Source organism: Hevea brasiliensis, chromosome 10 (genome assembly GCF_030052815.1).
Source record: "Hevea brasiliensis isolate MT/VB/25A 57/8 chromosome 10, ASM3005281v1, whole genome shotgun sequence".
In the NCBI taxonomy this organism is placed as follows: Eukaryota; Viridiplantae; Streptophyta; class Magnoliopsida; order Malpighiales; family Euphorbiaceae; genus Hevea; species Hevea brasiliensis.
Window position 1 is genome coordinate 12016938 of NC_079502.1, and position 60948 is coordinate 12077885.

The following is a 60948-nucleotide window of genomic DNA, read 5'->3' on the forward strand; positions in this document are numbered from 1 at the left end:
TAGAAAGCATCTCATTCTTGGGACACGTGGTTTCTAGTGAAGGTATTCAAGTGGATCCCAAGAAAATTGAAGCTGTAACTGATTGGCTTAGGCCTACAACAGTCACTGAGGTGCAAAGTTTTCTGGGTTTAGCTGGCTACTATAGGCGTTTTGTGCAAGATTTTTCCAGGATAGCAGCTCCCTTAACTAAGTTAACTAGGAAGAATGTTCCATTCATTTGGACAGATGACTGTGAGAAGAGTTTCCAAACACTTAATGAGTGTCTAACTACCGCCCCTGTGTTGACACTACCAATGAGTGGTGAAGGATACACCGTGTATTGTGACGCCTTCAGAGTTGGCCTAGGGTGTGTTTTGATGCAGAATGGAAAAGTAGTGGCTTATGCTTCAAGGCAGCTGAAGAGGCATGAACAGAACTACCCCACCCATGACTTGGAAATGGCGGCTGTAATCTTTGCACTAAAAATCTGGAGACACTACCTGTATGGTGAAGTGTGCGAGATATACACCGACCATAAGAGTTTGAAGTACATCTTCCAACAGAGGGATTTAAACTTGAGACAGAGGAGATGGATGGAGCTTCTAAAGGACTATGACTGCACCATCCAGTACCACCCTGGGAAGGCCAATGTAGTAGCAGATGCTTTGAGCAGAAAATCTTCTGGCAGTTTGGCGCACATTTCAGCGGAGAAGAGGCCGTTGATTCAGGAGGTACATGAGTTGATGGATCAAGGTTTAATCCTAGATCTTTCAGATGAGGGGGTATTGTTGGCTCATTTTTCAGTGAGGCCAGACTTGAGAGACAGAGTTAGAGTTTCCCAGCACAGAGACCAACAATTGATGAAGATCATAGAAAGAGTACAGCAAGGTGAAGGTGGTGAGTTTGAATTTGCCAATGATGGCGCCCTAGTGCAAGGTTCTAGGATATGTGTGCCCGATGTGGACAACCTCAGGAATGAAATCATGCGAGAGGCACACTACACACTGTACAGTGTCCACCCAGGTTCCACCAAGATGTACCATGATGTGAAAGATAGCTACTGGTGGAATGGTATGAAGAGAGACATAGCAGACTTTGTGTCCAAGTGCTTGACTTGTCAGAAGGTGAAGTTTGAACACCAGAGACCGTCAGGGAAGCTGCAAGAGCTCCCTATCCCAGAATGGAAGTGGGAAATGATCACTATGGATTTTGTGACTGGGTTACCTCGTACCACGTGAAGATATGACTCGATATGGGTAATTATAGACCGTCTAACCAAATCAGCTCACTTCTTGCCTGTAAAGACTACATACTCTGTGGCACAGTATGCCCGGCTCTACATTCGAGAAATAGTCAGATTACATGGAGTTTCGGCTTCCATAATATCTGACAGAGGGCCCCAGTTCACTTCTCGATTTTGGAGAAAGTTACAGGAGGCACTTGGCACACAATTGAATTTCAGTACGGCTTTCCACCCGCAGACAGACGGACAGTCCGAAAGGACAATCCAAACACTGGAAGACATGCTTCGCATGAGTGTTTTGGATTTTGGAGGTCAATGGGATGAGCAGCTAGCTTTGGTGGAGTTTGCCTACAACAACAGTTATCACTCCAGCATAGGGATGGCACCCTATGAGGCACTATATGGAAGAAAGTGTAGGTCTCCTCTATGTTGGACAGAAATGGGGGAAGCGAAGGTGCATGATGTAGACCTAGTGCAGTACACTTCAGAGGTAGTTCCTTTAATCAGGGAACGACTAAAAACAGCTTTCAGTAGGCAGAAGAGTTATGCAGACCCCAGACGGAGGGATGTGGAGTTTGCAGTGGGCGACTATGTATTCCTGAAGGTTTCTCCAATGAAGGGAGTCATGAGATTTGGAAAGAAGGGCAAGTTGGCACCTCGGTATATCGGACCTTTTGAGGTTACTGATAGAGTTGGAGCAGTTGCCTACCGGTTGGAGCTACCACCCAACCTTTCTCACGTTCATCCTGTGTTTCACATCTCCATGCTCAGGAAATACATTCCCGATCCTTCTCATGTACTACAGCCGGATGTAATAGAGCTAAAGGAGAACTTGACGTTTGAGAAGCAACCTGTAGCCATAGTGGACTACCAAGTGAGACAGCTAAGATCAAAACAGATCCCTATGGTTAAGGTTTTGTGGTGGAGTCAGTCAGTGGAAGAGTGCACCTGGGAGTCAGAACGGGACATGCGTAGCAAGTACCCTTATCTGTTTAATGTGTACTCCTGTACTTTATTCTGCCTTGTGTAAAATTTGAGGACGAATTTTCTGTAAGGGGGGAAGAATGTAACACCTCAAAATTTTAAATTTTATTATTTTATGAGCATTTTTTGTATTTTAATTTTATTTAAATTTTTGAAAATTTTTTTGAGATTTTTCGGATTTTAAAAATCGGGTTCGATTTTCCGAAAATATAAACTTTGATGATTTTTAAAAATTAATTTAAAGACCACGTGACAAAACTAAAAATATATTTGAAATCTACGAATTTTTCTGAGTTTTCTGGATTTTTTTCAGAATTTTTGGACCTCGTTTTCGGTCTCGAGGCAGAGTAAAAATTCAAAATTTTGTATCCTGAATCGGACCGTCCGAATCGAACCGGACCGGATCGGATCGGTCGAATCGGACCGGCCTTTTCTTTTTCTTCCTTCTTCCTCCCGCGCGCGTCGACCTCCTCCTCTTCTCTCTCTCTTTTCTCTCTCCTCCCTCCTCCCCTTGCCGCGCCGCCACCTCCCCTGCCTCCCCAGCTCACTGGCGCCGCCTCCCAGCCGTCCTAGCCGACCGGCCGCTACCCCAAACGGCCAGAAAACACGCGCGAACGCCCTCCCTTGCCCGCGCGACTTTTCGACTTTCCCGGCCAAAATTCGGCCGATCCGGCCACCAATCGGACCGGGTCTTGTGTCTAAACTCATCTACTCGACGAGAGCTTTCCATAGACACCAAGAACACCGAAATCCATCGAGCGGTTTGTCCGATTTTTGCTCGGGAAGTTTTTAGCCCATTTTGACTTTTGGGCTAGATTTCTCGCAAACCGTGAATCCCACGAGAAAACCGAGAGTACCCGAGCGCTCCACTCGTCGAGAGCTTCGCGGCGACATAAATTTCAAATTTTTTCGACACTGTTTTTCGATGGGTCCCACGGAACTTCACAGTGTTTTTCCGAGCATTTAATGATCTTAGAAAATTCTAAAAAATTTGTGTACTAACCCCCGTGTTATGGGCTTCGTGTAGGTATCCTCAATTCGCGGAAATTCGACAGTTGTCCGGGTCTGTGAATTTCCGCCGCATGCACTCGCACGGAAAAGTCTCCGAATTGGATCAAGGTTTTGGCTATCCCCCATTGTCAGACGTTCCGAGCGCGTTCCCGAAGTCGGAATCGGCAAAGGTAAACCCGAACTTTGCTTTTTCGTAATTTTCTAGTGCTTAAATAGGATTAAAAATCCATAAAATATTTGTGGTAGCTTAGAAAATTATGATTCTTTTTGCAATAGCCTAGTAATATTGCTAAGGACCGCAGGGCAAAGTTTTAGAATTTTTAGAGCTTGTTTGGGTAATTTTTGCAATAATGATCAATTATAAGGACTAAATTGAAATTTTACATATTGTGATGGATGACTGATTTGATGGGCCCATGAGAGGCTGTGTGATGTGACTGAGTTGTGGATATATGAATTGTGAATATAGAAGTGTGTTTTGAGCCATTTTGCAGGTTGGGTAGGTCCTAGGTATAGGGGAGACTCTGCCAGATTTTTGGCACGACTTAGGACGTATTTGGTCTTTTCTTGATTTGTATTGAGTCATTTGTATTAAATAAATGTAATGTAATTGTCAGGTGAGCCGGGACAGCCTTCTTCCTCCGCTCAGCCGCCACAGTGACCGTTGTTAAGTCTGTGAGTAAAATATTAATTTTAATTGTAATTTCGATATTATTATATGTTCAAGCATGCCCATGCATCACTTATATGCATATATTTATGTAGTTAAACTCTAGACACGATTTAAGTTGCATTCATAACTGTTAGCGTGCCATGGATGTTTTTGTGGTAATTTAGAGCAGTGTGCGTGCGTTGGCGTGCGTGTGATGTGGTGTGGACTATGGATAGGACGGGTAGACACGGCTTGAGATCTTCGCTGGGACCCGGTCCTTCGGGGTAGACACGGCTTGAGTTCTTCGCTGGGACCCCGATTTGGTTATTAAGTGGAAGTCCGAAATAGTTCTTCATCGCACCAGTTGGATTTAAGAGAGTCAGATAGGGGATCAGCTCCCATATATTATGATTGATGTTACAGGGTGCGTGAGTGCTCCAAATTACCTTTTTGATGTTATGACGTGAAAATGTTGTTGATGTTGCATTTCACTCCACAGGTTGCATTAGTTTTAAATAGTTATAGAGATTATGGTTAAAATTGATATTTTACTCTCTGAGTCGAACGCTCACTCTGCTCAATATTTTTCGTGCCACGGGAGGATATATTTTTGAGGTTAACTCGCTTTTCTCCTCGCAGTCGCTTATCGCATTTGTGTAATTCTATAAACTTCTAGAATTTCCGCATGTGTTAGAGATATTTAAATGATTCGGGTCTGTAATATAAATTGTCATGTGGACCTGTAAAATTATTATATGCATGTTTGATGGATTGGATGAGGGAGCTGAGCTCCCATTTATTTTTGATGCTGATATGAGTGTGTGGAGGGTGAGCTGAGCTCCCCAATTGATGATATATTTTGTTTACAGGTCGGGTGAGTTAAAAACTCCCCGTTGAAAGGTCCACTTTATGGCCGGACTCTGTCCGGTTGGTTTCTTGAAATTGGGCCCAAATGGGCCTTAGAGTTGGGTTAATGAATAGTTAGGCTTACTACGAGCCTCGGGAGCTTAAGGTCGCCCAGGTCCTAGTGCCGGTCCGGCCCATAGGTTGGGTCGTGACATAATGTGTCGAACCGTGAATTTATACTTTGCAAGCCAGTCTTTTAACCTTAGCAATTATGGTTCTAGAGGAGTCTTGTTCTTAAAGTCCAGGATTCTTGGGAATGATGAACTGTCCATGAGAACAGTAAAGTGGTGCCCGATAAGATGAAACTCAAACCGCTTGATTCCATTTTTCACGGCTAAGATCTCCTTATAGACAAAATGGTAATGTTTTTTAGCATCTAGAAATTCACCACTGGCATGGCCACATATGTGCTTTTCTCTTTTGATTTCCTAAATCAGAATAGCACCCTAGTGGGTGTCACTAACATCTTTCTGGATAATGCGTTGCCTAGTGCTAGGAATCTTGAGTGGTGGCGGATTCTGAGCCACTTCTTTTAAAGCCTTGACTTCTTTTGTTTGATCCAAACCCCAAGGTGGTGTAGTATTCTTTATCATCTTGGAAAGATTGTTAATATGAGTGGCGACATGAGGAATAAACTTTTTGATGTAATTGACAATTCCTAAAAACTGTTGTAGCTATTTTGTCATTAAGTTTTTGTCAGGGAATTTCAATAATTCTTTCGCTATATGTGGACCTGGTTGATATTTTCCTTTTTTGAAGCGCATTCTCAAAAAGTTAATATCTGTCTAGGCTAGTGAACTCTTTTTTTCAGATAACATTATCCCATAAGATTCCACTATGGACTGGAAAGTGGATAGGAGCTCTTTATGGGCTGATACATGTTAGAGAAAAGAAGGATGTCATCAATATATATTAAGGCACTGTGGAGTATGGGCTTAAATATCTTGGTCATGGCCTTTTGAAAGATAGATGGGGCCGTCTTAAGACCAAAGGGGAGCACAGTCCATTGATATTAAGCCGTGGGTATGCAAAATGCAGTTTTGGGCATTTCTGTTGGCTGGATGCCCAACTGCCAAAACCCTGCTTTGAGATCAAACTTCAAGAATATATAGGCCTCATGAAACTGAGTGAATAAGGCCTCAGACTTTGGCAAAGGAAACTTGTTGTCTTGTAAAAAGTGGTTGAGAGGCTTATGATCAATTACGAGCCTCTTCTTGCCTCTTAATTTTTAGACCTTTTTTCAACATAGAAGGTCTAACAAGCCCATGGTGAAGTAGTAGGCTCAATTAAGCCTTGTTGGAGAAGTTGTTTACACTCTTCTTGGGCCAATATCAAGTCTGCAGGATTCATTCCTGGGTGAGAGGCTTTGGTAGGATTTACATTCTCATTTAACTTGAATGGCAAGTGGACCAAAAACTCTGAGTTTTTCCATAATGGTAGAGGATGGTGAAATTGTGAATGGGATTCAGCACAGGACTTGAGGATGAGTTCCTTGTGCTCCAAAAAGTCTGGTGAGGCATCTGTCAAGGAGTACAGTTTAGGGATGGTGGTAAAAGGCTAAAACTGCCTTTTATATTTTAATCCTCTAGGCAGGATTTTCAAATGTTTCGCCTATTGGTATAAATCAAAACCAATTAGGAGATCCTTGTCTAGAAGATCAGAACGAATGATCTTGATCCAAAGGATGCAGATCGGAAAAAACTGAATACCAATAGGGTGTCTGGTAATCAGGCTTGTTTTGAAAATATTTCCATCTGTAGCCTTGAAGTACTCCGTATGTGGAACCAAACTTTCTGGAGGAAGAATGGCAGGGTTCATCATGCTCTTATGGGCTCCTGTTTCTAGAAATCCAATAACATTAATGGGCCAGTCATATTTGCTCGGCAGGATATGTAAGGGAATCAAAGGTATAGGAACAGTGTTTGGGCTATAAGTGGAATAGTTGGACTAGATGTTTTGGGCTAGGTAAAAGGGACTTTGGGCTTCAGAGTCAGACTCTGAGTCTTCTGGAGATTGAAGTTGGTCTAAGTCAACATCATCTACTCCAAGGGCAAATATTGTTTCTTCATCTGGCCCATCCTGTTCTGAGAACAGAGATTCAATGTCATCGTCATCCAGGGATATGTGGGAGGCTTGCTAAATATGTTGTACAAGCTTAACTGCCTTATTTGGATTTTTGGGATAATTTTTTGCATAATGGCCTCAATTGCCACAGATATAACATCGATCAGACTTTCTAGTACCCTGACATTTTTTTCGGAAATACCTAACTGGTTTCTTTCCTTGATGATGTTTGGAAGAATATTTTGAACTTGGACGACTTGGATACTTCTGTCGATGACTCTTCTTCTTTGTTTTGCATGCACAGTTCTTCTCCTTGCATTTGATAGCCAAATGGGACTTCTGACAGACATGCTTCAATCTCTGACTGTTGTCAATAATATCCATGAACAACCTTTGCTGTTCACACATCTTTTCTAGATAGGCTAGTGTCATTTGGTGGATTTCGCCAATTGAGATAGTGTTCATGTCTCTTCTGGTTGCTGCAAGAGATCGATGCAATTCTAGTTGTAATTCTTCTAGAAGAGAGGCAATGTATGTGTGTCAGAGATTGATGTCATCAAATCCATTAAGGAGATAATAACGTTGAACCATTCTCTAGTAATGCTTTTCAATATCTATTCGTTTAAGCGAACAACAGCGCATATCAAAAAACTCATGGCGTAGTTATTTGTTATAGAGAGAAGCATCTCCCAGAAACTCAGAAAAAATAGCATTGACTGCCTATAGTATAGTTAAGTGACAAAACTGGGCTTGTTGATATGTTCTTAGGGACGCAAACCAGTCTTGAAGAGAGCCAATTGCTCTAGAAATGAATTCTTTTAGAACAGCATGTGAATCAGCTCCTTCCTTAAGCATCTGTACATCTAGCCATGCTTTAAATTCAGTAAGACGATCTCTCCATTTGGAAGGAGGGATATCATCCAATGTGAACCACAGACCCGAACTAGGCTTGGTCTGTTGCTGGGTATTTGAGAGATCAAAGTTTAATTCTGGTGTCTCATCATCTAGAATTTCCGCCTGAGGTTCCTAAGGGGGAGTAGGTCCTGTAGTTGTACCACTGGTAGAGTCTGATGTAGGTGCTAGACTTGTCTGGGAAGAAGTCGAGTGCTGCCTGGGAGGATCAGCCATGAATAAGGCTGTAACATCCATATTTCCAATATCACTATCATCACTGGAATCATCATTCTCGCTAGATGAGTAGCTACTATCAGATTCATGAGGTACAGAAATCATGTGCTGAGGAGGAGGTTCAGAATGCATCTTCTCCTTTCCTTTATCATGTCTTCTTCTGGTGCTTTGGAGAGACTCATTAGAAGAAGATAAACTGCTAGTTTCAAACCTAGCTGGTGCAGGAGGAGGTATTGGTTTGTGAAACAGAGGTGAGGGATTATATGGTATAGGAGTAGGATCAAAGGCAAAATTAAATGGGGAGTAAGTAGGAGCAGGAGTTGCTATGAATGGGTTTTGGATTTTCTGTGGAGAGAATAGGTTATAAGGAGCAGGTGTTTTAGCTAGTCTATGAAGATCTGCTTCAACTTGGGCTAACTGCTTCTTTAGCCTTTTTATCTCTGCTTCTTTCTGATTAAACTCCATCTCGAACTTTCTATGTTGGATCAAGGATCAAAGATCCTTATCTAATTGAGTAATTTTGGCTTGTAAGTCCCTGTACATATTCTGAGCAAACAAGGTGAAAAAATCCACCTTCTGATCTAGAGTATGAGTCCTGGTAAGGACCTGATCAATCTTAGAGTCAATACGTTATAGTGTCTTGTTCTGTACTGCTGCATTTTTCGTTTGCCAGTTCAATACTTCTTCTACTTGAGTTATTGGGACTGGTTGACCTTCAGCATCAACCTTGGTGGAGTATACAAAAGGTCTCATAGAGATCTTTGCCTGTTGATCTGTTTGTTGAGCCAATGGAGGGAAATCTGCCTCATATAAAGTAGGAGAGAACATCATACATGGCTGCACGACTGGTAGTGCAGGAGGTGGAGTTAATTCTAGGACAGGAGGAGAGGGACAAGAAAAGCCCTCCTTTCTGAGTATCTCTAATGCAAGCTCATAAATAGAAGGGGTTTTTTCTGCTTAGTTTATTTATGAATTCTTATCCAGGGACCATCTTCTGGATGGTCTTGTCTAAAAGGCTGCATAGGCTTACAAGAGACTCTACTGTGTTTCTTCAGTTTTCTCCAATTTTTCTCAAAAAGAGGATGATCATACTCATTTTCCCAAAAGTTGTCACAACAGTCACAATCAGGATTACACATTCCTGATCCCAGAAGATCCTAGGGGTAATGACCATCTTTCCGCATGGGATGGACATAATGGTTATCAGGAGTGACTGCCTTGATGGGAAAGTACTTCTATTCTTTTGTTAATGGCTGGATCATCATGGTGTGAAATACAGGTAATGAACCTATAGAGTGTCTTGGAGGTTGAAATGTGGCCTACACCATTCCATCTGTATTTCTTCTGAAGGAGGATTTGGTGATCTGGATGGGCTGTGAAGTGGCATGCAGCTTTTCATAGTTGGTTAGCCAGACCTTTGGAATGAGTTATTCAAGCTCATTTCTTGGGAGTTGTCTGAGAATTTGGATGATCATAGGAGTCATCTTAGTATCAGCCAATACTAGAATGGCATCATTGGATACAGAGGCATGTCAGAGATCTACCGCATGATCTTGCAGTCGGTAGATAATCTAGTGATGAAGAGTGGCCATCATAGATGATGTTACTTGTTCTGCTCTAGTGAGTTGTACTTGTACTTTCAAAGCAGTATAGAGATGTGGATCTCTCAAAGAGAGATTGTAATTAGGGAAAAACTTAAGTACTATACTCCCAGCATATAGTGTAGTTAAGCATGTCCCTATTACAGCGTGCTCATGTTGTAAAAAATGAGTATCCAATAATGAGACTCTAGCAGTTACTGGAAGTCCTCTTCTGCCATGAAGGCTAAGGATGAGTCTGATGGCTCCAAAATGAAGATGAGAGTATCCGTCTTGTCTCCATTTAGGGATTAATGGAGGAGGAATCTCTAAGGTGAGATACTATTCAGCAGTGGAACTCTAGAGTGAACACTGGTCCATCTTAGAAGCTTGGACATATTCTTTGGGAAGAGATCTCCTTGTAGAGATGAGAGATCTAATACTTCTGGTAAGAGAACCAGATCGTCTGTAGATATTAGATGGACTAAGAAGTGAGAGAAGAGACTCTCTGACCTGAGCATCCTTAAGTAGAGTGGCTATTTCTACAAGGTTATCTATACGAGAAGATAAGGTTCTTTGTAGAGTAGATGAGAATGAAAGAGAGGAGGTTAAGTTTACAATTTCTGCAGGAGTTGGTTGTTCAACTACAGTTTATAGGCTGGAGTAGGTGTTTGGCAAGACATATTTGGAAAAGTTTTCTCCTAACTCTCCTTTGAATAATGTATTATACATGTGTTTCTAAGCTCTGATATCAAATGGGGCCAGGAGCCTCTGCCATATATATATACGTAGCACTCATGCTCAAGGCCACTTCCCTTCCATAAGTACTCTCAGGCTGGAAGCCCTTTTGCACTAAGCATGTATGTATAACAAAAAGACCGTCACATTTAATATGATAACAGAGACATTTCTGATACACAGGATCCTCAGCAGAGGTAAGTGTAGAGCATACGTGTCATTGGCTATACATGTATAATATACCTTCTTAGGGTTTCAGGAGAAAGAGAAAGGGAATTAGAAAGCCATAGATTTAGGAACAAAGAGAATTTTTATTTCTGAAGGCAATTCTTGATTACAAACTAAAAATGAGTCTCCTTATATAGGATGGGAGACTACCATCTTTTACAGGCAACTGGCTACAGACACAAACATAATAATTAAAACAAACTTCACACTGACTAAAGTAGAAACATACATCACACTTAATTAAAGTAAAAGGTACAATTATTATTATTGTAGGTGGCCAACACTCTGTTGCTTTATGGTGAGGTGGAAAGGTTATAATTTCTGTAGTCAGAATCATCTGAGTCAATGTCTCTGAAAAAACCTTTATACCACAGACCATGTTCTTTAGGAGATGGTGGGGAAGCACTCTCAATGGCTTCTCATGCTTCAATATCCATGGGGTCCTGAGAATCTTGTCAGAGAGGATTGATCCAATCAATGGGTTTGTTATCTAAGGAATGGATAGGGCCAAGAGAGGTACAGTTCACATGTGGAGGGACAGGAGGATAGTAATTATTAATTCCACAAAGATAATTTCCTAGCTATTTCCTGAGTGGTCCCATAACATTTTTATTGGTTATAGTACCATCATAAGTCCTCCATTCATATTATGAGTTCTGAGACCATAAGAGTCCATCGGGCCTTCTAAAGAAGGGCCTATGCATAATGAACATGGACTTAATTGTGGGCTGAGTCCTTATGGCTCTTTCATCTACACCATGTGTCTCTATGATCCTTCTGAGACTATAAGTCTGATCGATGTTATATCTGTGGCAACTGAGGCCATTATGCAAAAAATTGTCCCAAAAATTCAAACAAGGTAGTTAAGCTTGTACAGCATATTCAGCAGGCCTCCCACATATTCCTGGATGATGATGACATTGAATCTCTATTCTCAGAATAAGATGGGCCAGATGAAGAAACAATATTTGCCCTTGGAGCAGATGATGTTGACTTGGACCAACTTCAATCTCCAGAAGACTAAAAGTCTAACTCTGAAGCCCAAAGTCCCTTTTACCTAGCCCAAAACATCCAATCCAACTATTCCACTTATAGCCCAAACACTGTTCCTATACCTTTGATTCCCTTACATATCCTGCCTAGCAGATATGACCGACCCATTAATGTTATTAGATTTCTAGACACAGGAGCCCATAAGAGCATAATGAACCCTGCCATTCTTCCTCCAGAAAGTTGGGTTCCACATACGGAGTACTTCAAGGCTGCAGATGGAAATATTTTCAAAACAAGCTTGATTACCAGACACCCTATTGGTATTCAGTTTTTCCCGACCTGCATCCTTTAGACCAAGATCATTGGTTTTGATCTTCCAAACAAGGATCTCCTAATCGGTTTTGATTTATACCAACAGGCGAAACATTTGAAAATCCTACCTAGAGGATTAAAATATAAAATCCTGCCTAGAGTTCTTTGTCCACTTGCCATTCAAGTTAAATGAGGATGTAAATCCTACCAAAGCCTCTCACCCAGGAATGAATCTTGCAGACTTGATATTGGCCCAAGAAGAGTGTAAACAACTTCTCCAACAAGGCTTAATTGAGCCTACTACTTCACCATGGGCTTGCTAGGCCTTCTATGTTGAAAAAAGGTCAGTCCATAGTGGAATCTTATGGGATAATGTTATCTGAAAAGAAGAGTTCACTAGCCCAGACAGATATTGACTTTCTAGGAATGCGCTTTAAAAAAGGAAAATATCAACCAGGCCTACATATAGCGGAAGAATTATTGAAATTCCCTAACAAAGACTTAACTACAAAACAGCTACAGTAGTTTTTGAGAATTGTCAATTACATCAGAAAGTTTATTCCTCATATCGCCACTCATATCAGCCATCTTTCCAAGATGCTAAAGAAAACTGCACCACCTTGGGGTCTGGATTAAACAAAAGTAGTCAAGACTTTAAAAGAAGTAGCTCAGAATCCGCCACCACTCAAGATTCCTAGCACTGGGCAACGCATTATCTAGACAGATGCTAGTGACACCCACTGGGGTGCTATTCTGATTGAGGAAATCAAAGGAGAAAAGCACATCTGTGGCTACGCCAGTGGTGAATTTCCGGATGCTCAAAAATATTATCATTCTGTCTACAAGGAGATCCTAGCCGTGAAAAATGGAATCAAGGGGTTTGAGTTTCACCTTATCGGGCACCACTTTACTGTTCTCATGGACAGTTCATCATTCCCAAGAATCCTGGACTTTAAGAACAAGACTCTTCCAGAACCACAATTGCCAAGGTTAAAAGACTATTTTGCGAAGTATAAATTCACGATTCAACACATCAAGAGGAAACACAACCTTATATCATATCTGTTATCAAGATCCAAAGATCTTCACCTTGTAAGCTTTTATTCTACCTTCCCCTTAATACTGATGGTTTCATCTTCTTCAGACAACACTCATGAGTTTCTTATTCCAACCCCAGACAACACTCCTAGTACGAGATTATCTACCAACTGCAACATCATGCGGTAGATCTCTCACATGCCTCTGTATCCAATAATGCCCTGCTAGTATTGGCTGATACTGGGATGACTCCTACGATCATCCAAATTCCCAGACAATTCCTAAGAAATGAGCTTGAACAACTCATTCCAAAGGTCTGGCTAACCAACTATGAAAAGCTGCATGCCACTTCACAACCCATCCAGATCACTGAATCCTCTTTCAGAAGGAATACAGATAGAATGATGCAGACCACATTTCAACCTCCAAGGCACTCTACAGGTTCATTACCTATATTTCACACCATGATGACCAGCCATTAACAAAAGAAGAGAAGTACTTTCCCATCAAGGCAGTTACTCCTGACAACCATTATGTCTATCCCATGCGGATAGATGGTCATTGCCCCTGGGATCTTCCGGGATCAGGAATGCGTGATCCTGATTGTGACTGTTGTGAAAACTTTTGGGTAAATGAGTATGATCATCCTCTTTCCAAGAAAAATTAGAGAAAACTCAAGAAACACAGTAGAGTCTCTTGCAAGCCTATGCAGCCTTTCAGACAAGACCATCCAGAAGGTGGTCCCTAGATAGGAATTCATGAAGAAACTAAGCAGAAAAAACCCCTTCCTATTTATGAGCTTGCATTAGAGATACTCAGAAAGGAGGCCTTTCTAGTCCCTCTCCTCCTGTCCTAGAATTAACTCCACCCCTTGCACTACCAGTCGTGCAGCCATGTATGATGTTCTCTCCTGCTTCATATGAGGCAGATTTCCCTCCATTGGCTCAACAAATAGATCAACAAATAAAGATCTCTACGAGACCTTTTGTATACTCCGCCAAGGTTGATGCTGAAGGTCAACCAGTCCCAATAACTCAAGCAGAAGAAGTATTGATCTGGCAAACGAAAAACGCAGCAGTACAGAACAAGACACTGTAGCGTATTAACTCTAAGATTGATCAGATCTTTACCAGGACTCATACTCTAGATCAGAAGGTGGATTCTTTCACCTTGTTTGCTCAGAATATGTACAGGGACTTACAAGCCAAAATTACTCAATTAGATAAGGATCTTCGATCCTTGATCCAACAAAGAAAGTTAGGGATGGAGTTTAATCAGAAAGAAGCAGAGATAAAAAGGACACTATAAATAAATTAAATATTAAAATAAAAATTATCATTTCATTACACTACTTATATTTTTATTTTACAACCAAATATAAGAATGTAATGATAATTACATTATATTACAGCTTTGATTATATTTCATGATTGATTATATTGTATTATATTATGCTCTATCAAACATAACTTAAAATCTGTTTTTAGTAATAGGTAATGGGTAATGGGTAATGGAAGATTGTATAGGCATGGCTTCTTCATTCTGCAGAACATAACTGCCTATCTGTCTCATTGATCTATGTTTCACATGTCATACCATATTTTCAAAATTTGAAATGGAAGAGAGAGAATTTCACATGCCAAGCCCTTTTTTTGGCAGGAATTATTGTTGCTACTGTAAGTAGCAATTTCAGGTTTTTAAGAGTCACTGCGATTTGCAATACTGAGATACTAATGTGCGGGAATATCAACTCATTTTGCCCCATTGTACTTCAATTTTATTCTAAAACCACAATTGCTACTCACTACATGGCCAATTGTTGGCAAGCTATGCTTGTCTATTTCACTTCCTGATGGATGGCCTACTTGGAAAGATAACATAAACATCATAAAAAATCCTACGGGTAGATACAAGAGGAAAATATTTGATAGGAGATGCTTGAAATTATTATATTACGTACTTGATAGGAGTCATTTGATTAAGTGCAAGAACAGTCAATGGTGAATATCTTTTGTTTATTACAGGATTTTTGTGATTCTGAGTAGGTTCTGTTCCAGACTTGTCTATTCATGAAGAGAGTATGGTTGACTGCTGCTATCTTCCCTGCCTGTATAGCCGAGTTCCTTTTGTGCTGGAAGAACAGTTTTCTGAAATGTTACACAGCACGACCAGGGAATAAAGACCTACATTAGATATGCTATTTGCTTGGAGATAAATGAGAAGACTATATTTCACACTCGATTCCTAAAAATAGGATAAACACCAGAAGACTGATAGCTTCAAAATTTTAACAGCAAGAAATAGTTGAATTGCTGGAATGATATAATAGGCCAGATTGAAAGACTTCTGATGTCTGATTGAATTGTCGTTTAGTTGAAAATGATAGAAATAGGGTACCACATATTCTGCAGCAAAAGCTGCAAATATTGTGCAACAAGAGAATTATGGTCTGGATAACCATGTGATATGTCCAATTATTGCTTCAGGGAATTGGATGCTCATCAGGACCACCATGTAAATGGATGTCCATTTGCAATTCTGCATGGATATGCCACTCAACTGTTCTGTGGATTTTGACTTGATTGATCTTTTTATGTTACCCAGCTTAAAGCCATAAAACCCAGAGAAGCTAAATTGCTCTTAATTTGTATAACAAGAAGGAAAATCATTTGGACCACCCAATACCAAATGCTGCCATGCCATGAGCTGCTTTAGTGTCATAGTGCTAGTGCAAATTGGCAGGACATGGATGGAATTGAACTGCAATCAGAACTCAAAGATTGCTTGGAGAGGACCACCAAGGCACCAAACCACTGAGTACACTTGGCACTTCTTTCTCTAAATTCCGAGAAAGTGATTTCAGGGATAAAGTTTCTTATGATGGCATTTTACAGAATCCATCTCAAATTGAGGGAGTATTTCAATGATTGTGTGTCAAACATAACAATCCAAACTTGTTTTGTATCGTAATGAAGCTGTCAAGTGCTAATCTATTTCCATATAATTTAACTTAAAACAGCACAGAAACTGAGGGGAACAACAAGTGAAGAAAGGTAAGGTGTTGAATCTGTTTGATGATCTTCTCAATATGCTTATATGCAGGGAAGGGAAGAGTTGATGGGTCAAAGTGGCTGCACTCACTTGGCTCAAAGGGTAAGGTCTCTTCAGTCTCAAAATAGCACACAAAGAAAAGGTCCAAAGTCTAATACTTTGTGGCTTTCCTTTCTCTTAAAGAAAAGGGTCTAATCCAAAATAAAATTCCCTTGTGACGGTTTTGTCCTTTTGCAGTCAGTCACCATACTAGACTCCAATCATAGGCAAAAAGAATAGGGTGGAGAGAGTTGAAAATCAGAAAAAAAAAAAATAATATCAATCCAAAATGCACACCATCTTCTCCGAAGTTTTAAAAGACAAACCGACACCGCATGACCTAACCATTTATTCTCTTCATAGCATCCTTCCAAATGCTACTCTCCAGTCTCATTTGGCTTCTCTTATTCACCATCTTCTTCCCTCAAAAAGTCCCTTTGCCTTCACATCCACCAACTCAACCCTCTTTAGACTAGCTTTGGCTCTTTTCGCCTTGGATGTTGCTACTCATTAGATGATTCTCATTTATATATTGCATCACCCTGAATCAATTTAATTATATAGCTCAAAATTACCTAAATAGCTAACACATGCATATCTCAGATACACACACACACACACATATATATAGGACCCCCCCCTAACACAGGCCTTGAAACCCAATTATAGCCAAACAATTAAGGTTCTCTCTAATGGGTAGGCAAAATGGCGATGCAACTGTGGCTAGTTCTTCAATAGCACTTCTCCAAGAAAGGTTTAGGAAACTGCAAAGAATAAGGGAAAAGAGACAGGAGAAAGAACTTCTAAAGCTGTTTTCAGAATCTGAAAGGAGTGCTGCTCCTGCAGGTATGCATTTTGATCCTAGCAAGATGACCTTCCACCAACCTGAGATGATCCTTCCAAATAGAGCACCTCCCCTTCAAGATTCTCATCTCTCCCTTAGACTCAATTCACAAAGCAGCAACAATCATGCTGATATTATCAAGACTCCAACAAGCTTATGGCCCAACGCTGGAAGCTCATCAAGGAGTTTTGAAAATTCTGATGTTGATACCTCTCTTCATCTCTAAACACCAGAGAGACATGTATGGTTAATTTCCTGTAATTTTGAATATCTATATTTCTATATATATATTATATGTATGTTTGTTATATTAATTTTCTCACAACCTTTTTGGATGTATAAAAACTTAGAAGAGTAATGTAACTATGTTTTCTTCATATATCCATGAACAATTTCATGCTCATTTCTCATATTCATCATGATCACAATACATATTATTGGCCTATATATAAAAAATTTTTAAAAAAATCATCATTTGCTATGGCAAATAGTTTGAATCACTTCAAGGCATGAAAGTTGATCAAGATTCAAAAAAGATTAATTTACAGAACACTATTCATCAAATAGATATTTGTGTTTGATTCATGATCCAAAATATATAGTCTCTTGTTGTCCTCTTGATATGGGGAAAAAAGAGCAATGGAGGATATTTGCTGTTGAGAGAGAGAGCCCAGTCTTTAGTAGATGTCCTGATTAATTGGTCCGGTAGCAGTTCTCTCCCCCTCTTCTCCTCCCCACACACCCCCAACCCCCACCCCACCCCCCACACATCACCCAACACCACCACCCCCCACCCCCCCCCCCCCTTCATGAGTTGATGAATGGTAGGTTGGTTTTCAATTGGAATTTTGTAAGATGTTTTTGCATGTGTAGTGCGGCGGTGGGTGCTGATATGCTGGTGGCTCTACCTTGTTGTCTCATGCTTTTCTTTGGTTGTTTTGCATTTTGGGGTTCACTATTACATTTCTTTCTTTTTGGTTGATTGCTTGCAATTAAGCACAAAGCTACAAATCTCTATTGTTAAGCAAATTTCAAGTGAAAACTTATATTGTTCTTAATTACCTACAACTTTAATTAATGGATTCGTTGCATGCTTACGTACCTTCTTTTCTTTTATTTATTTGGAGCAAATTATATAAAATTGAACTCCTTATCTCACCATTCACCTCTTCAAATACTGTCTTTAACGTTCACATTCATCATGGCAGCATGACCATGAGCACAGTTTTAAGAGATTCTACATTAAATTTTATGAAATAATCCGTCACAAAGTCTGTCACTATTTAAAATAATTTCTTATAGATATTCATCACAAGCTCTTATTTTTTTAGTGCCTATTTAGTATTGAGTTTGCAAAGCCTAAACTGCTTTTCTGAATAGAAGTACCATTTTAAATACTGTAAAAAAAAAGTCTAAAAAAAATTATTTTGTTATTTTAATATTTATGATTAAAATTTATTAAATTTAATTTCAAATTATTTTTTAATATTCTCTGACTAGTATATTTAAAAAAGTAATTTTCTCAACAGCGATTTCAACAATAATGCCAAACAAGTTCTTAGCGTGACCTCATCTTCAATTTTCTCTACTACACAACTAAATTTTTGATAACATAGTTATAATTTTTTATATATAAATTATATATTTGTAAGAATAATTAGAGGAGTCGAACAAAATTATAAAATAATTTATTTATATTCATTCATAATTATTTAATATCTATACATATTTTATAATTTAAATATTTATATAAAATATTACATTTAACTAATAATAAATTTTATAACTTCAGAAACCACGATGGTACTTACAATAACAAATCAAAATCTATTAATATATTATTAATTTTTTAAACAATGAAAATCCAAAAAATTGGCTTATAGGAGCTAGGTGAATGGGTTTGCAAATAGGATTATCCCTACTTCCAAACGCAAGAATCAAGAAACTAAAATGCATTAACCAGTTTGTGATCATCGATGAACACAAAGAATGAACTTTGGATTGAGTTGTGATTCGTCGGCTAAATTGTCTGACTTGATACACTTCAATATCTTTCTTCATCTATATCAAACAATAATAATAATAATAATAATAATAATAATAATAATAATAATAATAAATTATTTCTCAAAGTTATAAATATGATTTAATGTTTAATTAATAGTTTTTATATACGGAGCTTTGGTCCCTCCAATAAAAAAAATTTTAAATAATATAGGTCCCATTTGAGGGAATATATATATATATATATATATTGTTATGCACTGCGGAAGCGTATAAATTATAAAGAAATAAAATAAGTACACAAAACAATAATATTTATGTGGTTTATCCTCTCAACATATCGACGGACAAGCCATATTCTACTATCATCAATAATAAATCTTCATTATAAGCTCAAATTATACTACCCATCAACTCAATTACACCCAAGAGAACCCATACGACATAATTGCTCATAGTTGCTCATAGTAAATATATTAGTTAATCCTCTCAGTCTCCTCTAGATATCACCCAGTATATTTATTATTACAACTATTACATCACAATCTTCAACTACATGGGCAAGAGTCCTCTCATCAATGAAGAAGAATTCCTTCCTCTTAAATTCTATATATGCCCTTTCTCCACCTTAGACCGAAACCTCTTTCCCTCCTCCATGAGACTACAATGGGCAGGAGCCTCTCGTTTACTCATTAATGGGTAAAGTCAAATTCTCAACAATTAGCAAAACCTTTATCTGCAATAGGTGACAGTCTCACTCAATAAACTGAAAGCCAAATAACCTTTTCACCATCCTCTTATTTATAGTGTTAATTTTCTCAATACTAATCTGATTAGGAATCTTACTCAAATTAGGAATAACACTAAAATAAGAGTTCTACTAATATAGAAAATATTCTTCCATTATATTTAAGAATATTCTCTAATTTAAATTAAAAAAAAAATATCTTTAGATCCCAATAAAATTTTGAGTTATAATTCTAATATATATATTAAAGCTGCGCCTTCAAAAATGCTCATCATAGTGTACCACATATGCTAATAAAAAGACTTAAAAAATCACCACATGGCAAAACCTCTTTTTTTACATTTTTATATAAAAATTATCTTATCATATTAAATATCAACTTTTCAAACTTCAACTACTAAAATCTTATCTTATAAAAAAATATTATATTTTTAAATTTCATTTTTACTTATCTTATTCTTTTAATTATTAGTATAAATATTCAAAATCTCATTTAAAAACTAAAATTAGTTTTATTATATTAGATAAGATCTAACTTACTTTCAATTTCATTTTAAGTTAACTAATCTATTTTTAATATTAGGCAAGGGATATAAAATGAGTGACTGTACCTTTTGTGGCAAAGTCATGGGTTAGAACTACCACTAGTTTGGTTGGTTTAATTAAAATATAGGTGTTAGTTTTTTTACTTTTCTGTTTTCCTATCTGGCTTGATCTCTTTAAGCTGCTACTTGGTTCATCATTTCTCTCTTTCTTAGCACTGTATTTTGTTGAACTGTTATATGCAAAAGTAAAGCAATAACAAGATGGTTTGTGCACTCTTCTTGAAATTTCCCCAGATCACCACTTTCTGTACTTTAAATTATTTTGTCATTATAATAATTAGAGATTTTTTTTTCTTTCCTTTTATTTATTATGTAGTTTTGTCAAAAGAAATTTGCTTTATTTTGGACTCTTCACATCATTTGAAGTTGGAATTTTGGATATCCAAAAAGGAAGGTTATTTTCACAGCTACTATAAGAAAAAAAAGTTGTTATTTATAAAAAATAATAAAAAAAAGTCGAATATTCATAATATGCATATTTTTATTATTTTAAAAATAGTATTTTTCATATTTGTTTTCTTTATAATTTAAATTTTTATAATACTTAATTAACGTCTCAAAATTTTATACTTATTTTGCAATTGTTAGTTTTAAAATAATAGATTTCATAATTACTTTAATGCAATACAGGCTCATAAAAGTTACATTATATCTTTTTAAAACAAAAAAGTACATAATTAATTTTTTTAAATTAAAATAGCATATTATATATTTCTTTAAAATTTTTATTTATAATAGTTTATGAATTTTATTTTAATTATAAAGTAATAGGCAAAAATATAATGAACTAATAGCATACAAATGAATAATAGCAACTCAATTCATATAACTTAAAATGTTTTATCACCTCAAAATAAATTTTGACCAAAAAATAAAATAAAATACCTAAAAAGCACATACACTCTCTTAATACCAATTTAGTATTGAAGTTTAAAGCAAAAAAAAATTGCAAAAAAATAAAATAAAATTTTGGATATTAATTAAAAAATTATTTTATTATTTTAAAATATCAAGAGTCAATTAAAATTAAATTTAAAATGATTATAAAAAAAAAGATGATGATAAAAAAAAATTATAAGGTTTCAATATTTACAACATCATTTCCAAAATTTAAGGGGCCAAGTATATATTTCTAACAAAAATAATAAAAAATATATATTTCCAACAAAAATATAAATTTTAAATTGTATTTAACATAATTAATTAAAAATTTTAACAATAAAAAATTTTAATATATTTTTAAAATGTAAAACATAAAAATAAATATTAAATGATATTATTAAAATGAAAAAAATAACTATTAAGTAGTTTCTTTTATTGTAACTAAATTCATATACATATTAACTTGTTAGTGGTTTAACATTTCATGTATAAATCCCATGTGGAATTACTGACTTACTGTATAATTATTTCTCGTTTGGAGTTGTGGTAAAGAAAAGAGAAAACAAGTTAAAAGAAGAAAAAAAAAAAAAAAGACTTCTATTATGTTTGTTTAAATATTAAATCTGGGTTTTTGTCCATTCAATTTTTTGTGAAAAATTGGACAACTTCTTTTAAATTTTGATTTCAAACAAATGCCCTTAATAATATAAAAGAATTACAATTATACCACTATAAAAGTCATTTTTCTTTGTTTTATTCGTTCTCTTCCTCTCATATTCAACTGCTACTCCCAATTTCTTCCTCTATCTGTTCCTTTAAGCACTCATCACAATCTCTTCTTTTCAAATCACCCCCTCTCATAACACTTGCTCATCTTTACACACCATTTTTTGAAAACAACTCCCTATATGCTCCTTGCAATTGCAACCTTTTTCGAGTATTTTCTTTAATTTTAGTTAATTTCATGTTTTCCCTCGAGTTTCTCACTTTGTATGAGTAATATTTACGTGTTTATTTGTGGGAATAGATGGTATTGTGCAGGATTATTGACCCGATGAACTCAAAGGAGCATAGATTTTGATAATAACAAAACTCAACTAGAATCAAACTAACCTTGTTATAAGTGTTGTGCTTCTCAAAGGATAAAGAAAAATATTCATGGAGTTGATGATAAACTTGTGTTTTAAAGAAAGGTTGACATTCTAAGAATAACACAAGATGTATTAAAGACAAAGAAGAAAGGAAAGGTTACCTTCTAAAGCTGCATTGAATATCAAATTTTAAGGTACATGTAGTATAGAAGTTAATTTTAACTTTTAGGATTGCTTGTGAAAAAAATTGAGGAGTAGAAGCCAATGATACTTATTTTCAATCCCTCAATTATTTTATTTTAAATATCATCAATGGCCTAAAAGCATTTGATTATGATTTGGTGTAAAGTATTAAAGTTTTCAAAGTTATGCAGAAAAGTTTTTTTGGTATGCTAACTGGTTTGCTACTTGTTTTGGTATGCTAACTGGTTTGCTACTTTTTCTGGTATGCTAATTGTCTCAACTCTGCACAACATCACAGAAAAAAACAAAATAACGGCTATTTTCTTGAATTTTGAAATTGTAACATTCAAATGAGTTCTCAAACAGTCAGAAATGTTCCAAAGCTATAAATACACCTATCCTTAGCCATTTTGCAATTAATGAAAGTCTCTCTACTGTTCCTAACCTTTTAAGATCATTAAAGCTTTCATTCAAAGTGCTCAAATTATTTTTATTGCTCATCATTGGCTTACCTACTCATCTCTTCTTTATAGATTTAGTTGTATTGAGTGAGATTAAGTTTTAAACACTTTCTTATCATTTATGAGAGGTCATTCAAGCACCTATTGAAGCTTAATTGTGAAAAGTGTTTGGGATAACACTTGGTAGAAGTGTGAAGCTACTTGTAAAAGCTTTGGTGAGAAGATTTGCAAAGGGCTTTTGTCTCTTGCCTTTAAAAGAGAATATTAGTGGAGTGAAGACTCAAAGTGGGATCTTTGAGAGAGTGGATGTAGGCTAGTTGAGCCAAACCACTATAAAAATTCAGTGTTCAATTTTCTCAATCCTTACTCTTTACATTTATGCATTTTAATTTTCTGATTGAAGTGTTTTTACTGAGATGAAAATTGATACTGTTTACTATTAACTCTGTTGGAAACTGAGATAATTTGTTTACTATTGAATCTGCTGATATCTGATATAATTTGCTTACTGTTATATCTGCTGTCAACTAATATATTCTGTTTACTGCTCTGTTTGCTGTGTTGTGATTTTATTCAGATTACTGAAATTCTTACTGAATGCCAATATATCCTGTTAGATCAGTATACTGAATGCTTATGAGCCAACTTTGTATCAACTTATCAATTGAGCAGTATTGCACATATTTCACAGTAGAAAATTAGGTTGAACAAAGCTACAATTTTTCAAAGGTTTTGAGCAAGAACCGAAAAATTATTTTTAAAGTCTAATTCACCCCCCCTCTTGGACATATTATGGGACATCAATTTAGTATCAGAGCCTGTCTCTCTTGCTTGAAGATTAAACACCTTAGAGTGATCCATACACATGGCTGGTTCATCTAGAAACTCAGCTGGTATACCTGCCCTCTTAGCTGAAGATTATTCAATCACTAGACCACCACTTTTTAATGGCACAAATTACTCTTTTTGGAAAACTAGAATGAGAAACTTTATACAATCTATTGATATTAATGCTTGGAGAATAATTAAAGATGGTCCTTATATTCCTTATAAAACTAGTGAAGGAACTGTGCAAATTCCTAAAGCTGAAGTTGAATTTGATGACAATGATTGGAAAAAAATTTCTACAAATGCCAAAGCTATTAACATTCTTCATTGTGCTCTTGATATTAATGAGTATAATCGTATTTCAGGGTGTCAAACTGCAAAAGAAATATGGGACAAACTAGAAGTCACATATGAAGGAACCGATGTGGTGAAAGAGTCAAAGGTAAATCTCCTCATCCATGATTATGAGTTATTTGAGATGAAACATGGTGAAACTATTACTGAAATGAGTACCAGATTCATAGATCTTGTTAATCTTCTTAAAGCTCTTGGAAAGAAATTTCAGGAACAAGAACTCATAAAGAAAATTTTGAGATCTCTTCCAAAGTCATGGGAAGCAAAGACTACTATTATTCAAGACACCAAGGATTTCAGAAAGTACACCTATGATGAGCTAATTGGTTCTCTCATTGCACATGAGATGATCTACAAGAAAGATGAGAAAGAAGGTGATCAAAAGAAAAAGAAAGGTATAGCCTTCATATCCGAAAAAGGTAGATGAGAAAAAGAAAAGTGTTGCTTTTAAAGCTAGTTCAAGTGATGATTCAAGTGCTTCAAGTGATGATGATGAAGATATGACTATAATAGTCAAGAGATTCAAAAGAGCATTTAGAAAAAGGTGGAAGCAAATACAAAAAGTTCACAAAGAAATATGTTCCAAAGACTCCAAATCATTCAAGTGAAATAGTTTGTTATGAGTGTAACAAACCATGCCACATTAAGCCAAAGTGTCCTACATTGAAGAAGAAAAACAAGTTTAGAAAGGATAAAAGTAAAAAAGGTAATGGCGGCAACATGAAGTGATAGTGACTCTTCATCAAATGATGAAAAAAGTGACAAAGATGTTACAAATACTTGTATGATGGCAATTGAAGAAAAAGGTGAAAGCTCGCACATTGAAGATAGTGAAAATGAGGCAAATCTTGAACCTTCTAATGTTGATGAGTTAGAACTTGCATTTGTAAAAACATATGATAAATATAGATCTTTTAAAAAGAAATACAAAATTTTGATACATGAAAATTGTGCTTTAAGATCAGAAATTATTTCTTTGAGTATGGCTTCAAAGGAAAATGAATTTTACAAATCTCAAATGAAATTATTTAAGGAAGTTAATGATGAGCTTCAAAGATCAAAAGAAGTTTGTGAACAACTTCTTGAGAAAAACAGAATTCTTAAAGCAAAAGTTAAATCTTTGACAAGAGATTTAACTAAATTTATGAAAGGACAAGAAACACTTGATATACTTCTTGGGAATCAAAGATCCACAAATGAAAAATTTAGAATTGGTTATGATGGATTTATGAAATATGAAAAATACAAACATTATTTTGTTAAAGCTTCATCTTCTTCTCAACCAAATATTACATGCTTTTATTGTAATCATAAAGGTCATATGATTAATGTTTGTCCTATTAGGAAAGGAACCTTTAAGACAAAGAAAGTATGGATGCCTAAAGGAACCCTACCTAATATTACTAACATACAAGGACCCAAAGTTACTTGGGTACCTAAGAACAGTTAACTGATTTCAGGTCTGCCTAAGGAGTATGCTAGAAACAAAACACTGGTACATAGATAATGGCTACTCTAGGCACATGACAGGAAATAAAGGTAAATTCTCCTCTCTTACTTTGAAAGAAGAAGGTTATGTCAAATTTTGTGATAAAAGTAAAGCTAAAATTATTGGATGTGGAACTATTGGTAAAAATCCTTGCATTTAGAATGTTGCATTAGTACAAGGATTAAAATATAATCTTTTAAGTGTTAGTCAACTGTGTGATAATGGTTTTAAAGTCATTTTTACTTCTACACATTGTGAGATTCATGGAAATAATGTTATGTTTGATGGTGCTAGAATAGATAATATTTACCTACTTGATTTAACAAATCTTGAAGAAAATTGTGAAACATGCTTTATGACTTTAGATGATAGTGCATGGTTGTGGCATAGAAAATTAGGACATGCTAGCATGAGTACACTTGCTAAACTTTCTAGAAGAAATCTTGTTAAAGGCCTTCCAAAGTTAATATTTGAAAAAGAGTTTCAATGCAAAGCATGTGCACTTGGTAAGCATACAAAATCATCTTTTAAATTAAAAAATGTTGTAACTACGTCTAGATCATTGGAGCTATTACATCTTGATCTTTTTTGTCCAATCACACCTAGAAGTCTAGGAGGCAAGGCATATACATTTGTAATTGTTGATGATTTTTCAAGATTCACATGGACTTTCTTTCTTGCTCATAAAGATGAAACCTTTGATGTATTTGAAGCTTTTTGCAAAAGAATTCAAAATGAAAAAGGCTATTACATTACATTTTTGAGGAGCGATCATGGAAAGGAATTTGAAAATTATTTGTTTGAAAATTTCTATTCTCAAAATGGTATTTATCATACATTTTCAGCTCCTAGAACTCCACAACAAAATAGAGTTGTTGAAAGGGAAAACAGATCTTTGTAAGAAATGGCAAAAACAATGCTGAATGAAAATAGTTTACCAAAATATTTCTGGGCAGAAGCTGTAAATACAACATGCTACATTCTGAACAGAGTTTCCATTAGAGCTATTTTAAAAAAAACTCCTTATGAACTTTGGAAAGGAAGAAAACCTAATATTTCATATTTTCATGTTTTTTGCATATTTTCATGTCTTTGATTGCAAATGTTACATTTTGAATAACAAAAATAGCAATCTCAAGAAATTTGATGCTAAATCTTGTGAGAGAATATTTCTAGGTTATTTAACAAATAGCAAAGCATATAGGATTTTCAATAGAAAAACCTTGACCATGGAAGAATCAATCCATATACTTTTTGATGATGCTAACACTTTCTTGCAAAGGAAAGATTCTTATGATGATAAAAATGAGCAGATTCTAAATTCAAAGAATTCAAATAAAGATGAGCTTGATCCAAAATAACTAGTAGAGGATGATCAAAATGACAAAGAAGAAGAACTTCCTTGTTTCACAAATGTTGAAATTCAAGAAGACTTCCAACCAAATGTGGAAGAATTACAAATTGAGGAACCTCAACATCAAGATATTCCATAAGAATGGAGGTACCATAGAAATCATTCCAAAGATGACATTCTTGATAGTCCATCACAGAGAATGATGAGAAGAGCTCAACTTAGAAGATATTTTGGTAATGTTGCTTTTGTCTCTCAACTTGAACCCAAAACATATGATGATGCTCAAAATGATGAAAATTGGCTTTTTGCTATGCAAGAGAAATTAAATCAATTTGAAAGAAATAAAGTGTGGACATTTGTTCCTAAACCTAAAAAGCATTCTATTATTGGAACTAAATAGGTATTTAGGAATAAGATGGATGAAAAAGGACAAGTAATTAGAAATAAAGCTAGACTAGTAGCTCAAGGATACAACCAAGAGGAAGGTATTGATTTTGATGAAACCTTTGCTCCGGTTGCTAGAATTGAAACTATTAGAATGTTGTGTGCATTTGCATGTTTTAAGAATTTTATGCTTTATTAAATGGATGTTGAAAGTGCATTCTTAAATGGATATATTGATGAAGAAGTTTATGTGGCTCAACCTCCTGGTTTTGAAGACCCTCATTTTCCAAATCATGTTTATAAGCTTACTAAAGCTCTCTATGGTTTAAAGCAAGCTCCTAGAGCATGGTATGAGAGACTTAGTAAATTTTTGTTTCAAAATGATTTTAAAAAAGGAAAAGTGGATACTACCCTTTTCATTAAGAAACTAGGAAAAGACATGCTCATTGTGCAAATCTATGTAGATGATATTATTTTTGGTGCTACTAACCATTTCCTTTGTAAGAAATTTTCCAATATGATGAAAAGTGAATTTGAAATGAGTATGATGGGTAAACTTACTTTCTTCCTTGGATTGCAAATCAAATAAATGAAAGATGGAATTTTTATAAATCAGTCCAAATACATAAGGGATATGCTAAAGAAATTCAAAATGGAAGAAATGAAAAGCATTGGAACTCCCATGAGCTCAACAGTTAAATTAGAGAAAGTTGAAAAAGGCAAGGAGATAGATAATAAACTCTATAAAGGTATGATTGGTTCTTTACTCTACTTGACAGCATCCAGACCAGACATTTATTTTAATGTATGTTTATGTGTAAGATTTCAATCATGTCCAAAAGAATCTCATCTTGTAGCAATTAAAAGAATTTTTAAGTACCTCATTGGCACACACAACATTGGCTTGTGGTATCCAAAATATGAATCATTTGATCTTATTGGTTATAGTGATTCAAATTTTGCTGGTAGCATATTAGACAGAAAAAGCACTTCTGAAACTTATCAATTTCTAGGTCATGCATTAGTTTCATGGCACAGTAAAAAGCAAACTTCTGTTGCACTTTCTACAGCAGAAGCTGAATATATTACAGCTAGAAGTTGTGTTGCACAAATTTTGTGGATGAAACAATAGCTTGAAGATTTTGAAATTAAATTTGATCACATTTCCATAAGATGTGACAATACTAGTGCTATAAACTTATCAAAAAAATCCTGTCCAACACTCTAGAAGCAAGCATATTGAAATTAGACATTATTTTATTAGGAATCATGTTCAAAATGGTGATATTCAAATTAAATTTGTCCCTTCTGAAAAACAGCTTACTGATATTTTTACAAAGCCACTTAATGAGGAAACTTTTTGCAAAATAAGAAAAGAACTTGGTATGACTGATGCTTTTGCTCAACTTTTGATGCATACTCATGTTCCTATATGAAAATGAAGTGATATATGTTGGTTTGTGGTGTTAAAAATGTGTTCTGATATTTCTGGTGCAATTTGAAAATTTCTGGGTCTGAACTGACGTGAACAGTATTCTGTAGAATTTGATTGCAATGGCATACTAATCTGTTGGCTAATTTTCTTGTTTGCTAAGTGCTTTACCATTGCTCCTAATTCTTCATTGGCAAACTGGTAATCAAGTCTGATTGTACTAAAATTCTAAGATTATTCTTCTTTTCTGAGTGCCTATTCTGTATTTTTAAAAGGCATATTACTTAAATACCCCTTTATTTAAAGTAATGTCTCATTATGTGTTTAGAGGGCAAAATAGACTTTTTATATATTAATCTCTAGCACGGGACTCAAAAATTTGCGAAACCATCAGTCTTCTCTGCTTCTCCATTGGTACACGGTATCAATCACTCTGCAAAATCTCCATTTATGTCTTTTCAAGTTTAAATTTCAAAATCTTTCCCTTTTTCGACGCATCTCTTCTCGAAATCTGATTGAATGCATCTCCTCTCCATTGTTAACCCGTTTCACTCACAACCCTCTCAACCATCATCTCCCTTCGTCTTCTTAAAAATTTTCGAAACCCATTCGCTCTAAAACAAAGCTATCATTCTGCATTCTTCAAGACAGAAAATCCCTAAATCCTTCCTAATCATTCCCCGATATCTCTCTCACTTTGCTGAAGGAAATCATTCAAATTGATTCTCATTGGGTTAAAATTTTTTGACGCATTCTCTTTTGTCGTCATCGATTTTTGTTCTCTCTACAAGTATCAGGTATTGATTTCAAAACATTAGTGGATACGTGTTTTACATTTTTTTTTTTTTGTTTTGCTTTCGTCTCTCACTCTTGAAATTAGTTGATGGATTTTCTTATTTTAAGTATTCACATTACACCAAAATGCGCTATATGACAAAATCATGAATTTGTTATTGATTCTCAAAAACCTAATATTTCTTACTGTCAGTCCTAAAATTTTTGAATAATACATGACATTGCATCAAAAATGTGTTGATATACTTCTAATGGTTATACGTTGACTACTCACATTGTTCATTTTGTGAACCTAGCTTTCTCTATCCCTACTGCCAACTTTTTCTGATTTGGTCATGGCACGGTCAAAAGGAAAAGGCAAAGAAAAGGTCACCACACCCTCATCATCTTCAGATTCTACCAATGCCAGTGTCCCTGCATCACCTCCTCCACAGAGATAAGTTCCTCTGGTCATTGGAAAATCAAAAGAAAAGTCCATGAAGAGGACTAGTGAGCCTGTCCAAGAAAAAGGTTCTAAGAAGAAAAAGACTTTAAAAGCTCCAATTGTGCTTATGGAAAGGGTCATTCATGAACCAAGGTATATTCACTGGCCTGCTTTTAATGAAGTCTCTGTTCCTTTATAGTCTCTGTTTGAATATCAAAAATGGGACAGATTATGCTCTAATACTGAGGGAATATATGTGGATTTAGTTCAAGAATTCTACAAAAATTTGAGAGTTGATGATGCTGAAAGTGATGAATCTTTTAAGGTTAAAATGAAAGGAAAAGTTTATGAGGTGACAATAGAAAGGTTAGCCAGAGCCCTAGGCATCCCAAACAGTAGGAATAGAATTTGTTCTCACAAAGAAGTATTTGCTGTTGGAAGGTTCAATAAAAGAGATTTTGAGGCAGAAGTATTTAAAAGAGAAGTGAAAGATAAGACTAGCATCACCCATGCTCACCAACACATCAAAATCCTTCATAGCTTCATCACTTATGTGTTGAATCCTAAAACTGGTAGTCCAAACTATTTAAGCACACTTGATCTCTGCATAATTTGGCATATTGTGAATGAAATTGAGTTTAATCTTGCCTATTTTATGCTGAAGTAAATTATGAAATGGAAACCACCCTACAAACTACCCTATGACCATCCTCTTAATGGCCTATTTAGAGACTTTTGGGGATACCCCTGAAAACTGAGAAACTTAGAACAAATATGATCCCAATTACAAGTCAGCAGAAAGATGATGATAGCAGAAAACTAAGGTTTGAACAAGGTGTTAGTTCTAAGAATAGTGCAAGTGGTGCTTTTAATGTTGAAGAAATTCTGGTAGAAGTGAATAATTTAAGACAATTTGTTGAGATTGAATTTGGAGAAATACAAAAATTTAGATCTTTTCAAACTGTTCTTATAAATGCACTTGATTCTAAGATTGATGGAACTTTGATGTTGATGTATAAAATTGTGGAAGAACTATTCAAAATTAAAGTTCATTTGGGTCTTTCAAGCACTGAAGCTGGAGAAACCAGTAAAGCTGCTGCTACTGGTTCTATTCCACAAATAGAAAAAGAACAGGAAGAAGAAGAAGAAGAAGAAGAAGAAGAAGAAGAAGAAGAAGAAGAAGAAGAAGAAGAAGAAGAAGAAGAAGAAGAGGAAGATAAAGAAAGAGAAGAAAAAGAGGAAGAAGAAAAGGAAATAGAAGAAGAAGAAGAGGAAGAAGAAGAAAAGGAAGAAGAGGAAAAAGAAGAAACTAAATAAGAGGAAGAAGAATCTGATGATGATAATGGAAAAGGAGGCAGCAAAGAAGGAAATGGAGATGACATGAGTGACTCTGCTTCTGAACCTGAACCACAGACTCCTGCTCCTGTTGCACCTGCTAAAAGAAAGGCAAAAATAACTAAAGAGGAACAAAAAGGTAAGCAAAAAGAAGAAACTAGTAAACCATCTAGCAAAAAGGCTAAAACTAGGAAAAAGCCTACTGCAGAATCCAGTACTGCTGCTGCATCTGAATTAATTATTGGCCCTATTATTCCCTTAACACCTGGAACTGCAATGGCTGTCGAAATCCTTCAAACCTTGAGTGATAAACCTGTCAAGCCAAAAAAGGTGAAGATGGCTGCTCCGAGACAAATCAGAAGAAGCTCTAGGCTGAAAGGATAAATCCTCATACTGGATGTTTACTGATTTTATTTTGTCTGACAGTCTGTCTCTTTGTTTGCTACTCTGTTTGCTATTTTTAGTTTTCTAGACTTTAATTAGTTTGTTATATTATCTACTATTTTGACTATTTTGTTCACTGCACTTAAACTGAATTTTGGTTTATACACATGTGCATGTTTTCTCCCATGTTCTTTTGATGCTGACAAAAAGGGGGAGAAATGAATGAGTGAACTTTTTGATATAACTTGTGATTAATATATTGTTGATATAGCTTATGAAAATATATTTTGCATATTTAGTTAGTATTTCAGTCATGCTTAAAACTCCTTGTTACAGAAAATGCTTATGAATATTTCATTGAAATTATTAAAGGGGAGTTATCTGTTAATATGTGTTGATATAGGTACATACATAGGGGGAGTTATTCCCTCATATACATTCATACACATACTCACACTTGTCAATTCTTACATGGTGATTCAATTGAGTTTTGTGATCATCAAAAAGGGAGAGATTGTTGGCCCCATGAGCTCAAAGGAACATAGATTTTTATGATAACAAAACTCAACTAGAATCAAACTAACCTTGTTTTAAGTGTTGTGCTTCTCAAAGGATAAAGAAAAATATTCATGGAGTTGATAATGAACTTGGAATTTAAAGAAAGGTTGACATCCTAAGAACAACACAAGATGAATCAAAGACAAAGAAGAAAGAAAAAGTTACCTTCCAAAGCTACATTGAAGATCAAATTTAAAGGTACATATAGTATAGAAATTAGTTTTAACTTTCAAGATTGCTTGTGAAAAGAATTGAGGAGTAGAAGCCAATAATACTTATTTTTAATCCCTCAATTATTTTCTTTTAAATATCATCAATGGCCTAAAAGCATTTAGTTATGATTTGGTGTAAAGTTTTAAAGTTTTCAAAGTTATGCAGAAAAGTTTTCCTGGTATGCTAAATGGTTTGCTACTTATTTTGGTATACTAACTGATTTGCTACTTTTTCTGGTATGCTAACTGTCTCAACTCTGCAAACATCGTAGAAAAAAATAAAATAACGGCTATTTTCTTGAAATTTGAAATTGTAACGTTCAAATGAGTTCTCAAACGGTCAGAAATATTCCAAAGCTATAAATACACCTATCCTTGGCCATTTTGCACTCAATGAAAGTCTCTCTACTGTTCCTAACCTTTTAAGATCATTAAAGCTTTCATTCAAAGTGCTCAAATTATTTTTATTGCTCATCATTGGCTTACCTACTCATCTCTTCTTTATAGATTTAGTTGTATTGAGTGAGATTGAGTTTCAATCACTTTCTTATCATTTATGAGAGGTCATTCAAGCACCTATTGAAGCTTGATTATGAAAAGTATTTGGGATAACACTTGGTAGAAGTATGAAGCTACTTGTAAAAGCTTTGGTGAGAAGATTTGTAAAGGGCTTTTGTCTCTTGCCTTTAAAAGAGAATATTAGTGGAGTGAAGACTCAAAGTGGGATCTTTGAGAGAGTGGATGTAGGCTAGTTGAGCTGAACCACTATAAAAACTCAGTATTCAATTTTCTCAACCCTTACTCTTTACATTTATGCATTTTAATTTTCTGATTGAAGTGTTTTTGCTGAGATGAAAATTGATACTATTTACTATTAACTCTGCTGGAAACTGAGATAATTTGTTTACTATTAAATCTACTGATATCTGATATAATTTTTTTACTATTATATCTGCTGTCAATTAATATATTATGTTTATTGCTCTGTTTGCTGTGTTGTGATTTTATTCAGATTACTGAAATTCTTACTGAATACTAATATATCCTATTAGATCAGTATACTGAATGCTTACGAGCCAACTTATCAATTGAGCAGTATTGCACATATTTCACAGTAGAAAATTAGGTTGAACCAAGCTGTAATTTTTCAAAGGTTTTAAGCAAGAATCGAAAAATCATTTTTAAAGTCCAATTCACCCCCCTCTTAGACATATTTTGGGACATCAAGCTTAATGAATATGCAGTTGCCAAATTAGTAGTTGTTGGACATGATGGATGAATATGTTAGATTGGGAAAGAGAGGTTAAAAGAGAAGCTAAAATGAATGAGGCCAAGTTTATCTAGAAAAGAACATGACAACTTGTGTTAGAGACAGAAAAACCATAGATACGTCATGAAAGTGGAAAAAGGAAGTCCCATTTTCACAAAGAAGAATATGACCTAGCCATATTCTATGGCTAGATAATATGGCGTGGCCATGTTGAATTTTCAAAAGGAATTTCTTAGTCCAAAAGAGAACACAACATGGCTGTGTAATTCTAGAAGAAATACACCCATATTATGTTTCGAAACGAAACCCAAACAATCATGTCTGTTGGGATGAACAGACATGACTGTTAATGCGAATAGACATGACTATTAATGGAAATAGACATTGCTTTGCGAATTAATGCCATTTAAATTATTTTTAAATTGTCGTAACTAATTTTAATTCTATCCAAACAAGAGAAGTTGTTCAAATTTGATTATTAACTTTTCTTTTCTTTAAAATTCTCTCAAATAGCAGTTCATACATAAGTTTTTTAAATTAGTATGCAAATTTTGTTAGTTGTAAATTATTAACTTTTATTGTATTCTAAAGTATTTGTCTCAAGTTTATAACAATTAATATAAGTAATTAATACCTTAAAAAATAATAATTTTTTACCAATGAAATCTCACTATCATAATAATAATTTATAAGCATGGGGTGAGAAGATAAATTTTTAGATAGATTCGATGTACATGTGTCATCTCTTATAATTATGTGGGATATACTCTCTATATTATAAAAATTATCTACTTTTTTATAAAAGAGATAATACTATTTTTTAATACTTTTAATATATCTCATAATTAGCCAGAGTGAGAAACCCTAAATAATATGAAGTTGTATCCCGGTGAATAAGTTTGAATTAGTTCCATTATAAAACCAACCCAAATGTAAAAAGCATACCTAAAGTCAAATATCCCCACAAACAAAAATGAAAAATAAAAGTTAAAACGACCGAGTTTTGACCCCTTCAGCAATTTCTGTAGCAGGTCAAGCAATTGTACAACATTACAAAAAAAGAAGAGACGTAAACGCGCTATTCTTTTCCGGTCAACACAGAGCACACCACCTGCCGAGCCGGTCATTTCATCGTTGAAAATTAAAAAGAAAAAAAAATTCTCAACCGTCTTCTTACAATTCCTTTGTCCACCCATGTCCCTGGTGGAGTCGTGGGTGTTTCACTCTCAGGCCTTGACGCCCAGGGTCAAAATGGTAAAAATATATTCTCAGTGATCCCAAAATCGAAATTTGGCCTCTTTTCTTCTCTCTGCTTATTCTCTGTTCTTCTCCTTCCGTCGATCCATCCTCTTAGTTCGATTTTCTCAGGTAAGCTTTCTCTCTTTCAATCACCCCGTGTTCTGTTTGGTTTCTGAGAAAACAGAGGAAAATTAGAAGAACAGTTGTCCTTCTTTTTTTCTTTTTGTTAGTTTTACTGTTTTTGGGGTTTGAGTAATGTGTTGGAAATGCTAAGTTTAGCTAAATGATCTTAATTAGATCTCACCTTACTTAGATGGTTAATTTTTGGAAACGGCCTTGGATTTCCGGGAAGTTTTTACTATTTCTTTCCTTGCAATTTCTTTCTCAGTATCCAAACAGATCTTCCGTGTTGATATGTGCTTATATGTACTCTCTATGTGATCTACTGCTGCTGTATTTTTGGTAAATTTTAATGTTTGAAGTGTTTTTCCCCTTTTTTCTTTTAGTATTTCTTTTGATTGATGATGCTATCACATGTATGTGTTGTAATATATGAGTAGTACCTGATCTAGTCCCTATATATATTATTATTGTGTTTCACTTGGAATTTAAAGTTGAATTATGCGGTTTTGGACATGATTATCAACTGCAATTAATTATTTATAAACTAATAAATACCTTAAAAAGTATCATAAGAATAATAATTTAACAAAACTTTTGCTGGAGAGATGAATCAGATTTTTTTTTTTTTTTTAGTGGTGAGGGACTACATGGAAGAAAACTTAATATTATCATTGTTTTGAGCAGATTATTCTCTCTTTTGTTTAACTGATTTTCTATTTCATTGGAATCTGTAGCTTTTCTTTTATTCTTTCTTTTGGTTGGTAATGTTATATTGCTGATTGTTGAAGTCCATTTGGCTCAATGACAGATTAAGCAACATTGGTTGATGGGTACATCATCTGGTTCTAACATCCACCACCAGCCTTCAACAAAAATGTTGCCTCCACGTCAGCAACCCCGCCCTGGAGGACTACAGACTTCCCTGTCCCTAGTCTCTTCAGATCCTCACCTGTCTCCTGATGCTCAAGAACTCAGATCAAACTCGGATAATATCCATGAGTCCCCTAGTGAGAGTGCTAGTTCTAGAGAAACTTGGCCTACTGCTGATGCTGTAATGGCCAAGAAGATGGAGAATGGAAAAACAGAAAATGATTGCCCTGAACAGTCCGTCATTCACCGTGTTTCTAGTGCTGATAAGATATCTCTTCGTGACATAGCAAGAGAACGAGTTGATATTATTTCTGAAAAGATGCATCATTTGCCTGATGAGTTTCTAGAAGAGCTAAAGAATGGGCTCCGAGTTATACTAGAAGGAACTGGTGGTTCACAGCATAGAGAGGAATTTTCGATTCTGCAGAGGTCTGTTCAGGTTAGATCTGATTTGACCGCGAAGACATTAATTAGAGCACACCGGGTGCAGCTTGAAATCCTTGTTGCAATAAATACTGGAATTCAAGCATTTTTGCATCCAAGTATTAGTCTTTCTCAAACATCCCTCATTGAGGTCTTTGTTTTCAAGAGATGCAGAAACATAGCATGCCAAAATCAACTTCCAGCTGCTGATTGTACTTGTGAAATATGTTCCAACAGGAAAGGTTTTTGCAATCTGTGCATGTGTGTGATCTGTAACAAGTTTGATTTTGAAGTCAATACTTGTCGTTGGATTGGGTGCGATCTATGTTCTCATTGGACTCACACTGATTGTGCTATTCGTGATGGACAAATTTCTATGGGCCCTTCTGTAAAGAGTGGATCTGGCCCAGCTGAAATGCTTTTTCGATGCCGGGCCTGCAATCGAACATCTGAACTCCTAGGGTGGGTGAAAGATGTTTTTCAACATTGTGCACCAGCATGGGATCGAGAGGCTTTAATGAGAGAACTTGATTTTGTCAGTAGAATCTTCCGAGGAAGTGAAGACAACAGAGGCAGGAAACTTTTTTGGAAATGTGAGGAACTTATTGATAAAATGAAGGGTGGAATTCCAGAGTCAACAGCCTGCAAAGTAATTCTTATATTTTTTGCAGGTACATATTTTGCAAATCATCATATTATTGAAGAGTATTGGCTGGTGAAATTAAATAATAAGCATGATTGCAAGAGCTTTTAGTTTGTATTTCCTAGCATAGGCTCTTTGTTTCACATTGATATTTAGTTACTGATAGGGTTTTTCACTGATGTGTTTGTCAAAATAATATTTCAATTTTTTGTGCTCTAAAGTTTTCCTTTCTTGTTTTTCCTTTTTCTCCTGTGCTCTATATTCTATGTCAAATTTGAGAATCACTTGATTGTCAAGGTAGCAATAATGTTCACAAGGGGAGGGATAATTGTTGCATTCTCTGGCTACGAATGAGGGCCTTTAATTTTTTTTTTTTTTTCTAAGTTTTAATTTCTTGGTTTCACTTGTTGTAAAAGTGAATGTCTCACTTTGATGAGAATTTGACTGGTTCATGTTAGTTCTGAGTCAGCATCATAGCAGTTTAGTGTTTCACTGTGTCCTTAAATTCTTGGTTCTGACTGCTCGACGAGGTTTGAGGCTGTGAGCATATTTATGCCTGAACCATTCTCTAATACTTCTAAAAGTTTCATTTTCACTCTGCATTTTTTGAGGTATAGGCTCTGCTTTGTCACATCTTTTGTTATGGTCCTACAAGAACTTATGCATATTGGTTTATGTATATTTAATCGTGCTTAGTAGACAGCACCTAAATGAATAGCTGCTGATCTGAATTGTTGGATTATATAAATTAAGTTATTTGTTCTGATTCCATAACCTTTTTTTTTTTTTTTTTTGAAGAACTTGAGGTAGACTCTCCTAAGAGCTTGGAAAATGGGGAGGGTGGAAGGCTAATAGCTCCACAGGAGGCATGTAACCGAATTGCTGAAGTGGTACAAGAGGCTACAAGGAAGATGGAGTTGGTGGCTGATGAGAAGATGAGAATGTTTAAGAAAGCCCGCATGGCTCTTGAGGCTTGTGACCGTGAACTGGAGGAGAAGGCCAAAGAAGTGACAGAACTAAAGCTAGACAGGCAAAAGAAGAAGATACAGATAGAAGAGCTGGAGAGAATTGTGAGGCTTAAGCAGGCAGAGGCTGATATGTTCCAGCTCAAGGCAAATGAGGCAAAACGAGAGGCTGAGAGGCTGCAGAGAATTGCTCTTGCTAAGACTGACAAATCAGAAGAAGAATACGCCAGCAGCTACCTCAAACTTCGTTTAAGTGAAGCAGAAGCTGAGAAGCAGTATCTTTTTGAGAAAATTAAGCTGCAGGAGAGTTCACATGCATCACAAAGCAGCGGTGGGGTTGACGCTTCTCAGGTGTTGACATATTCCAAAATTCATGACCTGCTTGATGGCTACAATGGCCCCCCAAAGTCAGAATTGCAGCCAAATGAGCGCCATCATTTCAGGACAAATCCCTGAGGAAATGCTTTCTGATTTGTTATAATATTAACCATGTCATTTAGGATCGTCACTCTGTTTCTGAACAAGAGTGAATGAAATGCTAGTTGGTTTCATTTTATTCATCTTTTCAGGCAGCAGCGTCACTATTTCTAGGAATTAAAAAGCTAAAGCTAAGGTGTAAGTTATTATTTTTATAATTTTTCTGCATAAAGTTGTATTATGCATTTATAGTTTTTGCCTATTTACAGTTAAATTGTACTCGTGCATATACAAATTAGACTGGCAGATGTTCCTGTGGATGTGCAGTTGCACCTCTTGTCCATGTGTAAGGTTTTAAGTTTGAACAAACACAATGGTGGTAGCTTGTGTGTAAAATGTGCTGTTGACATTCTCAATTTTACTTGCTTTTTTTGGCTTCCCCCCTTTTCCTTTTGTGTTGAGTTGTCTGAAAACAAGTGCTACAACTTTCGTAATTTTCTTTTGGTTGAATTATCTTGAGATCCCTGAGTGCCGTTATAAATGTTCCTGGATTTTGACAATTGCATTTAAAAGATGGTATACTTTAGAATGGACAAGGGCCATAATTCATTAGCCACCTCTTATGACCAAGCAAAATCAGAAGAAGAATCAGAAAATGCATATCTAGCAATAGCATTACCAAGCTTATTAGCGTCACAGGGAACATAAGAGAGAAATACAGCAATGGTAGCCCCAATTGAGACTAGTTTGTGAAAGGACATTTTATCATAGAACTTACAAGCAGGTTATAACTCTCAACTAGAAGATGAGAAAATTGCAGGTCCTTATCCAAGAGAATTGCAGAAGCCTCAGCTAATTCCACCGAGAAATTTACCCAAGATGAAGCCGATATGAACAAATGGAGGTCTCCTTTTCAGTGCAATGCAGGTCTCCTTTTCACATGAACAAATGAAGATTTTATAGGATAAGAATCAGCACTATCAAATGTCATTGAAGTGCTGATTCCATGGCACGTTATCAGAGAGTTGAGGCATACATTTGGAGTGACAACTCTTGCATTGTTCACGAACAGACCTAATCTTCCACTGTTGGTAATCCTGAGCATCTTGTTGGGTACGCTTGAAGGAACCAGAGTTCCATTGGGAAAATGTAACAAGTGACTGAGGAGCAGTTCACTTGGGATTGAGTGACTGAGAATGAAATCTTGGAGATTGTCCAGCTTCAAAGCAACTTTTGACAGTTCCTCGTCATTGGGCATCAAGAAAGTTATTTGCCCTTCATGCAGCGAGTTGGGTGCACTGTTTAGGATCTTCAGGAGGATTACAAATCCATAGTAAAATGATGTTCTCATGTCATCCATGGCTACCTGCAGATCAGTTTGGTTTAATGGATTACTGGGTTGAGATTCTCCAACACCAAAGAGTGGAAGGAGAATGAGAAACAAGAGAGCCATTGGGAGTGATTTGGTCTGGTGTAACCAGAAGGAGAGATCCCGCTGTTATTCTTGTGCTCTTGAGAAGGTTTACATGAGTTCTGTTTTCAGGGTTAGTTGGTGGGTTGTTTGTGCATGAAGAAATTGTACATCATCAAATGTGAAATTGACTCAACATTGAATGTCAATTGTCTAATGACTTGGCATAAGCTCAATTTTTTATGAAGATTAAATTATAGAAAAAAAGTTCATTACAACAGAAAATCAAATAAAATTTAAAATATAAAATTATTATCCATATCAATTTGATAAAAGGAAATAGTTTTAGATATAAAATTAGGTAGTCCTCGCCTCTTAAACTAACTTTTGAATAAGTTAAATCTTTTTTTTTTATATGATAATAGAATTTATCCTTATTTTGATGTTATCTCACTCACAGGTGTTCATGTTCATCCTTCAAATGTTTATGCATGAGCACGAAGAAATATGTTGTCCCGCGTTAATTTGAGAGGAGTCGAATAGTCCTTCCACTTTTAGGTAACTTTTGGGTGTGATTTAGATTTAATATATTTTCTCCACACAAATAAAAATAAAATAAAATCTCGTATCAAAAACTACATTTGATTGGGGCCAACCAAAGATGACCCAAGTCCAGTCCACAAGTATTTCATCTTAATATCTGATTCTGATAGAAAATCCAAGAAATTGCAAGCTGGAAAAGAAAACACCTTTGATCACATCATCAACAACAACAACAGATCAAGGACAAAACAGAATATATATATATATATATATATATATATATATATATATATATAATCCTTTGGACCTTTGAAATGAAATATGCATTTACTTGACCAGAGAATCGTAGTTTAGCTGCAGCTTCAGGACAGAATAGCAGATTATATGATCGTTTTTCAATCTTTTTCCTTTTGTTGTTTATCATTTTAAAAGGCCTGTAACCATACTTACACATCCATCTGTGATCATCTTCTTCTTCTTCTTCTGTTTCTCTATTCAAACCAATTAAATTTTAGTTTCAAATAATTTATTTTTTTATTTTGTTTTTGAACCTTTTTTTTTAATGTTATTTATTCTATTAGGCACACTATCATCCATCATTGAGTTGTTGAAATGGTCTAAACCAAATATCATATCATTTCAATTCATCAACTTTTATATTATGAAATATAGATTCGGTCCCTGAATTACTAATTTAATAACTTTATTTTATTTAAATTTATATAATATTTTAAAAATACGAATAGAAATAACAAGTAAAATTACAAAAAAAATTCAAAAACTATTCTACATTTCATTTTTATTAATTTTTTACCTTTATTCTAAAAAAATTTTCCATTATAATTCTTCTTTTCCACTAACTTATTTTATGTACCAATGAGCTTTAACTCAGTCAACCAATTTTTTTGGTGTGATTGAAAGGTTTGTTTCATAAAAACTCGCCTCAATGAGATAGCACTCGGAGGAGGTATATACCTCTCCAATGGTCACTAAGAATCATTAAATACCAATAATACAAATATATTAATGGGCCAAAAAGCATTGGTACGATAAAGCCTGGAGGTTGTATTTGTTACTTGCATCATGATCGCCATTACAGGGTAGCAAAGTACCCGTTAAACTATATATATACAGGAGACAAACTCTACACAACAATCTGCAAAATTAGGGCACCATAGTTTAAACCAGTGCCATAACAATACTTGACACTCTCCTAATGAGTTAAAGGTCAGTATATAAGACTTCTCTTCCTGGAGGTAAAACATTCCACCCTATATATTCTTTTTTCTTACTACTCTTGTTAGCTTTCAGTTTACATTCACCTTTTCATCTGCTAAATTAAGCATCGGAGTGCCAAGAGGGAAACACACTTCGACCCTCTAACCTCTTTGTTGTTTTGTAGAAAAAGGGCTTGTGAACTCTTTGACCACTCGGATACTTGTTGGATAAGCCTCGTGACTGCTCATACATTATACGCTCATGCCCATATACTCTAGAACATAACCTTTGGCACTACGCCACACATCAACTATCCAAGATATAACTCGTATCACTAGATGTCGAATAGATTTGGATGGTGGGAAATTTTAGAGGGAACTCTAAAATTTCAATTAACTTAACCTTGGTTGATCTTTAAATTAAATAAAATTTAATGGTCAAAAGATGGACACTCAAGTTAAATCTGAAAATTAATTAAATTTTTTAATCTCGTTTATTTGAACAAATAACTATGCAACCATAGATATTTGTCTCTATTAAAAGTAACCAAATAATTATTATTACCAATAGTTGTGTATATCTATACATTCAAAATGGTGTAAAGGCTTTATAAATATTAGTTTTAACAATATATATATATATATATATATATATATATATATATATATATATATATATATATATATATATATATATATATATTACTTTTCTCTTCTACCTCTTCTTCTTTTATGCATACAATTAACATATTTGTCTTTAATAACTGGGGTATAATTTGCTTAAAGAAAGTATCAAAATGATCAAAGCCTATTTGTTTTTTCAAACAAAATGAAAATAATTATTACCATTACTTATTTGGAAACTATCACTTGAGTTTTAACAAGTATACAATTAGTGTCAAACATTTGAGCCTTGAGGATAGACACTCCAACGATGGAAACGTATTGGGTTGTAAGACCTAATAGTGTATCTAACTATATTTTATAGAAAGGAATAAATTTTAAACATAGTGTGATAAAGGCCTAGTTTAGCTTGTCCTATAGTAGAAGGTATATCACTCATTTATAAATGTGTATTTATTCTCATAATTTATATATATATATATATATATATATATATATATATATATATATATATATAAAAGGATAATGTGATTAAAGAAATAAGATTACTTGCAAAGGAGTGTTCCACTCCCAAGAGTAATAAACGAGGATGACTTGTATGAGAGAGCATGATGGTGTATTAGTGAAACTTTTAGAATATTATCATTAGAATAGTTTGTATAATGTGTGGGAATGATGCTAGTTATCATTAGAGATAAGTTAGGATATGACAGAATTGTAAGATGAAGGATAAAGAATTGTGAAAAGTTAAAGGTAAGTTGAAATATCTAAGATAAAGTGATGGTGAGATTGAGGTATTGTGGTGATCATGAAGCGAATCGCAGAGCATTTTGGAGATTAATTATTTTATAATATTATGATTAGGGTTATAAAGTATAAATGTGATTTTGGAGTATTATAATGAATGGCTCATGGCTTCCACTTAGAGTTGAATGAATATATTAAGTTTGGGAAAGTAAATAGAATGTAATCTTACAAAAGGATATTTTGTGGTGTTTCTTACTATAATAAAGTGAATATGATTGTAAGAGTAAGGTGCTAAGTGATGAAAGATTTTATTTTTATTAAAGGTAGATACGCATTTTGTAATACCCTCATTGTAGCAATTCCGTACATTCTACTGTTCCGGTGATCGGTGTCGATCCGGACAGCTAGAACGTCTAGAAAAAATATTTAGACTAGAAGGAGGAGTCATAAATAACTCAAATAATAGTAAGAAAAATTTAGAAATAAAATACAACCAAGTTAAATGAGCTGGTGTCCTAGCGATGGGTAACCCAAAGGGAAGTTGCTGTCTTCATAGCTAGAAGCCCTAAACCCAGGGAAAAATTTATGAAATAATTTTTGGAACTCCAGAGAAGAGTCGTTGAGGTTTTGATGGCATTGAAATGCCAAGAAAATATTTAGAAAAACTTTTAGATCGGTACAGACGATTTTCGCTCGATAAGCCAAACGGAGGGCATTTTGATCATTTCGTCTTCAGAGATGATTTTTTGCCGACTTGTCCAGTTAAGTAAATAATTATTATGAAATATTATGTAAATAAATATTGTTAAAAATTTAATTGAAAATGAGTAGAAAAGAAAATGAAAGAAAATGAAAGAAATTTAGAATTATGACATCACATGATGTGATTAAAATGCCCCCTTGTGATACCTATCTGTAAACTTAATTAAAAGCATAAAATGGGCAGAAAAATTGAAGAAAACAATCTGCTTCTTCTCTTTCCCATTTCCAGCCGAACCCATTTCTCTCTTTCCCTCCATGGATGCTTATTCTTCTCACTAGATTTTCCATGTAAATACACCATAAAACTTCTACCTTCTTTCATAAAAACTTGATATTACATCTTGAGCAAGTGTTTGGCTGCCAAGAAAAGCTAAATAAGTGAAGGAATTTGGAGTGAAAAAATTATGCTCACAAGGTTAGTGACCAATCTCTCTTCCTTTCTTTCAATACATATTTAAGGACTTGATTTGGATTAGGAATTGCAAGAAATTGAAAAAAAAATCATAAGTTATGTACTCCTCTAATTTCGGCGGCCTTATGGTACCTTAGGGTATCAAGGATAAAATTGAATTATAGTTGTGAATGGAAGCAATTGAACATGAATTTGATGGATTAATGTATTGATTGTGTGTGTATGAAAAATTGTAGTTGTTGGAGTTAGGATTTGGGGCACAAAATTTGGATTTTTCTCATGTGTTGGTGAATGAAAGTTCTAATGGTCAATTAGTGATCATTTGGCTGAGTATAATGAGGAATTGAAGTGAATTGTAGTTTTGGATTTAAGGTTGGGTGTGCTGCCTTGGGTGACCTGCAGGTCTGGATGTAAGTCCAGCAAGTTTGGGCAGCTATAACTTGATTTGTGTAGGTTCAATTAGTGCAAGGCCAATTGAACATGCAATTAGACACATAATGGCACAACTTTGATGAAAGAACCCTATCCAGAAAATAAACTTAGAATGCCCTAAAAATTGACCAAATCCGGGTAACACGCATTCTGCCTGGGCAAATGACCAAATAAATAGTGTTCATTCATTTGGTCATAACTCAGTGTAGAAAAGTCCAATTGACCTGAAATTTATATCAATGAAAATCTTAGACAATTTAGAACAATTTTTATGTTGAACACAAACTCTAATTCTGGACTTAACCAAATGAAATTATTGGCCAAAGTTGAACTACCAAATCTGGCAGAATGGTATTCTGCAATTTCTGGGTAGATACCAATCCGGCCAGCCTTGCTCAAAGTGGCATATCTTGAGCTAGAAAATTTCAAATGGAGTGATTTAAAAAAGTAATTAAAGAAGACACATAAATGAACAACTTTCATGAAGACAATATTGTCAAATTCTTACTATAAAATTGACCAATAGAACAGTAAACCAAATACTTAAAATCTGAAAATTTTAAATAACCAACCCTAAGCTTTGAAATGGAATTGGCAACCAATGCCAACAATTTTAGAATTCAAATGGTATGTTAGTGATATTAGAACCAATATACCTATTATCTATGAAAAAGTCAACATTTTAGTTGACTAATGAAATGAATAGTAGCCATAAAATTTCAATTTCAAAGAATTACATGATTAAAAAGTGTAATTGCCCTAGTAAGCCTAATGTGATTGGTTTGGATAGGTTGGCATACCAATAGGGTTTTGTTAGCAGTACTGCACATGGCATCATTACATTCTGTGATTCATGGCTTAAATGGCCATTCTGTGATTTTATGGCTTTTAGCTATTCTAATATTGTTATGATACTTGGCCTTGTGCCTAATATTTATTACAGCTTATTAGCTGTTATGTTGCACATCGGGAGACACTTTGTGACCGATGTATGATGGCCCGAGGTACTTGGTACCCAATGCTAGTTTACCCGTTATCCAGTCCAGTCAACTAGTATAGGTTACTTGGGCAACCAAAAATAAATATTGAAAAATTTTAATCAATTATTGACCAAATAAATAATGTTACAAATAATTATCAAAAAATTTGTCTATATGAGACATTAACATATACACTGCATGTTTATTTCTTTTAAGCTCTTTTTATTTTATTATTGGCACCACTAAGCAGTATTGCTTAGCACGTTGCTTTTTACCACGCGTAGGTTCTGGAGAGACTGACAAAGAGCTCAGCAGACCACAGACTGGGTGAGGCCTATTCACATATCTGTATAGTGTCCGTATCACCTCATAGGCTACAGTGCATTGGTAGGATACTAGGTCCCATTTTGATATTTTATACTATTTGTACTTTGTAATTAAACTTTTATTTTATCATGTATATGTGAAACTCATGTAATATAATTTTGTATGAATGTCAGTATTTGTAAATTTGTAATTATAAATGAAAATTGAGTATTTATTTATGTTTTAAGATGTAAAATGAATGAATGACAAATGGAAGAATTTTTGAGAATTGATGAGAAAATTGGGAGTTGTGGAATTGAATGACTATTGGAAGTGTTTTTCACAGGTTCCGAAGAACTATTTTCTCCATTTTTAGCCGGTACTCTGCCGGATTTTCTATAAAATTTTCGGAACCTCAAATTAATTTATAATTTCAATAAATGATCTAAATGAGACCAATTTCATAAATTTTACTTAATAATTATAAATAAATAAATCAAGAATGGATAATAATAAATGAGATAAAATATAGTGTTCTGGCACACTGTGTGGCATATCTTGCTCGACTACATTATAGACGGAGAAGGGGTATCACACATTTATACAGATTTAGGAAACTTTTTTATTAAAATGCGTTAATTTTTATAAACTTACACACATTCATTCATAACAGATATAGGATTTTGAAAGACCCATCAATTGATAAATGGATATGCTCTGAACAATACATTAGTTATAGTCTATGCATTTTTGTCGCATCTACTTTTTAATTCTTCTTTAATCTCTCTGTCCAATTTAAATCAAATTTTTTTATAAGTCAATGTATTTAAAGAATAGAGAAATTATTATTACAAGAATTCAATAGTTTAAGACTTAAAAAATATATAAATCAACTATATAATTATTTTTTTTAATGACAAGTATTTAATGAAATTAAATTAATGCCTAAAATAAACAATAAACTAAATAAATAGAATAAAATACAAAGATCAACCATTATATTTTTTTAAAATAAGAGAACCTATTAATTAATTTCATTAAAATAGAAAAATTAAACATTAGTTATTTGGGACATCAAATCCAATCCAATTTATTATATAATATTTATTCATTACGTTTAAATGTAATAAATGAATTAGGACTGAGCTTCCAAAGGCCAGAAAGGGTGCAAAGTGTAGTGATATGTATCCATGTGCCAATGTGACATAATGTAGTAGGAATATGAAGGAGTTGTTTGAAAGATAAAGGTTAGGTGCAGAGATATGAGAGACAAGGGATATGAAGTCATGTTACCCCATCTTTGCACCTTACGTCTCAACTTCTACCAACTCCTCCCCATTTCTTGCCCTATTTTTCTTTCTTGCTTGTGTCGCCCTAGGATGTCACTTGACAACTTTAGATGTTATATTATGGGTGAAAGGTAAATAATAATAATAATAATAATAATAATAATAATAATAATAATAATAATAATAATAGTTTTACATTCAAATTCAATTGATCAATTGCATTAATGAATTAATAAATTAGATCTTAAATCAATTTAAATTTTTAATTAAAGCAAACAATAAAGGGATAATCAGTGTGATTTGACTAACCCAATAATCGAACTGATAAATTAATATGATTTCCGATTACTTCAATTATATAATAAGAGTTCTTTTTTTTTTTAATATTAGTAAGAGGAATTGAACTCAAAAATTCATAAAAGATATTTAAAATCAAAACTAATTGAGTGTTATATATATATATTTTATTATATTTTAACATATGCTTAATATTTTATAAATATTAAAAAGATGATTATATATTTATAAAAATTATTTTTATTCATTACATTACTCGAATTTTTTTTATAAAATTTAAAAATGTTATTAAAATTTATGTAAATATAACTTAATAAATGTGAACATTTTGTTTTGAATAATCAAATTTTAATTATTTTTATTTTTATTTATTTATATTAATAGGTGTTATGATTAATTTTTTATTAATTTTATATATCCAATTAATTTTTTAATGATTAAACTTGTTCCTTCACAGAGTCAACCTTTAATTTAAACTGAGTTTAATAAATTTGGTAATAATTTAACAGTTATTATTTTTAAAAATTAAAATGTAATTTATTTTAAAATATCAAAAATTAAAATATAATAAAATAATTCATTTTTATATTTAAGTACTTCAATATAGCTGTTGATTAAAATATTAATTTTCATTAATTTTTCAAATTAATAAAATTCAATAACACTAAATTTAAAAAATAATAATAATAAAGAATTTAATAAGATGCTATTATGAAAAATATGATGGTATCATATGAAGACAAACAGAAATGACTTCTAAAGTTATTTCTGTGTAATCTTAGCATTTTATGGCTCCAATAGTAATTTCATTAAAAAAAATAAATAAATAAATAAATAGAGAAAAATAAGTCATGAGCTCCAAAGTTACCCACAGCCATTTTAGATATAAGATTAATCATTGCAGAAATTGTTTTAAGCAAATTGCTGCTTCAACTTCAACATTCCCATCAATATCATTTAGAACACAATAATAATTATTAATAATTAATATCATTAGGGACAATTAATGACTCAACTTTCTTTTTCTTTTTATATTTTGATGATAGAATGGTAAAAAGATTTTGATACCAAATAAAATTACTTCATTAGGTTGAGAGTTGAAATTTTATTAACCGTGTCTTTTAGTGAATAATCTGTAAATTTTATTATAATTTTTCAATGAGATTGACGATATGTTTTGGCCTTGGATTGTAGGGATGATAATGGGTAGAATATTCAAGAAAATCATCCTATTCAAATTTAAATCTGATTAATATTTTTAAAACTCAAACTGATTTCAAACCCAATTAAAATTTATTATCAGATATCGGAACCCGATTAAAAAATACTAAAATCCTTTTTATTTTATATATTTTAATTAATATCTAAATAACATTTTATTTTGTATTAATTTATATTTTAAAATTTAATAATTTCATAAAATATATAAATTCTATTTTATTTAAAATAAAAAATTTGTAAATATTATTTTAAAAAATATATATTCTATATTTAATTAAATATTTATATAAATGAGTTCGGTAATAGATATTCAATATGTAAAACCAAAATCCAACACGGATAATATTTTACAAACCTGAACTTAATTATATACTACATAAATCCATCCTATTAGCGTTCAATCAAATTGAGTATCTACCAAAATCTAATTTGTTGTCATCTCTACTAGATTGGGGGAGTCCCTCACTTAAACATTTTAATTTCTCATTCTCATAAAAATATATGCAGTTTGCATGTATTGTTTGTGATGGTATTTCATACATTTAATATCTATTAAACCTAAAATCATAATTAAGGGGTTAGAATTTAATGAAGATAAAAAAAAATAAAAAAAAATAAAAAAAATAAAGAGAGAGAGAGAGAAAGCACAGTGATGTTGAGCTACATGAGAACAGACAGAGATGTTGTGCTCTCCAAAATTGTTAAGTGATTGTGTGCTCCCTAGGGAATATGGCTGTGTTCCCCACTTGGATATGTTTGGATTAATGATTTGGGCTGGGTTAATTTCCTTAATTTATACTCAATGATTTTTCTCAATAAATATGCATCCTGGAAACTCTGCTTAAAGCTCTCTTTGTTTTGTAGTAAAAATGTTTCTAAAAAATATTTTTTTTATATTTTTTTTAATATTTGAATTAATTAGAAAATTAATAACTGAAAAATATTTTTTTGATTAAAATAAAAATTAAGTCAAATGACTTTTTTTAAAGAGAAAATTATTTTTTAAATTTTGATAATTTTATTAAAATATAAAAATATTTATATATGTGTGATATAAATATATACCATATTTCAAACAAATAACAGAAAATATTTTCATAAAAAATATTTTTTTAAAAGATAATTTTTATAAAAAATTAATCTTTTTCATATATAAATTATTTCCTACGAAATAAATAAAGACTTAATATTAATTAAATATTTCTTATTTTGAGTTTTCATGGGTTTAAAACTTACTTAATTTCTAGTGTTGACATGACTCATAAATCTAATTGTGAGAATTATTTATTTGTTTTGCTAAATAAGTGTGAGCTTTTGAAAAAATTACTACAATTGCCATGGAAAATTCTACTCAAAACAATGTTAAGACATTGAAAAAATTTAAAAAAAAAATAATGCAAAAGAGATTCAAGCAATATTTTAAAACATTTACCTTTCTTAAAAATATGATTTATTATTAATAAAAGAATGATTACAAATTAAAATTATTAAAAAATATAAATAATATATTATTAATAAAATATAATTAATGTACTAACTAAAAGGAATTTGATTATTTTAATTAATTTAGTTATCAAATTGAAAGTAATTAAATTTATAATTAAAAAAATTTAAGTTTATTAATAAAAATAGGATAGAATTAAATATATTCTTATTAAAACAAATTAATTTTATTAATTTAATTTAATTATTAAATAATAATCAAATATTGCACACCCCATAAAATGTTCACTACTTAGCTTTCAATTCTCATGTGGCTTGCCAATTAAAGCTTGGGGATGCTGCCATGGCCTTATTAGAGATTTTTGTTCTTTAGAAGAGATGCTTCTTGTGATGAATTATGACAACTTTTTAATTTTTTTTATTTTTTTTAAAGAAAAGTAAGAAAAGGCTTAAACAAATAATAAATTAATGATATAATTAATGAAGCAAGTGATTAATCATGTGGTGAGAGACTACAAAAGAATCTTTTCATCCCCTTTCCCACCTTATGCTCACATGCCTCACAATTCACAAAATTTACATTTTTCCAATTATGACCTGTTTGACATTAAATTTAGAAAAAATAAATTTTTTTAAAATAGCATTTTAAATATTATTCAAAAATTAATTTAAAATTTTATATTATTATATTAATATTTTATTATTAAAATTTATTAAATTTAATTTTAAATTATTTTTAATATTATCTAATTAATATATTTATAAAAAAGTGTTTCAAACAGCAATTTCAACTATAATGCAAACATGCCTTATATACTATTTGGTATTTAAAAAAATTACTTAAATTTTCAAGAAAATAAAATTTTAATCTTTATTACTACAGAAATTACATTTGCTATTTTTTGTGTCCACTTATTTTTGGATTTTATTTTCTTTTTAATTTTTAAAATAAAATTCTTTAAAATTTGGCTTAAATTATTTTTCTATTATTCGCTTTCCATAATTTATTAAAAACACATTATTCACAATGAAATTAAAATAATTAAATATATAAAATTTTTCATGAATCATAAATAAATTTTTAAATGAATATTAAAGAAATAATTTTATTTTTAAAAAGTAATGGTTTAATATATTATGCAAATTTATGTAATTTTATTAATTTAATTTATATATTATTAATTTAATTACAATTATATTCATTGAATTTAACATGTGCTTACACATACTAATGCATGAAAGATAAATATGGACATAACTAACTTATTAATTTGGAAGAAATAAATGTCTATTCATGAACATAGTGAGTATTTAATTTTGAAAATTTTGATTTATCATAATTCAATATATAAGTACGTGGAATCCATGTATTTAAATGGAAAAAATATGATTTTATTCGGAAATAAATTGAACGATTCTAATTTTATTTCAGTATTCACGGTTAAAATCAACATATAAATTTGATCGATTCTAATCCAATTTCAATTCTAAATCAACATTTTATCGAATTTTATTTAAGATATTACATAAACAAAATCAACAATTCATATATTAACTTAATAAAATATAATTAACAAGGTGTGTTAAATTGAAAATATATTAATGCATTAAGTTATTCTGTATTGATAGTTGAAAATGTAGGTTCCCATCCATTTTTATTTAAAAAAAGAAGAACATAAATGATTTGTCTTTGTTTGTTTACATAATGAAGAAGTGGAAAGATTCTTTTTATCTTTGAGTATTGCCCTCTTCTTAACCATACACACACATGTATATATAATATAATGGATAATATAATGGGAGGGGTTTGTGTAGATAAAAAGTGTAGTTGCATTCATTATACAATGCACAAAACACACCCCTCTCTCTAATTATTTGTAATAAGGGAATTCCACTACATAATGCCATTAATTATCAAACCAATTAGGAACCTTAAAGTCAAACCAAGGCATTTTCTTCTTCTCAACTAAGCCCATGATCTCTTCTTCAATTATCCCTTTTTCCTTTAAGAAATTCTTACTTAAACTTGATTTATTATAATCTCAAATTATAAATATATAAAATTTATATATTTAATAAATAAATTTCACTATATATATCTTTTATTTTGAATTTATAATAAATTAGATCTGAATAAGAAAAATACCCTTTACTAATTAGTACCGAAACTTTTTTTCTCTCATTTTGTGCATTGCCTCAAAAAATAAAATTACCAAAGTACTCAAATTAATCAATAAATATATTTAATCTTTCTACCCTTTTCATATTTTAAAAAATTAAGTGACAAATTTCATTAATTTTTTTATTAATTATTTATTTATTCCTTCTATTTTAAAAAATACTTTAATTATTCTATTTTTCTTTTTACGTTTTAGTATCTAATCAATTTAGGCATTAGTTTAAATTTTATTCTTTATCTGTAATTTAAAAAACACAATTATATATTCTATCTATTTTTTAATTCTTAAACTATTTAGTGTTAATAATGGTAATTTATCTATTTAAGTAACAGAAAAATTAATTTAAACTAGTTTAAAGGTTTTTCAGAATTTCATATCGATTATGGAGTGTGTGTGAGTGTGAGTTATATAGAAATAAGGACTCCATTAAAATTATTATAGTTTTAACGATAATTCATTTACATCACTAATTCGTGTGCGCGTGTATTTTATCTCTGATAAAAAAGATAAAAAGTCGAGGAAAGAGCTGGTGTGCATGAGATTGTAGTTGAAAAAATAAGGTAGACTCATTTATCAATGAGTTAATCTTTTAAAATTTTATATCGATTATGAAATATGTGTGAGTATAGTTATATAGAAATAAAGAATTATATTAAAATTATCATAATTTTAATGATAATTTATTTTCATCGCTAATGTACATGTATTTTATCTGTAAAAAAAAAAGTCCAAACAAAAGTAAAAGAACTATCTAATATATTTTTTAAATTAGAGAATTAAATTATTACTTTTATTGAAGTAGAGGGAGTAAATAATAATTTTGCCTTTTGAATTATAAGGTATCGCTCTCAAATCGATCTGCTGGTCCCTTCAGCCTTGATACGGTGAGGTGAGAGTAGAGAGATGCAGACATCTCATTTTATTTAATATTTCTAATTTAAAAGGAGAGGGGCAAAATGGTAAAAAAAGAGAAGAGAAGTAGAGAGAGAGAGAGAGAGTCAGACATTTGTCTGTCGGTTCATAGTTTGGCTGGATGCTATGAGCCAACATAAAACTCTAGTTGTGGGACCCACATGACGTGGATGACGTGTTGGCCTCTGGTGGCTTCTCCCTCCTTATTATGCTTTGTTTTTTAATGGGTGGATGTGAAACGTGATTTTGTCAGATCGAGCTGTCATTGGGACCCACAGAAGTTACACGACTCCCGAGGATCAGAATCGAGGCGCCGATCTGTATTCTTCCTTTCTATTGGCCCCCCAATTTCCATTACGCGCCAACAACCTCTAAATTTTGTTTATTATTTTATTACCATAAAGCAAAATTCCCATTACCTCTATTTTCTGTTTTTCTTTTAAATATAAAAAAATAAAATTCAATGGAGTATCCGATACTAAGAAATAAATATTGTATTTTTCATAATTCCTTAACCATAAATTTAAATAAAAAATATAAATAATATCAAAAGAAAAAACCTAAATTTTACTTTTTTTTTTATAATTACATTTTGAATTTTTTGTTTATAATTACACTCTAAATTATTGATAATAATATAATTATACCTTATCATTAACCACACAATTAGAAATTAAAGAAATATCACCTTATTGATGATTCAACAGTAACATTTTAGTAAATTTTTAATATATTAAAGTACTGCTGAATTGATAATTCCTTTCAGGAAGTGGTTAATGAAATATTACAATTGCACTATAATTCAGATGCAATTATTAAAAAAAATTGAAAGTACAATTATATAAATATACAAAGTTTAATAATCTTTTTTGGCCATTTTTTTATTAAAATACTATATATTTAAAAAAATTCACCATAATATATATTTAAAATATACTATATAATAATTGTTCTATCATATAATAATAATAATAATAATAATGGAAAACATTCTGACCGATGTTGTTGTGAGTTTTAGATATCCAGCCAAAATGCCAAGTAAGCTTATACACAGAGAGAATAGTGAAGTCAGTGGTTAGTTAATCAATCAATTTGACGTTTAAGTCAGTGAGATGATTTGAGAATTAAAAATAGCAAGATAGCTTTCAATAGTAAATTTGGCTAAATAAGCGTACTTAATTAATGGTTGTTTCTAATATTTATAAAATAAACGTTAAGTAATCGTTGTAGATATCTGTATGAATCTTAGATATATGGTTAATATTTCTATATTTTCTCCTAAATACATGATATTATCATTGACTGATATTGCAGATGCTCGATATGATTGATGCTCGAATTGCTAAGTGAGAGTCTTCACTTGTTTTTATACACTTGTTTGTGTTCATTTGGCTACATTTGGCTGAATAATCTTTTGCTCGGTATAAACCACATATCTTCTTTGCTCGATCTGGTTGGCCTGAATCTTGTCTGTTCCGTGTAAATGTTACTGTCAAAGACCCTTCTACCTTGTTTTGACACTTTGATTATCACATTATGTCACGACCCAACATATGGGTCGGACCAGCACTAGGATCTGGGCCAGCCTAAAACCCCCGAGGCCCGTAGTAAGCCTAACTATTCTTTAACCCAATCCTAAGGCTCATTTTAAGCTCAATTTCAAGAATTCAACTGGACAGAGTCCGGCCATAATATAGATCATACAACGGAAAGTTTTTGACTCGCCTGACCTGTAAACACAATATATGATAATTTGGGGAGCTCAACTCACCCTCCACATACTCGTTATGTCATAAATCAAATGGGAGTTCAGCTCCCTCATCCAATCTAATCACACTCACACATATATGCATTTAATATTCTTACAAATTCAATATAATATTATATTACAGTCCCAAATTAATTAAAATACTCCTAACACATGCGGAGTCTAAAATTTTAGCTAAATTGTACAAAATACATTATATATTACTAATTAACCTACGAAGAAGAAGAGCAGGTTAGTCACAACAAGTAATCCTCCTGTAACCTGAAAAAATAAGGTGAACAGGAGTGAGCGTTCAACTCAAAGAGTAAAATATCAATTTTAACTACAATTTCTATAGCTACCTAGAGCTAATGCATCCTAAGGAGTGAAATGCAATACCATCGAAATTTTCATACACATCACATCATAACAGCAAAAAGGCAATTTGGAGCACTCACACACCCAATAATATTCAAACAGTACATATATAGGAGCTGATCCCCTATACAACTCTCTTAATCCAACCTTGTCAACGAGTGTCTCTTAAGCCAGACTTTTACTTGATAAACCAAATGCGGGGGCCAGCGAGATCATCTCGAGCCGTGCCTACCCCGACTTATCCATAAAGGACCAGGTCCCAGCGAGTATCTCTTAAGCCGCGTCTACCCGTCCTATCCATATCCAATACCACACACCACACACACGCCAACGCACACACATTGCTCCAAATTACTATAAACAACATCCATGGCACTTCATTAATTAAGAATATAATATAAAAACGTGTCTAGTGTTTAACTACTTAGATACATATTTATAAGTGATGCATGGGCATGCCTGAATATATAATAATATTGAAATTATAATTAAAATTAATATTTTACTCACAGACTTGAACTGAGGTCACTGCGATGGCTGGGCAAAGGAGAAAGGCTGCCCCGGCTCACCTGATAATTTCATTTCAATTATTTAATATATTTGACTCAATACAAGTTTAGAAAGGATCAAAGACGCCCTAAGTCGTGCCGAAAATTCGGCAGAGTCTCTCCTATACCTAGGACCTACCCAACCTGCAAAAGGGTTCAAAATATACTTCTATATCCACAAGTCACACATCCACAACTCAATCACATCACACAGCCGCTCCTGGGCCCATCCAAACAGTCAACAGCCACAATTTGAAAAATTATAATTTAGTCCCTACAATTAATCCTTTTGCAAAAACTACCCAAATGAGCTCTAAAAATTCTAAAATTTTGCCCCGCTGTACTTAGCAATATTATTAAGTTAATGCAAAGAGAATTATAATTTTTTAACCTACCACGAATATTTTATAGATTTTTAATCTTAATCAAGCACTAGATAATTAAGAAAAAGTAAGGTTCGAGTTTACCTATGCCAATTCTGACCTTGGAGACGCGTCCGGAATATTTGAAAACGGTGGGGTAGCCTATAATTTTAACCCAATTCTGAAACTTTTTTCGTAGCTTGCCTACTTGGTCCGAAATTGTAGACCCGAACCACTGTTGAATTTCCGTGAATTGAAGGTATCTACGCAAAGCCCACAACATGGGGGTTAGTACATAATTTTTTATTAAATTTATTAAGCTCATTTAGTGCTCGAAAAAATATTGTGAAGTTTTGTGGGATCCACCGAAAAATGGTGTCGAAAAAATTTAAAATGGGTATTGTCGTGAAACTCTCACCGAGGGGAGCACTCTGGTACTCTCAGATTTTTCACGGGGTTTGCGGTTTACAAAAAATCTAGCCAAAAAGTTGAAATAGGCTAAAACTTCCTGGACAAAAATTGGACAAACCGATTGATGGATTTTGGTGTTCTTAGTGTCTATGGAAAGCTCTCGATGTGTAAATGGGTTTTGGGGCAAAACCCGGTCCAATCGGTGGCCGAATCGACCGAAATTAGCCCAGAAAGCTGAAACTGCGCCTGCGTGTAGGGGGCACTTTCACGCGGTTTTTCGACTGCCTGGAGGCCAGCCAGTGGCGAGGAAGGAGTGGGGAAGGCTGGCGGTGACACGGGGAGGGGTGGGGAGGCGGTGGGAGAGGGAGGAGAGAGAAACGGGTGAGGAAAGAGGGAAAGAGGGGAGAGAGAAGGGAGAAGAAAAAAAAGAAGGAAGGGACCGGTTTGATTCGATCGCGATTCGATTCGGTTTGATTCAGCCGGTTCGATTCGGGATACTCCAATTTGAATTTTTATTCAGCCTTGAGATAAAAAATGAGACCCAAAAATTCCGAAAAAATTTCAGAAAACTAAAAAAAATCGTTGAGTTTAAATATATTTTTAGTTTTGTTATTTGGTCTTTAAATTAATTTTTAAAAATCATCAAAGTTTCACATTTTCAAAAAATCAAACTCGATTTCTAAAATTCAAAAAATTTCAAAATTTTTTTTTAAAATTTAAATAAAATAAAATATTAATATTTATCTATAAAATAATTAATTTAAAAATTAAGAATATTACACGGTAAATTCTTTAACTAAAACTGAATATTTAACTCGATTTTGTACTAATAGTATCACTTACCCACTTCAAACAGTTATAAATAAAATTATATAAGGTTGGCGCGCACACACACATAATTGATAATTATTTTGTATAATGCACTACCAAATTAATGAGTGTCAAGTATCATGGCTAAGAATATTCGTCTTATAACTTTTTATCAATAATGCTTTTTAATCATATATGCACACATACTTTTAATTAGTTTAATTGCTATAAATCTCATTAATTAATTAGATATTCACCAATTATGCATGTAATTAAGATAAAAGCAAAATATATGATCATATTATGATGTTTTAATTATAATTAAACGCTAAAACTATCAATATTTAGATTTCATTTATTCTATAGAAAATATATTTTTAGAAAAATTTTTTTTACATTTAAATTATTAAAAAAACAAATTAATAAAAATATTTTTTGATCAAAGAAAAAAATTAAAACATTTTTAAAGGAAATTATTTGGTGCCTATTTAGTATTGAGTTTAGAGGCCAAGATTGCTTTTCAGGAAAAAAAAAAAAACTATTTTAAATGCTGTTAATAAAAGCAGTTTGAAAAAAATTTATTTTATTATTTTAATATTTTTATTATAACAATTTATTAAAATTAATATATTTTAAAATAAAAGTTTTTTCAACAACTGTTTTAACAATAACGCCAACATATCTTTTCTCTTTCCAAAAAAAATAATTTTCAGAATTTTTTATAATATTTTTTGAATTTTGATAATCTTATTAAAATGTGAAAATATTTATACATATATAGCATAAATATACACTATTAGCTCCATCTTGCAATAAAATAATATTAAATATTTTCATGAAAAATATTTTATTTGAAAACAATTTTCATGAAAAATATTTTTTATTTTTAAGTTATTTTCTACAAAACAAACGGAACATTGATCTTTACTTCTCGATTGTTAAGAAGTAATTAATTGAAATTGTTAATAAAAAAGGACCCTTGGTTTAAAGGTTATTATTAATAAGATGATGAGGTTAAGGTATAGAGTTTATTTAATTGGATGATACTTAAATTAAATTGGTAATTAATTAACCTTCCCATGATAATTTTGTTAATCCATCATTATGAATGTCAATTTCAAGCTAACCTATAGGCAATTAGGCAAAAGAATATATAGATATTCTACAAGCGAATGTTGTTCTAGATATCACATAATCATTTGAAGTGAGAAAAAAAGAAACAAATGGGGGAGGGTTGTAATAATTGCTTAGGTTCATCAAATGAAATCTTCAATGGGAGATGGGATGAGATGAGAAGACCATAGTGGCTGGTGGGTCTAAACTCCAACTCGATGGGATTTAATTATTGAGCTACTTATTATTTTTTTATTTTTAATGTGGCCAAGCAATTCATGATCGCGTAGAATTAATATATGAAATGATAAATTAATGATCGAGTAATAAATAAAATTATTAAAATTTAAAAAATTAATATATTCAATTATATACGTATAAATATTTTATTTTAAGATAATTTTTTTTAAAAAATAATTTTATTTATTTATTTTTAATCAAAATTTAGATTGAATAAATTAATTTTGAGTCCACTGTTTATTCGAGTGATTGAATTGACTCTCGATTAAATCTTTATTAATTTAAAGAGTTATTCGGATTCATGTTATTTTAGATTTTGTACAAATTGAAAGAATCACTTTTAAATCAGATAAATTTATTTTACTTATATGTGTTATTTAAATGTTAATTAAATTACAATAAAGTGTGATAGTACGATAGATTCATTTTTCATAGAATACTATTAAGAATTTATGATTGAAAAGTAAGAGGGTATTTTGCTTAACTTACGAAAATTAGCTTATAAGTAAGTTAATTTGATTTTATAAATATTTAAAACTTTAAATAATTATATATTTAGTTAAAATATAATTGTAAAAAAATAATTTATAAACATATTTATTATTAAAATAACTAAAAAAGTTATTAAATGAGATTTATAATGAAAAATTGAAAATTAAATAAGGATAATATGGTAAAATATTTGATTAAATTAGTTTATAAGTACATGACTTATAAATACAAAAATGAAAAGCTGAGTCCCCCAATTTATTTTTTTAAGTTTATAAACTCAAATTATAAGCTTAAAAATTATTATAAATAAACAGATTAGCCTATTTTTATAGCTTATAACTTATAATATAAGACAAATACCCTCTAAAACATTTTGAACTTAAATTAAACTAAAAAAATTTGATTTATTTTTAAAAAAATTAAATGAAATTTGAAATCATACTTTTTTTTTAAAGACCAAATTCAACTAAAATCAAATGAACTCTTTCATTATTTTAATTTATTTTAAAATTATTGAATTATTTAAAAAAAATTAGGTTTCATTACCCCTTAAATCTTTTTTATGAAAGAATTTGAGTATTTTAGTATTTAATATTTGGTGACTTTTAATTGATATTAATTATTTTTTTGATAGAATTAATATTGATTATAGTATGTAGAGCAATATATATATATATATATATATATATATATATATATATATATATATATATATATATATATATATATTTAAAGCTAGATTAGGAAAATGAAATTAGAAAGCAAAGTTGTAAGTTAATGGACCATTTATGGTTCTTCCATTGTAATCCAAAGCCAAATCTACAAATCATATCTCATATATTTGGTGATGGAGACTTGAAAGTGATCTATGTAACTTGTTCAATACTTCCATTTTCCCCAATCTACTTACATCACCTTGTCATTTTCTTTCCATAGCATATATGATTTTCTTTTTAAAATGAAAATTAAAAAAAAAAAAGTATTTGTCATTGATCATTCATTATCAAATGTATAATTTTATAAATAATTTATCCAAAAATAATAACTCAAATCCTTTGAAATCTCATATTAGTTGCGAATAGTATGTGAAATATAAGACTTATCATGTTTTGATAAAAATGTCATAATTTTATTAAAGGGTGTGTGTCTTCTCTATCTTGTGTATTCTTAACCAATTAAAAAAACAAGTTAATGTCAAAAAAAAAATCATAAATTATTGCAAAATATATGATTGTGGTAATTTTTGGAAAACGACTTCGTATTGGTTAGAACTATAATGCAAACCTAATAATAAAATTTTTAATTGAGGATCCAAACCCACTTTCACATAATCAAAATGTCATTTTCTAAGTCACATTTGCAAATTGTTAGTGGCATATGTTTAATTAATCGTGTCTTTTTCAATTTTAAAATAGTAATGGGTAAGGGTATTTTGGTCATATCATCAATTTAAAAAATCTCAATAATCACTTTAAGATTTTATTATAAGAGCTGCTATGGAGAGTTCAAATTCGTACGATGACAAATTTATCAATTGTTATATTGAATTTTTACATATAAATTCGTAGAGGTGAGTATTCGGTTCAAACCGAACCAAATTAAATTACAAAAACTGAATTACTATATTTTAGAACCGAACTGAACCAAAATAAATAAAAAATTGAATCGAGCTGAACCGCTCTATTTCGGTTCGGTTCAAACTGATTTGTTTCGAATTTTACTTAATTTTTTAAATTAGACTTGATTTTTAAGTTATTTGGTTTGATTTTAACCTTAGGTTGAACCTAATAACCATTAATTAATGAAATTTA

The 60948-nt window shown here is 32.6% G+C and overlaps 2 protein-coding genes across 2 annotated transcripts; one reads left to right on the plus strand and one right to left on the minus strand.

Annotated features, from left to right (window-relative positions):
• Positions 1-34744: 34744 nt before the first annotated feature.
• Positions 34745-38699, plus strand: LOC110661391 (OBERON-like protein). The gene is made up of 3 exons (XM_021820002.2): positions 34745-34948; positions 35751-36906; positions 37677-38699. The coding sequence occupies exons 2-3, from the start codon at positions 35769-35771 to the stop codon at positions 38297-38299; spliced, it is 1761 nt and encodes a 586-aa protein (XP_021675694.2). The 5' UTR covers positions 34745-34948; positions 35751-35768; the 3' UTR covers positions 38300-38699.
• A 207-nt stretch (positions 38700-38906) lies between these two features.
• On the minus strand, positions 38907-39964 carry LOC110661392 (uncharacterized). Its single transcript, XM_021820004.2, has one exon. The coding sequence runs from the start codon at positions 39711-39713 to the stop codon at positions 39174-39176; it is 540 nt and encodes a 179-aa protein (XP_021675696.1). The 5' UTR covers positions 39714-39964; the 3' UTR covers positions 38907-39173.
• Between the last annotated feature and the right edge of the window lie 20984 nt (positions 39965-60948).

Coding starts and splice junctions, on each gene's coding strand:
- LOC110661391 (XM_021820002.2), top strand. CDS start 35,769: ATGGGTACATCATCTGGTTCTAACATCCACCACCAGCCTTCAACAAAA. Junction 36,907..37,676: donor AATTCTTATATTTTTTGCAG/GTACATATTTTG, acceptor TTTTTTTTGAAG/AACTTGAGGTAGACTCTCCT.
- LOC110661392 (XM_021820004.2), bottom strand. CDS start 39,713: ATGGCTCTCTTGTTTCTCATTCTCCTTCCACTCTTTGGTGTTGGAGAA.